Genomic DNA, 54,956 nt, shown 5'->3' with positions numbered 1-54,956 from the left:
CAGCAAACAGCCTTACTCTTATTAATGTACTTATATAGTGCCTGATACTAGCATGTATATCTGAATAAATATAGTAATAACATATATCCTAAGAGTTTATTGTAGCCCTCAGATTTGGGGAATACATTTCACTTTCACTACTACTACTAATAATAATATCATTCATTCATTCATTATCTGTAACCGCTTGTCCAGTTCAGGGTCGCGGGGGGTCCAGAGCCTACCTGGAATCATTGGGCGCAAGGCGGGAATACACCCTGGAGGGGGCGCCAGTCCTTCACAGGGCAACACAGACACACACATTCACACCTATGGACACTTTTGAGTCGCCAATCCACCTACAAACGTGTGTTTTTGGACTGTGGGAGGAAACCGGAGCACCCGGAGGAAACCCACACGGACACGGGGAGAACACACCAACTCCTCACAGACAGTCACCCGGAGGAAACCCACACGGACACGGGGAGAACACACCAACTCCTCACAGACAGTCACCTGGAGGGGGTATCGAACCCACAACTTCCAGGCCCCTGGCGCTGTGTGACTGCGACACCACCTGCTGCGCCACTGGATAATAATATCATATTAAAATTGTAATGTGGTTATTGGTAACAAAACTAATACAGTCAGTGCTGTACTTTTATTTCCAATGTTCTTGGTAGGTTTAAAGATACTGAGCTGCCAAACTTAACTAAAACGCCAATTTCGCCGGTCAGTGTAAATCCAGTTCCTCAGAATGGAGACAAAGATGAGAATACTGACCCTTTCTGGAACAAAGCAGAGGTCACTTTCACAGTTCAGCTCTTTGGCCCACACTGTGTAAAGCAGTTGCTGCCAAATCAGAATTAGCTTATAAATTAGCACAATTGCTGTGTCTTGGCAGTCAGTGTACATTGGCTTTTTTTTCCAATGTAATCTATGGCTAATAGTTGGTGGACATCTGCTCATTCCACAGTTCTTCTGAAATTAGGAATGTTAATTTGGATTGCGAACCCAAAAGCCTCTTATGGGATGATGAAACATTAATTTGACTAAAGATTACATAAAGTTACCACACCAGAGAATACAGGTTTCCTGCCACACAGCCTGAAACCAAGGGGGGGGGGGGGGTTATTCCCTCTAGACAACATTTGGTACCGAGTATCTGAGGGTCACCGTTTGGTTTTAATCTTTCCAAAGGGCATCACACAAGCCGTGTGTACACAACTGAACTCCTATGTCCAACTTCATGAAACTAAATGACTTAATTATAAGGGGATTGAATTTCACAGGGCAACCCGAGCGTTCAGTACAGTAACCTCCTCGACCAGCTTTAATGGGCGGAGCGAAAAACCCCGAGCCACAACAGCGCCAAAAAAAACAGACTCTGCTGCTTGAAGCCGAGCCCAAAAACCTGTAGAGCAGCAAGCAGCAGAGTCTCTCTCTCTCCAAACCCCAGCTTGGGTTCGTCCTCTCCGGGCTAATGCAGCTCAGATCTTAAGCCCAATTAACATGAACCGAGGCGGAGAGGCGCCGGCGCCGGAGCGCGCGGTCTGGACGACTTAACGGGAGAGCAGCGAGAAATGTGGCCGAGCGTAGGGCGACCATGAAGCAGCTCGTCGATGCGAAGAAAAGAGCCGTGTCTTGAACCAAGAGGAGAGAGAGAGCATCGCCGCGGACTAAATCCCTGCCTTTGACTCCTACTGCCCCTCGCTTTGGAGACAGACACCTTCAACAACATTAGCCACACCGAGCACCGTTTTCCCTCTTGGACTATTTACTGGACCTGAATATGGAGCACCACACGGACGTATTACTGGTCACCGCAAACGTCGGCTCCTTGTTTGACAACGTAAGTGTCCCCATGCATCCACGCAGAGGGTCATTATTGGATGTAAACCTCTCACTCATACTAACCAGACAGGGGTTCCTAATGTAGAGAACAGCTCAACTTTACAACTGCACAGGTAACAACGTCAATGTCACGTCAAGCTGAGGACAGGCAACTTTGCTGGGTTTCAGAGAATCTAAGCTTGGAGGACATTATCTCTCGTATAGGCGTTTTCTGTTATTAACTGTGATATTATGACAATACACATCGCATTCCCACAAATGCAGCACTACATCCTTTTATTCGTACAGAGAATTACCACCTGGTAGCCATTTAAATGACCTGGGTTACATTTCCAGAGAATGCTAGACTCACTGCAAGATTTAGAAGTGTTGTAACCGACACCCTGACGTTAATATCACCAGTTATGAAACTCATAGTACGTGTCATATAACACAAGACATGTACGCTCTAACGTTGGCTGTAATTGATGAATTCAACCTTGCCCCAAAACTGGGCAGTCAGAAGTTTGGCTCCTGTGTTGACAGAGGTTGTACAAGCAATTTAACCAAATATTACGTGTGTCTCCTGACTTAACAAGATTACAAGTGTGGTTATCACTGGCATAGAGATATAACCAACGATAAATACGTGTACTACGTGTCGGAGAGGTTTAAGTTGGCTTGTTCCACCTTAAATTATACAGCAATTATGCCGCAGGTACAATCTGGTCCTCAAGTTTGTATTTCATTCGCCATTTCTTGTTAGAATTTGCACCATAAATGGTACAGTTCCATCCGGGCGCTGGGGGTTATTTCTTCGCTTATGCTCTGAATGGGCCGTTCCACCTTAAATTATGCTGCGTTTAGACTATATTCTGACACCGAGTTGGTCTCTTCTTAAAGATGGTCGCAGGTTTTATTCGCCTGTTTCTTATTCGACAACCCAGTTCCAGTTCAAACTGGCGGATTACATTTGGTCGCTAAAGTTGAGTTTGTGCTTCTTAGTAGAATTTTCAGTTCCACCTTAAATGGTGCAGGAAGCCTTGTGGCTGTGACTGATACAGAACTGTGTGAAAACCGTTTCGGAGTAAGTTTGGAGGATCTTATTGCTCCTCTGACTCCTTTAGTCTCCGCGTTGTCGGTGTGTTTTCACCGTTAAGTCCGTTACTGTCTCTCTCTCGGGCCTCGGTCCGACCTCAGCCTCGCGCTGGAGTAGCGCGCACCGACCGTTGGAGGCAACGCTCCCCCTACGAGCTCGCGGAGCTGTGGCAGCCAATCAGCACGGAGCAAACGCTCCCCGTGCGCGCATTCAAATTCAAACAGGAAGTCCCGCGGACGTTTAAACGGCAGTTTTTCGCACTCGCGCTATAGACGCTGGCGGAAAATGACGTTTTTACCTTTACAAATCACAATGTATATTTTAGATTAACTTACATTTCTGAAATTCAGCTTTTTAGTTCAGTGTGATGAATAATTACTTTATACTAATAAACATAACTTATTAATTTATTCAGTAATATATCGGTAAATATTTGTTATTGATAGCGTAGCATATATTATCATTAAATAACTATTATAAATTAAAATGACCGTTATACGTTATTTTATTCTAAAAAATATAATGCTGTTTATTGATATTGGATGTAAAATTTGTTACATTAAATATTCATAGATCTCTTCATTTGCAATTTAATAATATCAAAATCTCATCAGTCTTACAAAAACAGATATGGCTCTTTTTGAATGCATTTATTTATGTTATGCACACTTATTTAAATATGTTTTGTGGATTGGAATTGAAGTCTTTGTCCACGCTTTTGAGATAATAATAATAATAATCAATGTAAGGCCTTCATTATTTGAATATAAATTGTTAAAAAAAAAAAAAACAGTAACTACACCTGGACAGTGTAAAGGGCATTATAAGGGGCTCAGTACACAGTGGCAGGGCTCTGGCATTTTGTGTGTTAGATTTTATTTTGTTTTTCTGTTTTGGTATTTTCAAATTTATTATTTGTAATTTATTATTACAAAACAAATCAAACATAAATCAGCTATAGATGAAATATTTTCTTATAGTATTGATACTATATATGGAGTTGTTATTTTAAGAATGATACAATATGCAAGCTACCACTGCTGCAATTTGAATGGAAATCTTCATAAAAATACACTCACAAATCAGCCAGACAGGTCAAATGTTGCTTTCATATCAGTAACCTACAGTTTGTGATGATAATGCTATGTAATGATGCTGAAGTATTGTTGTAGTACTTTTCTACATTTGTATTTCATTGAGGAGTTTTTGCATGTTTGTACCAATGTAGTTATTTTGACCTTGAAATTTGGAAGATCCTGTGATAAGTTTAAGGTAAACGTAACAGGAAAAGCCTTTAAACATTAGATATATTTGTTTAACGTATGTCAGGATAGCTACTGTTTAAGAACCTTCTTATCCATAGACTTGACAATACTTGGTCAAACCATAACTACAAAATAAGGCACAACTCAATGGGTTTTGAGGAATATACATTTGTAATTTTTGTTTAATTTTACTTTTTAAATTTTAATATTTTTAGATTTGTTTAGTCCAGAGAAAGGTGTGAAATATAACATGGTTGATGTTCATGATAGATTTGTAAAACTATGCATGACATAAAACTTGCATGAGCAATTATAACCTCACTATAACCTCACTAGGACTGCAAGATAAACATCCCCATTCCGATTTAATGAAACAAAAAATAATCCCTCACACCTTCAGTGGATTTGTTGATTCTGATTAAGTCCCTCTGTAAAGTTTTATTGTGAGAAATCCTTCAGGGCTATTGGCCCTTGACACCTGGTTTTACTTGACAAACTTTGCTCTATGCAAATAGCCCAGAGTTGTTGTTTTAATAGTTTTTGTCAAGATATTGCCTTCTTGCTGTGTGTGCATGTGTAAGCCTAGGGGTTAGACAGTGGAAAATTGGCTCTGCAAACAGTTTCCCGTGGCCATATTTGGCACAGTGCAAGCGCATGTTTGGGTCCATTGTGACCATAAACAGATGGATATCTTTTCCCAGAGGATTTTGACCTCTCCTGTCTACTTTCTAATAGGTCAACAGTGATGTGTTGAGCTGTAAAAACAAACTTCCAAAAATGGTAGGCTTTCTAGTGTCCCTGCTGATGGCTTACCAGATGTGGTTGGGGCTTAGATATATTTGGCTTGCTTATTGTGTTAAAAAGTTCACAAAGTGCTGTGACCTTGTAACTAACTGTTATTGTGCGGCACCAGTTCAGACATTAACTGCATTTTTATTGGAAAGACCCAGAGCTTTGTCTTGATACACATTGCAACTAGAAAAGCAATACTACTTTTTTGTCTCTGGTATGGTGGAAAATAAGTGCGCATTATGGCAAAAGTATTGTGTATTTGAAGATTGCATTATTGTACTGCATTATTGAGTTATGCAGAGGATTGACGACAAGTTAGAACAGGCATCATAAACCTACTAACCCGGCAATGGCTTGTTTAAAATGGCATGGATATTTTGAATGTGGTATGTTAGAGTTTTAGACAGTTTATATATGTATCTTTTCATCCTTGCCGTTGTTCAATGGGCTACAAATTCAAATACCCACAATTAAACTCCATTCTTTCCGGCTTTGAGCTTTTCATCGAAATCTCAAAAGTTCAGTCTTAGAAACTGGTTATGACCGAGAGATACAATCTCAGAGATGCAGTATATTACACACAGAAAATTGCATCGCAACTAGTCACAGTTCTTAGAAATATTTCATAATACATCACACCTCTAAGGGTCAAGTCCACTTCTTTATTAAGAAGTTATCATTTTCTTGTGAACTACACTCTTGCTTTGTGTTCACTTGGTTTCATCTATTGCACAACATTTTAGCAAAGAGCATTCACTAGAAGAAGCTGCAGTTTGTGAACCAGCATTCTTTCCGTCTTTCATTACATGCTGTACTGAATACCTTTGTGAAGCCAGTAATTCTCTATTCAACTCCTGAAAGCTCAGAGAGCTCCGTCTCACGCCAGTCCTGTCTGATGAGTGCTTCGCTCAGCCCCCATCATTCCTGCCATTGTTGCATGCTAAGGTTATAAACCCTGACCTCAAATGGTTTCAGACATGGTTTTCACATACACCCTGAAGCTGTCAGACAAAAGCATGAAAGGAATTAATTCAACAGAAAATTACAGAGAAGCCACAAAATCTAAAGGCATCTAAAGTGTTTTCTTTCAGTTTTTTTTGGAAGTTGGTTGCATTTTCTGCTTCTTGGGTTCCAAGGAAATTCTTCCACATCTCAGATGTTCAGCTGTTTCTGTGGTCAATCTCTTTTTCTCAGCAAGGTTTTCTTGTCAGATCAAATAATGGGTGTGGTACTGTGTACACCCATCTTTTTTAGTTTATATCAGCTCTTTTTAGCATCAGTTAATGTATACACCTTATTTTATATTTGATATATATATATATATATATATATATATATAACACAGCTTATACATGGCCGATTACAGGTATTTTTAGAGATTAATTTGTCCGTTCTCTGACTCTTTTCCCATGAACATGTACAGAGATGAAAGACTGTAAAAGCACTTAAAGTAACTTGAAATATCAGCCCTTGGATTCAGGCCCAGCAATAGGAAATGAAGCGTTGCAAATTGGGAAAGTCTCCTGAGACTACAGATGAAGAAAGTTTCCATTGGCCCACCCTTCCAGTTCTACAGGAGAGAGAGAGAGAGAGAGAGAGAGAGTGTAAAGAGAATGAGTAAATGGCCTTTTCTCTAAATATATAGGTGGTGCTTCTGTATGCAAGGATTTTATCAGGGCCTCTATTGCTCTTCTCTAAAGCTGTTAAGTATATTCAATGTTTGAAATTTGTCTGTGGAAAAATTCAGGCCAGGGGGAGATATAAATAACTTACTGCACTAAATCAGTCCATTCCTTCATTAGTCAATCCATCAAAACTAATTGTACAGGTCTCAGTATGCAAAAAAAAATTGTTACACAATCAGCGATGCTCTTAAAATGAAAGTGGTTTAAAATGTGTTAAAAAAATAGGGCATATGAGTATCTGGTTAAAAACAGCATACAGTGGAACCTCTACCTACGAACTTGATCTGTTCCGTGACCCGGTTCGTAAGTAGAAAAGTTAGTTTCTCGATTTTCCCCATTTAAAATAATGGAAAAGCAATTAATGCGTTCCAGCCCCCGCCCCGAAAGTCACCCTTTTTGCACTGATATATGTTTACAACACTCTCAAATTAGTAAAAAAATATATGTAGCGTTACTAATGAAGACGTGACGACTGGCTGGAGGAGTTACACAGGCACTGGCTGTATGACGGGAGGTGGGGGGTGGGGGGAATAACGGAGAGTAGGCGGTGAATGTGGGGAGACGAAGCGTACATACGGTTTAACTTAGCACGAATTTCGATGTCTGCTATTTACACTAATGCTAAATTGCTAAAGCTACAATTTGCTAATCTTAAAAGCTCACTCAAGTCTGGGCGCGCTGGGAGACTCGCCTATTGGGGTCAGTGGCCATTTCCAGACGCCGGCTCAGCGGAGGCTTGGGTTCGTTTCTAGAGTCATGGTTCATTTGTGGAGGCAATAAATATTCAAATGCCCGGTTTGTATCTTGGAAAGTTCGTTAGTTTAGGCGTTCGTTAGTAGAGGTTCCACTGTATTTGCAAAACATGTTACAGTAGCTATTCCAGTCTCGCTATATTAGTCATAACTAAATTTATGTTACATAATTAAAGATATGCACTATAATTCTTTAGTTTTATTGGATTCAATGATTGATTTGATCCAGACACCCAGGAACTCATCTGGAACAGAGATCAAGAGATCACACTTTGCAGTAAGAGGTTAGAGAGTTTATTTGCATAGCTTTTTTGCAGTTTTGTTAGAGCAAGCACTAATATCATGATAACTAAACAAAATATGGTGCAGCCCATAAGTTTTTAGGGTGTAATTAGCATGTTTTTTACATAAACTTAAAAATGTGGTTTTGGTTCTGTTTAGTTAGTTGTATGTAATTGGTGGCGTATCAGCACTGATGGATATCAGTTATGTAGGACTGTAGGAAAACAAAGAATTAACTAGATTCAGTACTGTAACAAATCTGTCCTGAAATAGCACACTTTCACATTATGTACTGTGATGTCAGTTGCTGTCAGACAAAAACAATACCTCCAGAATTCTCCTTTTTCAGATGAAGTCATGTCATCAAATTTTATTTGAAGGCATTTTGGAGAATTTTTGATTGGCCTGTTTAATGAAACATTTCACAATGTGTAAAAGGCAGCTGGGATTAATGAGAGATGACAAGGTTGTATCTATGTATATGTTCTTAAGCGGTACTGTAATGTTTGAGTAGTTTGAGCATGATAGCCAAATTTTAGATTAAGACAGTAAAGTGTTTCATTTGAAAACGTTAATCCTAACTTATTTTAAAGCTGAGTAGCTCCTAAAGGAGAGTTATTGTATTGGTGTTTTTAGCAGATACTCAGTGCTTCAGCAATGGTAGTGGTGCTGGGAAAAGTGGAGTCCTGCCATTTCTAATGTCTCATTTTGACTCAGTACAGACATGCTAACATGGCACTAGTGAAAGGTCTGAGTCCTTCTCTAGCTGGTTTAATCTGGAGTTTGTTTTCAGGTGTTTGTACAGGACCTTGTTGTCACTGTAGAGCGGTTTTACGCTTGTCCAGCCCACGCAGTAGCTCACCTTGCCCACCCATGCAAATAAACTATGCAAAGACCCACTGGCTTTCAAGTAGATCCTGCCTATATGGCTTCTAGTACAACTTGTATTTTTAAACTGACCTGTGTGTGGTTAATCAGGATAACAGAATATCACTACATGGATAACACAAGAGGAAAGTATACATCCAAAATTCAGGAAAACAGCTAGCAAATGCAGAATTTTCAGAGCAACACAATGTGTAAGGTCTATAATTGCAGAACGACATAGGGTATGGTCAGGTCACCTCTTAAAATGGACGGTCAGTGTAGAAATAAAGGATGTGGATTTAATGTTATGACTGATTAGTTTATACTCAAAGATTTATGGACATCTATATTTATAGTCGTCTGTCATCTCTTTACAGTTGTTACAGAACCAGCTCTTCTGGTATAGGCTTTATTACATGTTGGAATATTGCTCTGGGGATGAGACGTCATTTAGACTCATTAGTTAGGTCAGGCAATAATGTTGGATGATTAGCTCTGGATCACAAGCAACATTCCAACTCATCCCAAACATGTTGAAGCTGAGTCATCCCAGGAAACACACCTCAACTTCTCAACAAACTGTAAAATGTTCTCAAACACACAAACAAATGTACCATGTTCTTGCTCAGATTAGCTTTTCAGTCTGTTCTTCAATGGTCAGGACCCCCACAGAACAAGTATAGATCATTCTCAGTGCTGCAGTGACACTGATATGGTGGTGACATGTTTGTGTGTAGTTGTGTTGGTCTGAGTGGATCAGATACAGCAGTGATGTTGGAGTTTAAACCACTTAGTGTCACTGCTGGTCTGAGAACCATCCTATGTCCACTGATGAAGGAGTAGAGAACAACCAACACAAATTGTGCAACAACATATGAGCTAATGTCTCTGACTTTATATCTAGAGGTGGACCAGAAACTTAGCATGTCTAACACAGTGGACACTGAGTGGACACAGTGTTTATTTGGACAGTGCTGCACAAATTAAAAAAAAAATTCTCTTTTGGCATTTGGAACTTTGACAGCAATATAAATAGTGTATACGTGTACTCAAAAGTTGTAATCAGGAACTTGAGGAGTATTAGAAAGCAATATGAGGCAGTGTCTGAGATTTGCTTTGTTAGCTTAGCACTAGTTAAGTTAAGTATGTGAGGCTTGTACTGTACTAGCTAGCACTGTGTTTATTGGCTTAATTTACACAACTTCCCCTCACTTCAGATGCAAACATAACAAAATTTTGTTTGGTGTCTGAAGTTTGCCATGTTTTCTACTGGAAATGTTAAGCTAATGTAGCTAACAAGAAATGGAAGCCTTTTCCTAGAGCGTAACATTGTAATTACCCTCAGACAGATGAGAACTTGGTTTTCGCCTCAACTTTACCAGTCCTCTGCGGTTATAGCTGTACTATCATTTGTAAACTTTCAACATTTAAATTTTTGTTTACTTTAGTTCTCTGTCAGACTTTCGGTTGTTTCATGAAGTAGATGTCCTTTTTTGTTTATGTTTTGTATTTATTTGTGTTTTACAATGCTGTTGCTTTAGCAATGCATGTCAAGCCCTGATGATATACACTATGACATGACTTCATCATCGTATTCACAGTCTAAACTTGTAATATATTCATAACTTTGTGCTATAATGGGCTTGCGGTCTAGTTGTATGGATCAGTATTGTTAAAGTTTGACAGTTTATGTAAAAAACAGTTCCTGGTGTCCTTGCTGAGTTTGTCTCAGTGTGGAATCCACTGCGTGCAAAATGCCACGTTGTTGACGTCATGGTTAAAAATCATACGTGACTGACAACGAGATTAGGATTTCAAAACAATATGCACTGCACAAAACATCCTAAACATTAAACCTAAAATTAACCATTTGTTAATTAATCTCAGATTGATTTACTGAGAAAATGTGCAAAAGTACTGGCAAAATTTAAGGTGGCTGCTTTTGCTATTTTTAGCTGGGCACCTTGCTTTTGTTCTTTTGTCCAGCCATGTATTTGACTATTAAAGCTGACTTTCCGAACAAGGTTAGACCGTTCTGAACAGGCCCAAACCTATCTGTTAACTTTTTTTTTCCAGCACTGAAAGAAAAGTAGGACAAGTGTAGCATAGTGAATATTATATGTAGGTGGTGAAGCTGTAGATATATGTTTTTATGAGTAAAAATACCCTCTTTTGCAATGCTAGGTTATTGATTATTTTTTAATAGTCTCATGAGATGTGTTGTCTGAAACCCAACATTCTGCTCAGTGTCTGCAATCAGGCCCAAAATACTTCAATAAAAGCAGTGATGCTTCTCGAATTCTCAAATTGTCACTTGAAAAGATGGTGAATCAAGCACATAAACCAAGCATGTCTTTTTATATTGCTATTATTTCCTGCGTGTTGCAGAGCAATTTGGTTTCCTGTATTGTATAATTTAGTACTCAACCACTATGGGCTAGTTATGTGTATTCGAAAATGTTACATTAATAAGAGCATGGGAAAGCCTATAAAGAATGTAGATTTATCAATATTAGTATCTGACATACAACAAAGTGTCAACGTTGGTATCTGAACCCATACGCAAGTAAATGCATTGCTTCAAAGACAAGATGCAAACCTAAAATAGCCCACATTTCCAGACAACTCAAAGCAATAATCAGATACTGAGTAAGTTATATAAGTGTTGTGGAACATCCTTAAATATCCAGCATTTATCAGCAGCATAAGACCCAAACATCCACATTTTTCAGCATAGAAACAAAACATCCATCCTAGCATCTTTCATAAGTATCTACATACCGTAAAACACAAGGCACACACTCTAAAACAGGAGAATTACAGTCATACAGGAAAATACACACAGCAACTGATTGACAAACGTCAAATTATAAGACCTGGATGTTTTTGAGTATTCTTTACTGTAAAAGAAGTAGAAAGTAAGTATTGTAACTGTCAGTATTTTATCTAAATAACATAACTTTACTCAGAATGAACCTAGTTTATGTCTTCTTTAGTAACATACTGATTATTTATACTTTGAGTATTTTCTAATAATAATACTTATTATGAATACTTAAATTCAGCAGTAAATTGGGTTTATTTATTCAGTTACAGTTTAACAGTCTGTATCCAGTTATTAGTTTCTAAATTAGTTTTGTTGAGACTGGGTCACACACCACAGATTGTTCAGATTCAATGTTTTATATTGTATCGATTGTCCAACAAATGGTAAAATGTTGCTCCCTGAGAAACCTGACATGCCTCAAAAATATTGACCAAGTTTGACACCTTAAAAAAACTGAAAACTAGAATAAAAAAAATTAAAGTGCTTATACTGGTAACAGTGGTTTCAGTGAAATTCAGTGGAAGCATTTTTGAATTCTCTGACTTAATAGCAGTGATTTTTGGATATCCAGGTCATTTGTGTGATTAAGATACTGAAATTAGGTCCAAAATGTCTAATGTGGGCATGACACTCACTAAAGGATGCCACATACTGTATGTTCCTGTGTTGATTGATGCTGCATGGACTAAGAGAGAGATGTGTCTTAATGGTGATATATTGCCATTATCAAGATCAGTTTTCCTGTTGTTCACATGATACAGAGGACATCATCCATGCTTAGTGCTCTTGTTCTAAAATATCATGATTAATATTGTGAGTTAAAGGAACATATGATATTTTTAACTTACAATTACAGCTTCAATATCACTGTGATGTTTCAGTGACATGTAATAGGGAGAACAGAGCCTCTGTCATTGCTACTCTGGGTTCAGGACTGCAGAAACTGCAGTATGTAACTTTTGGTGGAGGGTAGGAAACTACCGCCTCCTCAAATCTTACTTGGTGCTCCTTTAAGTATCCTGATATGATATTTTTGTCATATCCCCCCACCCTCAAAGTGTCCTACTGGATATTTATTACTCGATACGCAGTTCTTATTTGAGCTGCTACTTTTACATTTGTTAAATTTCTTTTTGGGAAAGCATTGTTAATTTTTTTAGGCTTTTATTTATTTTACCCAATTAACAGTGAGGTTATCCCAGTTCAAGTCAATTGTTTTCAATGTTTTTTTTTAAAACTAGATATGTACAAATGTTTGAAAGATATGTGCTTTGATCTGCCTTGTTTGTAAAGAGAAAAGATAGTGAATTTTCCACAGCATTTGCTATAAACATAAACAGTGTTCTGTTTGTGCTCAGGAACAAGTTTATACATCTTTCGTCTTGAGACTTGTTGCTGAGATATGTGCACGGGCATGGCTCCAGAGTCTGCTTAAATGAGCTTAGAACTTTTTTTTTCCCAGTGTTTCTTCTTCACCGTGTAAAAACATCATCAACTTGACACTTTATGTACTGCAGGTTTCAGAGAATCTGTACATAAACGATTTTAAACATGGTCGCCCCCAAGTGGAGGGGCCACTAATCTGTTTTTTTGTTAGTTGCACTACATAGAAGAAGTGCACTTATTTAAGAACCACAAGGTAAGATTTTTGTTCCAGGGTGCCACCTACAGTTTACAGCACTGTCCTAAAATCAAAGGGAAGGGAGTTACATAATGTAGTTTCTACAGTGCTGAGCCCAGAATAGCAATGACCGAGTTATTCTCAATATTACAGGTCAAGTAAAACATCACAAAGATATTGAAGCTGTAATTTTAAGATAAAAATACACCTCAGTTAGGGGTGGGCGATATGGCAAAAATACATTATCGTGATTTTTTTTGTGCAGGATCACAATCTCGATTTTATCACGATTCTTTTTCATGCTGCGTTTTACAGATAATGAATGGATGAATGAATATTATTTTAAATCTTCCTTTGGAATCTTCAAAGACCCCAACCTCTCCATAAGGAAAATGAGTAATTTTACTGCAGACGAAAAAAAAAAAAAAAATCAATGCCAATTCAACTGATGTGTAATATGTACACAGTACGTAAACAACTTAGCTATAAGAACTGCAGTGGACCGGATGTGCATTAGCACAATCCAATGATCTCACTGTGATGGTGTATCGTGGACAAATTCTTATCGGTTCCCGATCCAATGTCGTCATATCGCACGCCCCTAACCCCAGTGTTCCTTTAAAAGGCATAAAATGATACTTATGTCTTATTTTATTGGACATTCATGTGTCGTATGTGAGTATTGTGTATCTAGGTATCCTTACTGACTTTTGTATTTGGACGCATATAAACCTGAGGTATCTTTTTTTTATTCTAGCCTAACTCTATCCTAACAAGCTAAGGGTATTTTTGAGCATTTAGAAGTAATTCTAATATATATATATTCACTGAAATAAATAGTGTTTAAAGTTAAAAGTGTTTTTCTGTGTTAAAAATGTCTTCTTTAAATTCACAGATACACATTTGACAGACTCAGGTCACTAGTTCATTACACACACACTTTCTGTCCTCAGGGCTTTACCCTCTGTTGTCTGCACTCATATATTATTCAGTGTGGCCTTTGAACAGTGTTGCCATGTGCTGGAAGTGATTAGTGCTCTTTGTTTAAACGTCCCTTATCTAAAGCTTGCTGAAATTATTAATGAATGACGTGTGTCTTATAACAGAGGACAGTGTTGACTTTGTGGATATGTTGGACATTCTTTGGGGTTTTATTAGTGAGCTCCTTTGCCATATGTCAGGTCACGTGTGTACAGTAAAGTAACTAATCAGGGCAACAAATCTTTACTGTTGTGCATTGTCTCTTATTGTAGACGTGCAACGTCAAAGAACATGTTTACATTTAATGTCACTGATCTACTGTTATCAGTGTTTTTGCTCAGCACAAACCATTTGTTGCTACATTCTGCATATGAAGGTGTTACATTTAGTCAGTGTTTGGTTTTTAGTAGAGCCTCAATGTGTGGATACTGTGAAAACAGTTTTTTATATTTTGTTCATCATGTGTTGTTCATAAATAAAGTTTCTGTTCTTAGAAGTTTTTTTATGAATGAAAAGTTTTAGGGCATCATTTGATGTTCCAATTCCAAAACTTTGGCTTTGATATTAAACATTGCATCTAAAGGCTTGTTATCAATGCAAAGCAGTGGGTAAAATGATCATAATTGTTTGAGAAACAAATTTTTCTTGGTTTGGGAAAAAGAAAATGCTCAAAAAGATACAAAATACTTTCCTTTTTTCCACTTTACACTTACTGTCCGTTTCATTAGCTCCACTTACCATATAGACGCACTTTGGAACTTATCTGTTGCTTATCACTAGTCCAGCAGTGATACTGAGGGCTTTGAAAACTCTAGCAGCCACTGCTGTGTCTGATCCACCCGTACCAGCACAACACACACTAACACCCCTCCACTGTGTCAGATTGATCCACCATCCAAATCATGCTCTGCTCTGACTATTGGGTTAACAAAGTATGCAGAGCAACATGTGGACTACAGTCAGTAAATATAAAGTGCAGCTGTATGGTAAATGGAGCTGATAAGACTATATTACCATGGGTATAAAAGAGATGCCCCTTCATTAACTGAAGATGTTAGGCCCAAATCTAGTACTCAGCTGTAGGTGCTCATGACTGAATGAGATAAAAGTGGCAGATTTTAAGTTGTGGTCAAGACCTGCTGTGAACCAGGGCTGAAGTGTAAACTGATTATGGCCTGTGATAATAATAGCAGTAATGTGCTGTGAGACTGAAATGTGGTTCTGTGTTCCTCAGGTGGGGGAGATCGAGAGCGATTGGCTCCGGGAGTTCTTCACGGTGAGTTTTCCTCTGGTCAACAGCTCTGTTTAACACACTGGCTTTTGTCACTTTTATGGCCAGCAGTTCTTTCTCAACTGAAGCCTGCCAAGTGCAGTTTTATATAAAGCACTGTGGATAGTGAGTATGCAAACACACAAGTGAATGAGAGCACCGTTCAAACGTCTGCTGTGATAGATTATGTTTATTCCTGCTTTAAAGTTGTATGTAAACGGCACATTGTATTTAAGAAATGAGGTAAAATTTTGTACAGAGAACAGCTGAAATATGTGATATTTGTCTCTACATTTTAATGCAGAATTTTTAATGATTTGCAGAGTTTAACCTAAATATAAAGTGTGTCACCTTTTTGCACAGGCTACGTTTTCCACCTTATGTGAAATTCAGCAAGTAACCAATGAAAATTAAAATAAGCAGACGTATGTTCTGGGTCAAGGATGTCTACAAAACCTGTAGTTTGACCAGGACACACAAATTTTACCTCAAAATTAATAAATAAATAAATAATGTTTATTATATGTAAATTAATATTTATAATAAATAATTGTAATATATGAATATCCTATCTTTAAGTAACCTGTATATTGTTGTGTTTTCCCATAGGAGAGGATTTTGTAAAGGGTTAATCTTAATTAATTAATGAGATGTAATTCATTAATGAGTTGAATCAGCAGCCCTAAAGGAGGCAAAGCCTGCGCTGATCTGTTCTTATTTCTTTTCCTGTTTCTCTGACAGACTGTACACACGCATAGGCCCCGCTTTGTTGCGCTGCACTTCCAGGAGGTCGGGGGAAAAGACTACATGGTCAACATGGCTCATGCTGAGAACTTCTTCTGGTGAGTCTTAAGATCTTGTGAAGACTGATGTTTTGTGAGATACAGAAGACACGACGGTGTGAAATATGAAGAAATAGAGACCTATCCTTTAGTTCTTTAACTCTGAGCTAAGTTAGGTCACTTGTTCTTTCACTCACACACTCACATTTAGCAAAGTGCACCACAAGGGGTTTCAGAGCTGCAAGACAGGGTAGTCTTATTTTATTTGTGATGGTCTGTGGGACTGTCTGTGAGGAGTGTGGTGTGTTCTCTCTGTGTCTGCGTGGGTTTCCTCCGGGTGACTGTCTGTGAGAAGTGTGGTGTGTTCTCTCTGTGTCTGCGTGGGTTTCCTCCGGGTGACTGTCTGTGAGGAGTGTGGTGTGTTCTCCCTGTGTCTGCGTGGGTTTCCTCCGGGTGACTGTCTGTGAGGAGTGTGGTGTGTTCTCCCTGTGTCTGCGTGGGTTTCCTCTGGGTGACTGTCTGTGAGGAGTGTGGTGTGTTCTCCCTGTGTCTGCGTTGGTTTCTTCTGGGTGACTGTCTGTGAGGAGTGTGGTGTGTTCTCCCTGTGTCTGCGTGGGTTTCCCGGTTTCCTCCCACAGTCCTACACGTTGGTAGGTGGATTGATGACTCAAAAGTGTCTGTGGTGGGGAGTGTCCCCTCCAGGGTGTATTCCCGCCTTGCGCCCAATGATTCCAGGTAGGCTCTGGACCCACCGCGACCCTGAACTGGATAAGGGTTACAGATAATGAATGAATGGTCCAACCTCAATTTTGCAACCTGTATTCTTTTCATACACGACTTTAAAACAGGTAGTAATCTACCTTAATTAATATTTTTAATTTGTTACTGATATGATTAAAATTTTAAACAATGGGGATACATATATATACATAGGTTTGTGTATATTAACCATCCCAGTGTGGTTACTATCATTAACCCAGATCTAAAAACACTTTCTGCATTCAGAAGCCCTCTGTGCCTGTGTGTTTTGTTTGGCACTTACTCTCACTTTTCCTCCTATTGTAGGACCATCGAGTCCAGCTCAGAGATGAAGGACTTTGACCGTGTGTGTGTTTACGTCGACACTCACTTCAAGGCAGAGGACAATTTCACGGTGAGTGTGTGATTGGACGAGGAGGCAGAGAGCCCCCTCTTGGATGATGTTTAGTTGATGTCCAAAATCGAAAGCCGCTGCCTTGATGCCTTGCTCGGGATGTGGAGCAGTGAAATTGTGTTCTTTGGAGTGAACATGCAGTGCCTTGTATCTTGTGTGAAGACGTTCTTAAAGAGTAGAAGATGTTACGAGAAGTTCCTATTACTACCTTTGATTTAAGTACCTGGGAAAGCGGTAAATGGTTTTAAATGATGGTCCGCTTGGTCAGACACAGTTTATGACCACAAGATGGTGCACTGCTCCAAGCTGAGAAACATGATTGCACATCTGCCTGTTGTTGTTTTTTTGTTGGTTACTTTTTTTAACCCTATTTGTACTTCAGAGTTCACACTGCAGCAACAGCATGGCCCAGGCCTTAATGATCTCTGTCACCTCTTAGAATTGTGTCCTGTTTTAGCTTCGTGGAAAGGGCCGTTGTCATCAGTGGTTGCCAAGTTTCCTCCTCAGAGGAGCCACTTTATGGAGAGTTCCTGAAAAACAGAGTCATCTGAATAGCTGAATGATTGGTGGCATGTTTAAAGTGCAGCGGTGGAGCTGCACCTTTCTGACAGGTTAAACACGGCCAGAGGGAATGTGTTGAGGACTGTAGTCTCTTACACACTTACAGATGGACGTTGAGTGAGATCCAGACAGGAAAACTGCATGACCTTCAACCACACACACACACACACACACACACACACACACACACCCATACACACACACACACGTCAATATGGCAATAAAAGGCCTCCCTAGAGAGCAGTACATTGAACAGCGTAGTGGATAATTACCTCAAAGTGCTTATTTATATGAGTTAGATTTCATGCTGCTCAGTTTAGTGTGTGTGTGTGTGTGTGTGTGTGTGTGTGTGTGTCTGTGTGTCTGTGTGTCTCCAATCTCCAGTCTCTGCTAATACGGGTCAGAAAATCATTCCTCACTCTGACCACTAGAGGGAGTAAAGCTCAAACTAAAATCCTCAGATCTTTTGTACTTGACCTCATTGGACACAACAGCTTCCACAGGCCACACTTTATTTAACACTTTGCCTTTAACCATTAGGATTTAAACCTCAGTGGTTTTGTCAATGGTGGAACAGGTTCTGCTCGTTTGGAGAGGTATCGGCTAGATGTTGGAATATTTCTGTGAGGATTTGATCTCATATTGTATCTCATATTCATGAGGTCAGGTACTGATGTTGGATTAAGATTATCAGAATCATTGGCATCTTTCCCTTACTCGGGAGTGAGGTTGTAAATAGCCCTCGAAGAAAAACACGATCATCCTGCCCAATGCTAAGTGTTGGCTAGAAGAACTGGGCTGTGGAGCAGTGAAACTGCTTTCTCTGAGATAGTGGAGCACCAGCCATTATCTGTGAGATTGGTTGGAGCAATGTTTATGATCCAGAACTAATCATACAACATTGATACCTGCCTTTATTAATGTATTTATGGCTAAGTGCTTTCAAATCCTCACGGCGTTGTTCCAAAATCTAGACTAAAGAGATGAAGACTCTATGCTTTGGTACTTATTAAATGTGACGTTCATGATTTTAATTAAACAAAAAAACACTTTTTATACAATTAGGAGGATAGCTCCTCACCATTTGCTGCTCTCTAATCTATTTACGAATCCCCAGTGTCTGTAAATGGTTAAAAAAAAAAAAAAAAGTGTCTCAGTCATTATGCTAGGTTTTCTTACTCTGCTCATGGCAGAATAGTGGCATTTTGGAGGATTTTAGACAGTGAAGTTACTGGCAAACTTTGAAAAGCATGAACTGAGATGAGGATATTGCTCTATTCCTGGGTAACAGTCACGTATTTAAACTGTAAATGGAAGTAACTATATTTGTGAAAGCGCTAACGGCATGAAAGTAAACGCAGACCGAAACATACTACAAAACTAAACACCTCTATTTACAAATGAGCTTCTGTGGTAGTTCAAACAGTTAATAAATATTTACAGACAAGTTCAACTTGAGCCACATAAAAAACAACAGTCATATTTTTTCCCTCAAACATACTGTTCCACATTAAAAAAACGCAGAGCTTCTGAACGTAAAATAATAAAGGGAACTGCGATTTCCCACACTCTTAGGCATCCCCTTTAATAGTAATAACAAATGTGAATTAATAATATCAACCAGTGTAAAGGGCATTACTGTGTAAAGGACAAAGCAGGGATATCTGAGAGACTGGCAGGGTATTAACCCATAGCCCACCCAGGTGAAGAGTCATAGAGCGTGTTGTGTGTGTGTGTGTGTGTGTGTGTGTTAGTTTGTTTTTACTCTGTACTCTGATGGACTGGGTTAATGTGTGGGAATGGCCGGGCAGTAGGCCGAGTCAATACGTTTAAGTCCAGATTAAAACTATTGATCAGAACCCTCCGTCTGGACATGATAAATAAACTGAAGGGGGTGAGTGGGGTGTGTGTGTGTGTGTTGGGGGCAGGGGGTGTTGGAATTGTTTGGAGTTTAGGCTGTGGCTCTGTTAACTCTCAAATAGATCTTACCTCATTCACATGCGCAAATGATGTAATACTAAACGTATGAGGTATTACAGTGACTTCAATCATACTGTGTCATTAAATAATTTAATGCACGCAAATATGTTAGGATCCAGCACAAAGAGCATAAAGAATAAATCACCCTCCCTCCCTCACATACACACCCACTCTCATACACACTCATTCAAATAAATGCTCATTACCTCACTCAAATATTCACTCACTCATTGGCATACATGCTCGCTAACATACACACTCCATCATTCACTCACATACACCGTTACTCAAATACATACTCTGTCATGGGCCCAAATACACACTCACTCACCCACCCACTCATATACACATTCACTCAGTCACACATACACTCACTCGCTCACATACACACTCATTCACAAATGTACTCTCTCATGTGTAGGAACTGGACCTGGGGTGGTGTGGGGGGTGTGGTGCTTTGCAGTGTTTCACATCAAAAACCCTGTGTCCTTTTTTAACACTTATTCAAAATTAGTTTAGAAACTACATTACAAAGAGTTTCAGAAAAAATATGTGAAAACAAAGGACATTTTAGTAGAAAATAAAACTAATATAAGAAAAAAATTAAGTTAAATTGATGTATAATTCTTAAATTAAACTTCATATTGAAATTAAATCCCCAGATACATAAACACACACACACACACACACACAATCACACACACACACAAATCGAGGGTCTCCAGCACACTCTTAGCTTCAACACCTATCTTCATCAATCAGGTCAGTGCAGCGTTTAATAAAAATGTATTGACTTACAAGTGATTTTTTATCAAAACACCATTTATACTGCTGGAGTTCACACACACACGCGCGTGCGTGTGCGCACACACAAGCACACACTCTACTGCCCACCAAAGTGATGATCTACAACCTCCAGAAAACTGATAACAAATCAATACAGATGGCGTGAGAGAAATGAGAATGCACAAGTCTGGAGTTGTTTGCTGAGTGGAGTGAGAGTGTGTGTGTTTGTGTGTGTGGGGTGGGGGTGGTGTACAATGATTTGTTAGCATCATGACAAGATGTGAAGACTTTATTGTGAATTACACACAGATGTCTGTCTTTGGGCAACAAAATCATACTGTGGCAATTGGAAAAAACAATTGACTAATTAAGGTGGAATGGAAATTACTAATGAAAAGCCAACTTCAGCCTTATGAAGTCATCCATTTAAGATGGAATATAGCTATGTAAATTTTACGTAAGATGTTAATACAGCCTTATTGCCAAGTCATCTGTTTCAGGTGGAATGGAATATTAGAAGCTGAACTTTTTATTATTATGCATTCATTCATTGTCTGTAACCCTTATCCAGTTCAGGGTCGCGGTGGGTCCAGAGCCTACCTGGAATCATTGGGCGCAAGGCAAGATTACACACTGGAGGGGGCGCCAGTCCTGTACAGGGCAACACACACTCACACACACATTCACTCACACCTACGGACACCTTTGAGTCTCCAATCCACCTACCAATGTGTGTGTTTGGGCTATGGGAGGAAACCGGAGCACCCGCGCAGACACAGAGAGAACACACCACACTACTCACAGACAGTCACCTGGAGGAAACCCACACAGACACAGGGAGAACACATCACACTCCTCACAGAGAGTCACCCGGAGGAAACCCACACAGACACAGGGAGAACACATCACACTCCTCACAGTCACCTGGAGGTAACCCATGCAGACACAGGGAGAACACACCACACTCCTCACAGACAGTCACCCGGAGGAAACCCACGCAGACACAGAGAGAACACACCACGCTCCTCACAGACAATCACCCGGAGGAAACCCACACAGACACAGGGAGAACACACCACACTCCTCACAGACAGTCACCCGGAGGAAACCCACGCAGACACAGAGAGAACACACCACACTCCTCACAGACAGTCACCCGGAGGAAACCCACGCAGACACAGAGAGAACACACCACACTCCTCACAGACAGTCACCCTGAGTGGGACTTGAACCCACAACCTCCAGGTCCATCTGCTGCACCACTGTGCCACCATTTTTTATTACTATTATTAATGTAATTTAAATTATTTGATTATGGTTAAAAATTTGAAATGATTTTTTTTAGTTTTGTGAGGTATATGTCTGAAAATCTCAAGGGAGGTGTATGACAAAAGTTTTTGGGTGGAAAAAATGAGATTATTGTGCTTCTGGCTTTGAGCGCGCTCCCTGCAGTAATGTCCAGCCTCAGGGCCGATCGGCTGAGGAGCTCTGTCATATTAAACAAGCATCGCTTTACTCACAAGATTTATTCCCTCCTCCTGGGGACGTTCTGTCACAGCTCGAAAAAGCTGTGTGTGTGTGTTTGATTGTGTGTGTGTTTGAGTGTGTGAAGTGTCCCAGAACGGCTGGTGATTATTCTTGAGGCCCTCTGTGGGCTTGTGGTGGGCTCCTGTGTTTAATCACTGTGTGATTGTTTTAATTTTCTGTCTGTATTGATCCCGGTGGGCCGGGATTGATGAGTGTGTTCAGGAGCAAGGGGCTAGTACATTAAACCCACGCTCAGCTCTGTCAGCTCCTAGTGTGTGTGTATACACATCCATACACACATCTTAAAGTCAAGCGTTCAGTGTTTTATGTTCCACACATCGATGTGTACCAGTGTTGTGGGGTGACTTACTGCTGTTGTATGTGTATTGTATGTGCTGTATTGTTGTACTATTGTTCAACAAGAGCTTCGGCTCTTCTAGGAAGGATTTATACTTGAAATCGGAACATTGCTGTGTAAATTTGATTGAAGTCAGACACCAAATCCTCAGTGTGGTCAGGTACTGATGATGGGTCCTAATTTCTGGACCACTCCAGCTCATCCCTGTGGTATTATATGGTGCTGCATCACACCAGAGAACACAGTTCCACTGTTCCACAGACCCACAGTCCGAAGATTGGGGCTTTAATACTCCTCTGGTATCAGTCTGAGCATTTCCAAGGCTTTAACTGTGTGTTTTAACCATGTACAGACACTGTAAGACTAATGTAACCTTCTTTGTGTTCTCTGTAGGCGCTGGGCAGTATGTACTTCATCCACAAATCTCTGAAGAACATACAGCAGTATGACTTCAGTGGTAAGGAACTGTAATTAATTAGAGTTTTCATTCCCCACAGGCAAAGAACATTTATTAACCTGAATACATTTGCATTGTTCCAAACAGAGTGAAGCTTTGTGGTTTTTATATGAACTCAGTACCCTGCAGATAAAACGTATACTCAAACCCAACACAAACAGGTTGCTCTTCTATTCACTCCTTTCCACAGTGCAAACATTCGTCAGAAACCATGCAACGCTCTCACAAAGCCTTTCTATACCCTCCGGCTCTTTATCGCTGAACTAATAAGGCCTAGCACAAAAGACGTTAGGGTGTAGGGTTTGTCAATCCTTCGTGTTTATCAGTGGACATTGTGTCATAGTTATTAGAGTCCTGCTGGGACCACAGATTACCAGAAAGTGAGATGGAAACACTTTTGCCCAAAGGAAGTCTTTGTAGGTGTGGGATAGGGCTGCGTGATATAGGGCTGGTATTAACCACAGTGTGGTCCTGTAAAATACTGTCTGTAATATAAATCAGGCTGGTAATTAGTGCAGGGGTTTGAAGACAGTCCCCTCTCACCCAACACTGCAGACAGCGCTGACACCTCTCAGCTGATGTGACAGATCTGGAGAGTTTGCATTCTCCTCCAATGTGCTAAAATGTTCAGTTGTGTTGCATCAGTGGCGATTTGAAAAGAAGTCCTGGGTTGGCTTCACGTGATTCGGAAGAAGGATCTGTTCACCTTTACGTGCCCCAGGCTAGTGGCACTCTGCAGTTGGCGGAGATTGAATGAAAGGGTGAAATAAAGATGAATAATAATTAGGGGGAAAACTTCATGTGGGAGACTTGTGGATCTGAGAAAAGCGACACTTAATTGGGACAGGCATTTAATCAGGCTCAGGATCACCCATTTTATCCCATCGACCAGCAGGAATAAAAGGGGCCCGGGAGTGAATGAACAGTGCTGTATCCTTCCTCAACACCCATAGCAGAGACACTTTTGAGTTGGGTGAAATTACCTGTGAACTTACTAGCTTACATGCCTTGTATTTTTAATAATAACCCAGTGCAGTGTCTGACTCCGGTCCTGAGACTTTTTCTCCTGCCGGAAACATTCTGCTCACGGTGCCTCATGAATAAGTTCTTAAAAAGAAGCCTAATAGAAGAGCCATAAAGATCTGTGTGCTGACGAATCTGGATCCCCATTAAATTCATGTCATATGGATCCTGCTCTAAGCACACGCTGCTTGGGGGGCTAACATTAGCGTATTGATTTTGTGTTTTACATGTCTCTTTCTCTCGTCGTCTCTCTCTCTCTCTCTCTCTCTCTCTCTCTCTCTCTCTCTCTCTCTCTCTCTCTCTGTCTCTTGCTCACACTCCCCTCCTGCTCTCTTTTTTCCCCACAGTGAAGGAGTTTAAATCTCTCACCGGACACAACAAGTACGTGGGCTCTCTGGATGGAGTGACCACAGTGGAGAAGGAAAAATTCCCCAAGAATTTCTGGCCTGATGTAAGTGTCAGTTTAACAGGTACTGGTACTTTAAGTACTGGTCATATTTACAGTATGCTCATATTAACGTCCACATTATTACGTTGATATTGCGTATGTCCTGTCTCCTGTTTTTCATTTGTTAAACTTACTAAAGACATTCTAAAGACCCTCTGATCTTTTCCTCACGTATAGTGCAAAGAAAAGACAGGTAAAGCACGTGCGTATCTTTATAACAGGACTTCGATTTGTCTTACTGTCCCTTTTTCTAGATCAAGTGGTCAAGAAAAGGCTACATGAGGACACGGTGGATGATTCACAACCAGTACGTTAATACACACAGACACAGACACACATACTCCATGGTTTCAGGGGGCATAACTAAAATTACTACTACCATAAACTTCAACCTCAGCCTAACCCTAATCCTTTCCCTGACCCTATCCTTACACAAAACTTAACCATAACTACTAGTAGCCTAAATGTAACGTAGTGCACACAATGTCAGGCACTCGATTACCTTGGAATTAGATGACTTAATGAATTAGAAGATTTGTCTACAAACCTTTGGACATATTGTGTACATTTCAGTAGCACTGTATGGAAAAGATGTGCACGTTTTTAGTTTAAAAATTTTTTTTCTACATTGTAGTTGGTAGGAGTCGCTGAGTTACTGTTGTGTGTGGAGAGGTTGTAGGCCAATGGTTCATATAATATTTACATTTTATGACTTATATGGCTCTCTTATACAGACGGATACAGTTGTAATCTTGAGGGTAATGTAGTGTTAGGAGTCTTGCCCAAGTGCCCCATTGGTATCAGTCCCCAGCTCAGGGACTAGGAGTAGAGCCCTTGGGCAAGACGCCTAACACCACTTTTGTCTATTTACAATTCTTTCTGAATAAAAATGTGTGCCCAGTGTGAATAAACGTAAATGTGTGTGTCAGGAGAGTGCGTGTGCGTGTGCATGAGTGTTGCGTGCAAAACAATAGATGTGCATCTGCAGGCTGTCAGTGGCTGTGTGTGAGTAAGAGCTCAGGCCCATCAGATGTACATTAATAGGGCAGGCGTGGCAGCAGGTGAATGGAGAGTGAAGGGAGGCTGGTGATAAATGACCAAAACCTCAGAGTTACCTGGACTGCACTCTCACTGACCACAGCTAATGACCTACCACAGCTGTAAGACTGACAGCACTGATATAGAGACAGACACACACACACACACACACACACACACACACACACACACACACACACCCATATATAGTGTACAATGAAAGCACACATTCAGAAATCACATATTTTTTAAATGAGTAAATAGTTCGCCCCTTATCTTATGCTGCTAAGAAGGCTTTAGACTGTATTAAAACATTGCTGTGAGGATTTGATAGCACCCAGAGCATTAGTGACATAGAGACAGAGCTGCAGGGAAAACAATGGAAAAAAATGACTTATGCAAAAAGCTGTTTATAATTCATTAATCGTGGTTGTGATGTCACTACCATTTACACATCCCGCTCGTTCAGTCTACAGCAGCACAATCTGAAGTCATATAGGGTGTTGTTACTGCAGTCAGTCTGAGGCAAAGTTGTTAGAGTTGTTGAGTGAGTAAATGTTGTGCTGCTCAGGCCGGTCATGAAGCGAATTGTTGTTGACAGTTGTAAAGTTTCACGTTACACCAGGATGTTAGCGAAGCATGGTTTTTGAATGAGTTTAATTCTAGATCACAAACAAGACACATCCCAAAAGTATTGGATAGACCTCTGTTACACGAGAAATCACAGTTCCACAGCTTCACAATCCAGTTTCAGGGTTCTATATACTCCTCTAACTGGCACTTGGTAATGACCATGGTGAATGTACACAGTTGAACTCATGGGTTTCTAATATATTGACCACAAAAAAGTTGTTTCTAATAAATAATGCATTTAATAAATGAATATTGTAATACAAGTCATAATATACATTTTTCATTGATTAAGTAATTCATTCATTCATTCATTTTCTATAACCGCTTCTCCAATTCAGGGTTGCGGTGGGTCAAGAACGTACCCTGGAGGGGGCGCCAGTCCCTCACAGAAAAACACACACTCACACATTCACTCACACCTATGGACACTTTTGAGTCGCCAGTCCACCTACCAACGTGTGTTTTTGGACTGTGGGAGGAAACCGGAGCACCTGGAGGAAACCCACGCAGACACAGGGAGAACACACCACACTCCTCACAGACAGTCACCCGGAGGAAACCCACGCAGACACAGGGAGAACACACCACACTCCTCACAGACAGTCACCCGGAGGAAACCCACGCAGACACAGGGAGAACACACCACACTCCTCACAGACAGTCACCCGGAGGAAACCCACGCAGACACAGGGATAACACACCACACTCCTCACAGACAGTCACCCGGAGGAAACCCACGCAGACACAGGGAGAACACACCACACTCCTCACAGACAGTCACCCGGAGGAAACCCACGCAGACACAGGGATAACACACCACACTCCTCACAGACAGTCACCCGGAGGAAACCCACGCAGACACAGGGATAACACACCACACTCCTCACAGACAGTCACCCGGAGGAAACCCACGCAGACACAGGGAGAACACACCACACTCCTCACAGACAGTCACCCGGAGGAAACCCACTCAGACACAGGGAGAACACACCCGGCGCAGGACTTGAACCCACAACCTCCAGGACACTGGAGCTGTGTGACTGCTACACTACCTGCTTCACTTCATTAATTCGTCTGTTTGTGTGTGTGCTTGTTTGTGTTTGTACAGGGGCCTAGAACTGGTGAATGTGCACCTATTCCATGATGCATCCAACCTCATTGCTTGTAATTCCAGTCCCTCTGTGTACTCCACCAACCGACAGAAAGCTCTCAGATACGTCATCAACAGGTCAGTTAACACCCTCAGGTAAGACTACCCCAGTGTGTAGAACATAAGTGTGGTCAGATACAAATGTTGGATGATTAGTTCTGGATCACAGACACCATACCAACTCGTCCCAAACCTATTGAATGGTGCTCTATTGCTCCAGTGAGTGTAGTTCCACTCCACCACAGTCCAATACTGGGGGCTTCATGTAACTCCAGTCAGCTCTAGCCTAAGGACATTGGATCATGCCGTTACCAAGACAGCAAAGCCCATACACTCCTAGGTGTGTCTTAGCCAACATAGCAGAACTGCTTTAGTGTTCTCCTCCAACTGTGTTGCGTTTTTTTTTCTGCAGAGTTTCAGACAGCAGCTACAGTCCTTTGCCTTTCTTCTTGTTTGGAGACTTTAACTTCCGCCTTGACACACTAAGTCTAGTCCAGGTAAGAGTCACAGATGTCTGATGGAGAAACACACACATACTGTCAGTACTATTATACGGTGCTGACTGATAGCTGTGTATATTTCTGTTTATGTTCAGAACCTCTCCATGTCTGCTGAAGTTCAAACGGTGAAGAAGGACAGCAGTAACGAGGTGGAGAAGATCATCTATGAGGAAAAAGACAACGACCACAAGGTGCATCTCCACGTAACTGGGTGATGGGGAGAGACGGAGGGCCGGAGAGGCCAAGCCATGCCAGTTGTGCTCTCTTGGACTCTTTTGTTAGCTCTCGTGAGCCAACAGTACAGAAAAAGGCCGTTAGTGTTCTCCTCCAAGGGAGTTGAGCTGCACAGTGTTTACATAAGTAGCAGTACACTTTTGTCAGTGGCTAAAGAAAATTAGCTTGGGGTCAAGTATATATATAAAATAATACTAATAAATACATAAAAATATAGAGGAATTCAGAGCTGAAGTCACAGAAGGTAAATGTAAAGTGGCATCACAGAGCGAGTGCTCTAACAGCTCTTCAGCTTCTGGGAGATGATTAATCCCCTCTTGTTGTGCTCACCCAAACATAACCAGAGCTCTGTCCAGTCAGATTTATGACCAGGAGGAAGATATTGACTTTTTGCCAGTGGAGAAAATGCGTGTGTGCATTAAGAATGCCGAGATTCCTTTAACGTGCCACACTCGTTCGACTTACTCTGAGCATTTAGCCGCTTGTTCTTCAAATGCCCTACATTAACCTCTGTCTTTCCTCTTTCTCCCTCTCTCTCTCTCTCTATCTTTTATCATCTTTTCTTTTTTCTGCTTGTCATTTTCTTTTCTTCTACCTTTTCCCTGATTTCCCCTTTCTTTCTTTTTTATTCTTCTTTTATTTATTTATTATTTGTCATGTCTTTTTCTTGCGCTGACATAATTTTGCTTGTTTGCAACCCCCCCTCCCCCCACCCCCTTCTCCAGCAGGTCCTTCTCCACATAGAGACGAAGCAGTTTGCGTATCTGCACCAAGCTGTCTTCAGAGAAAACAATGGAAAAGAGGTAGAGTTTCTAAACAGAGCCACAAAAAACACTAAATCATGGTTGTGATGTCACAAACATGAACTCATGTACAGGTCCCGACCTGTTCAGTCTACAGCAGTTCATGTTTAATTCGTTTTGGTGTTGTTACTTCAGACAGTCTGAAGCAAGTTTATTAGTGATAACTAATATGCGGACACAGGGAGAACACACCACACTCCTCACAGACAGTCACCCGGAGGAAACCCACGCAGACACAGGGAGAACACACCACACTCCTCACAGACAGTCAACCCGGAGGAAACCCACGCAGACACAGGGAGAACACACCACACTCCTCACAGACAGTCACCCGGAGGAAACCCACACGGACACAGGGAGAACACACCACACTCCTCACAGACAGTCACCTGAAGGAAACCCACGCAGACACAGGGAGAACACACCACACTCCTCACAGACAGTCACCCGGAGGAAACCCACGCAGACACAGGGAGAACACACCACACTCCTCACAGACAATCACCCGGAGGAAACCCACGCGGACACAGGGAGAACACACCACACTCATCACAGACAGTCACCCGGAGGAAACCCACGCGGACACAGGGAGAACACACCACACTCCTCACAGACAATCACCCGGAGGAAACCCACGCAGACACAGGGAGAACACACCACACTCCTCACAGACAGTCACCCGGAGGAAACCCACGTGGACACAGGGAGAACACACCACACTCCTCACAGACAATCACCCGGAGGAAACCCACGCGGACACACGGAGAACACACCACACTCCTCGCAGACAGTCACCCGGAGCGGGAATCAAACCCACAACCTCCAGGTCCCTGGAGCTGTGTGACTGCGACACCTACCTGCTGCACCACTGTGCCACCTCATATATGGATCAATACATCCAAAAATTCTTGGAACTGCCATTTTAAATCAACAAAGTATATCTAGACATTAGCCAGAACAAACCTTAAAAATAGATATTATTTTAATACTGTTATTACGTTTTAAAATTGAAGACACTATTCATGATTTCCCCAGTGTTTTTTGTCATTTTTCTGAGGCTTTTGGTTGTGGGTTTATAGTTCTCACCCCGTTCATTGAGACAGGAGTCTCGGCTTGTTTGAGTACAAATCATTTCTTTATTTTGTGAACTGAACTTTCTTTACACAGTTATAATATGTCATTAGTGTTTCTCCTGCTCTTCACCTCCCACAGCTTTTGAAATATGACAAGGAAACCGCAGCATTCCATGACGTCATCACTGAAGAGGAGATCCTATTTCCCCCCAGGTGACCAGCATATCTTTAAAATCAGATCAAGCAGGAATTGCAGTGAATTTTGGACATTACCATAAACTCTAAACCAATATCTTAAAGACATTTTGGTGCTTTTACAGTTACCCTTACAGTGAAGACTACACTAAACCCACTCAGTACATGAACACAAGATGTCCATCCTGGTGTGACCGCATCCTCATGTCCCACAGCGCTCGGGATATCATATACAGGGTTAGTACAGTTTGTATCTCAGTTCAGGAGACAGTTTTAAGGGTTTAAGATATGGTAAATATAGTAGCATCTAATATAATAGTGAGAGTGATGGCTATGAGAATATAATTGGTATAAGGAGTAGGCAAAAGTAAGATACAATTTTTTATTATTTTTATTATTGTTCTTTACTTAATGTGTCATCATTAATTACATTGATTTATTTGTGTTCATTTTGGAAACTTATTTCATGCCATGATTCAGTTTAATTGATTTTGGTCAAAGGTTAAGCAAGTAATTAATTTAATATTATTATAGTTCATTATAATAATTATCCTAATATCAGATATATGCTTAAATAATATGTATAGCCATTTTCAGCCATTTTCTGATCATTTATTTATTTATTTATTTGTTCTGTTCACAGAGGGAAGAAGGAGAGGGTCACATTGTTTATAACACACTGGGCCCAAACGTCTGTATGGGAGACCACAAGGTAATGATCAGTATTTATCTCTGAAACAGTGAATCCTATACTTTAGTGATCGTTTGTAGTTTTCCCCAAATCTGAGACTTTTATTTTGTATCTTTCAGCCTGTTTTCCTGTTTTTTGCACTGAAAAGCAATGTGCACTGACACAGAACATGGACCTGGGGTAAGACCACTGTGTTGTTTACAATGTTAATGTTCCGATGATTCCTCAGCTGTTTGACACTTGGTTTCTGAGACACCACCTTGGCCTGACGTAACGAATCTGGGCGATTTATGTCCCTCCCAAGGATTTATACCAAGAGGGGTGTAAATTTGACCACACTAAAATTAGAGGCATTTTTAATTCATTCTATTGGTCATTCTCAGGAAATACTGAACACAAGGTAAAACGAGGCTGTTCTTTTATTTTTATTTTGTAAAAGGAATATCATAAATAGCATACTGTATTTGCTTAAAATTGAAACCAGTATCACACAGATTCCCAGCTGTTTGGAGCCACTTAAGTGGATTATTCCTCTGTGTGTAATAAAATAGCCTGTCCCCCCCTGATCTATATCTATATCTATTGGATTCTGAGCATTTTGCTGGTTGCAATGATAGTAACAGCCAACACTGCGCCATAAAAAAGCCACTGTTCATTAATTACAGTTAGCTGGGGGCTGCTGAGGGATATATCCTGGACCCAAGTCTGTATTGGCATTTTTATGGCCGTGATTTTGTTTTGCTGCCAGTTTTATGGCCGTTCTATGGGCTGTTGGTGTCAGAGGGTAAGACAAGTCTCCCGCTGCTCTGTATGTCACTCTGGGGCAAGATTCTAAAGCATTCTGAATTATTTTGTGATTTAAAAGCAATGAAAGGGGTTCCCCCCCTCCTTTTCTTTCTTTTATTTATTTATCTTTTAATTTTCACTATATTTTTACATTTCTTTCATTTATAGCACATCTTTTATGAATGTTTCCAAGTGTCAAACTTATAAAATGAATCGTTTACTAATTCTGTGACATACATCATTTTTTTTGTCTTATATCATAAATTAATATTAAGCAGTTATAGAACAGATATAGGAATGGTGGCAGTGAGTTAGCAGTTTCAGAACCAGAGCTATCCACTTTTAAATAGCACTGTGTTTACAGAGATGTATGTAATGTCCATGAAACAGTAACATCCCTGTGGTGAATTTGTATGATTTTTAAGACGTCTTTATTTTCTTTTTTGTCTCCTCTAGATTCGTTGGTGGATGTCTGTGAAGAAAAAGACGACTAAGAGACTCCACACAGGACCGCTGTTCATTTCATACAGTATCTTCCAGTCTGCATGGACCCTGTAACTCCAAAAAATAAATAAATTAAAAATAAAAAACCCACACAAACACATTCATATCGACACATACACACACAGACTAAGGGAATGTGTTTATGACACGTTAAATCAGAGAAAAAGACTCTATGCACAGATTGTACAGTTTTACAGTTCTCCCGACACTTCTGAACGCTCCCTCACCTCCCCCCCCCCCTTCCCCCATCCCACCACCAGGTGTTTCACTCGAATCCTGCAGCACTGAACACTTTTTTCTCTCTGTCCGTTTCACTTCCACTGCTGTTTCCTTTCCTCTGACGCATTCTGAATTTCCGAAGATAATGCAGTCACGCTGCTGAATCGCACAAGCTCCGCCCACTATCTTCGTACCTTGCTTCTCGGTGTAGGAGTGCACACTCAGCATGGCCTGATATTTACAGTTTTGTGGTTGTCTCTTGCTTCCAATCAGCTTTGATGTGGTTTGCGTGTGCTGGACGATATGGTTAAAAAAGTACAGAGAGCCAGTATAAATTAGTGTGCAGAAGTTTTTGTGCCCCTTAATCAACACATTTCACAGTTCTTACTGTGTGTGTGTGTGTGTCTCAGTGGTGTTGTAACTCAGACCTTATCTGATCAATAGAATATGTACGAGAAGGACCACCAGGGATGAATTAGAAAGCCATCTGCACAAGTGTGAAATATGGAAATCCCACCCAAACCGAGAGCTCCCCAGACTTTTAATTAGAGCTGCAGTGAGCTACTGAATACTGATATTACAGCTAGTTGCTAAGGGGCTCACTCTCTGTTGAAAACAACAGAAAATGTATGCTCAGTATGATTTATGAATATACCAGGGCTGCACCATAGACAAAATACAAATAATGCCCTTACATCGCTTATAATATATCACAATGCGATCTCCTGTACAAATTGAGTTTTCTCTGGTGGGTTGCTGGGCGCACCGTTCATGAAGGGGTAAGGAGCACTGCGATAGAGTGGGTCACCCACAGTGGGGTGGTCGTGTTAGGCATAGGCTCAGTGCAGGATCTCTGATGCGACTACAGCAATGTATTTTATTTTTTATTGATGGTTCAAACTAAAAACAACACAAGCTGTAACTCTTGACTTAGTGCTGTAACACCTTTAGAGGGCAGCAGTGAGTAATGTTTGTTTATTTGAGCTAACACTGGATTATCATTTGGGAACTTCTGCTAAGCCAGGAGTCAATAAATAAGATTCGTAATATGTGTGTTTGTGCATGTGTGTGTGTGAGTGCGTTGCAATTTCAATGTTTTTAGACAAAAGCACACGTATCTCTGAAAGGGTCATTTTATTGGAGGGAGTAACGTTCTCTAAGTCATTTTTGACCTTTTCTGTTGGCCCATTTACTGTGTTTTTCTGTGTAGTACGGTTTTAAGTTGGCCTTCTATTAATTGCCTGTATTGGCTATTTTTTGGATCCAAAGGTTGGATTATAATATATGATGGCTGTAAAATGCAGGGGCTTATAACTGCTTATAACCTGCAGTTAACTGGCAGGTGCTCTTTGCTTTACATTTTTTCTTATAAAAATGATTTTCCTAAAAATTATTGTTCCTTGAACCAATATTGAAGCTAATGGTTAGCTATTTGTATTTTTTCAGTTCAGGGTCGTGGTGGGTCAGGCACCTACCTGGAATCACTGGGCGCAAGTATGAACACACCCTGTAGAGGGCACTCGTCCTTGGCAGGGTGACACACGCTCACACATTCACTCACATGCTCACTTGTGCAATGAAAATTGCACAGTATTCGTATTTGTAGGTGTATTCACTAATTTCACTTGGAAAATCAGCAGTATGTGTCACGTGAGGGTGCCAGAACTGTGCACATGGCTGTATCTCTATTCAGGCTCTTCTGTGATATTAGAATGGACTGTGAACAGCTTTCTGTGTATCCTTGTATACGTTGTTTTTTGCAGTTATTTGTAACATTTGGTTGGTATGTGTTGTATATACTGGGGCAGATAGGGTTTAAGGAACTGTAATTAAGATTTAAGTCTTGAGTATAAATATGTAATGTGAACTTATAGATAATATAAATGTAGATTGAGGTTTTCAAATGCGCATCAAAACCTTGTGTCCGAGTCCCAGACCAGTGGACATTTCTCGATACCTCTGAAGTAATTGAATCCACTGATCATCAATATTCATTAAGTATCATTTTCAGTGGCCAGAAGGTCATTATACATGTATGACAAGGGCGTCATTAGTGAGTGACGTTCCCTCTCCCACTGATTCTAAAAAGAACCTCCCCACAATCTGAATTTCCCTCCCCCGCTCCCCTCCCCAGCTCCACCCAAATCCAGGATGTCCCGAATCAGTGGCCGTTCAATAACTGAAGTGCGAGGGTTAAATCACGCAGCCGGTTTGTCAATAATGGACTTGTTGGAGTTGATTCATGGTGCGTCGGACATAATAAATGGCCCTCGAGGGCATGGTTCTCCAGCGAAGTTCAATATGAGGCTGAGATGTCGCTGAATGTGGGGTGCTCATGTTTGTTGGACTTTGGCATTTAAAACACTACGGTTTTACAAAGTGTAATTTATATCTATAAATCTATTTTTGTACATAAGCAGCAATCGTATGGCACTGCTCTTGGCTTCCAGACTCCTCAGGCTTATGTAGCTGCTCACATTTGCACTTCTTTGGGGATCTGTTTTCTAGGGATGCACATTTCTGACATTAGAAAATAAAACATATGGTCATTTAATAAACTAATATAAAAAAAAAACACCTCATAGTTATGATATAATTATGAAATAATGAGATAATAGTTTTAATAATTAAATAGTCTTCACATCTTTTTTATTATTAATTTTTACTCGTGTCTTAAAAACTTGTAAGTGGAGGACTAGCAAACTTAGCATCTTAGCATCTAATAATGACATGTTTTCCTCATTATGACATAGCAAGTCAATTGTATGGTATACCATCCCATAATTATTATAGCAATTCTGAACAAGTTAATATCATATGCTAATTCAGATTTATGACAAAGCAATTCTTAATTTAGCGATAGCGGCTTGTTTAATAAATATGAGATGGTAAGTAATAATAGAGTTGCTAATTCGTAATTATGACAAACGTCTTTATTATAATTAGAAATATAACTCTATTTACTAAATGACAATATCATTTTCCTTTTCCAGTGTCAGAAACAAGTTTCTGTACTTTTATTGTTGACATGTGTCTTGTGTGAGCTGATTGCTGATTTAGGACAAATTAAAGTGTTTGTTGTTCTGTAGCATTTTCAAGAATTTTCAGTATAGCATTGTGTGAATAGTTTTAGAAAAAAAAAAACACTGTTCAAAGCATGAGAACGTTCAAGTTTTTAACCAGCAGGTTGTTAGCATGGCTTCATTAAAGTAAATTGCTAAAGCTAGCACTCTAGCATGGCTTTGGTTCAAAATAAGAAATGAAATTTTCCCTCTTAATGTCACTTTTTTTAAGCATGTCTAAAGCTAGCAAATTAAGATTAATATGGTTTTTACTCAAAGTCAATGAAGAAGCTAATACTTTTGCCCTCAGTTCTTTCTTACTTTGACTTATTTTGGTGTTAGCATTTTCTTGGCTAACGTTCCAGTCAACAGAAATGATTTAATCAGGACTTTTAGGAGTGTGATGATTACATCATGTAGTGGGTGGAGACAGAGAAAGGAACTAATTGAATATTTAGAGATTAACGTGTAAGGAATTAAGTTGAAAGTGTTTAGTCACATCTAACCCACTTTCACGACATATCAGAGTTGTTTCCCAAACAGGGATTAAGCCTAGTCCTGGATTACACAGCATTTTGGATAGTCATCTTCTACTGAATGGAGGATATGGTTCAGCACTAGGCTTAATCCCTGTCTGGGAAATTGCCCCTATGGGTTTATCTTGTTTTGATTAGTTTTTTTTTTGGAATTAACTTCTACATCTAAATGATTAACAGAAATTAGAATTTAAGCTTTTATTTGATGACAGAAAGGGCACTTTATGTTTATTAATTAAGCTGTTCATTTTAATGATTAAATGTTAGGCTTGTCTAGAGCTAAACAAAAATGTGTTCAACTTAGTTTGTTTTTCTTGTTTTGTACTTGAGATCTGGGCAGTGAGAAACTTTTAAAAAGGGTTTTTAAAGTGCTACGGTTAAAGCTGGTGAGCAAACATCACAGCTTTGGATCTAAACAAATGAAAAATCGAACGTATTTCCTTCAAGGTGAAACAGGTCCAAGTTTTTTTTTCTTCCTTTCATTTTATTTTGTTTTATTTTATTTGCCCAGACAGAAAGATCTGGGCAACGTGTTCAGATCAATGGCATTTAAGCGTTTGTGAAAGAGAAGGAGCACTTAAATCCCAAGTTGTCGAGGCCCAGCTCTTCACCATTAACACATTTGAGAAGATTAATGTCTCTGTGATGTGGCAGCTTCTGGTTTCTGTTGAGTGCTTGGGCCAAGGGGAAAAGACATCAATATAGGAATGGGTGAATTTCTGCAGGACCAGAATCAACCACAAATTCCACAATAATAATCGCACTGTAAACAATTCAAAGTCAGGTCAACTCCAGATTTGAAGTTGTGGTAGTAAACGGTCAGAGTGTTCATGATTTCTATGGCTACCTTATGAGTTTTGTATATATTTTTATATGTTATTATTAATCGGAACTCATGAACAACTGACCAACAATGTATAACAGTATATAACAATATATACGATTTGATTAAAAACAATGAATCGTTGCACAACAATGCATGTGTTGACACTATAATTGGGAGAGCGTCTTATAGAATCAATACAGAAACGATTAGTGTTCTCCTCCAAGCGTGTTGAGGTGTCAGGTCACAGTGAGTTAGTTGCAGTAGTTATGACACAACTCGAAGCTTGTTTGCAAGTAATATGTTTCTATTTGATGTTAGGGCTGGACAATGATTCAATATCAATTTTTATCACAATATAAAATGTTTCAAAAACAATGATATGATTTTAAACACATTTTCACTGACGTTCATTACAGCGCACACTCAATTTAAAATACAGTTTAAAACTATTAATATTGTCAAAGAAGATGAAGATATTGTCAAAACCAATAGGTTTATGTTTGATGTTGGTGTCATGTTTTTTGGAAGATTTTCGGTGGATTTTACACTGTTAATATTGATGCTGGAATTATATCGTATTAAACACAATTAAGAAATATATCGTGATATAAGTTTCCGTCATATTGTTCAGCCCTATTTACTAGCATATTAGTAAGTGCTAGGTACTAGTCTCATCTTCATTAAGAAACAGACCTTAAAATAGTGTTAGCTATTATTTTTTTGACTAAATTAAATGTTATATTTTCCAAATGTTGCCGAAGTTTGACAAAAAACTTTCAACGTAATGTTGACCAGACTTTTCATTTGGTTACAGTGTGTATCCATCTCCTGCAATGCCCAAAACGACACAGTATCTACTGTACTGATATCACCAGTGTGTAACAATGTACCATTACTGTTCTAATCGTATCTCACAGCTTTGCAGGTGTTCAGGGGTTTTTGTGCCAAACGTCTTTTTCTTGTTCTTTTTTTACACTTGATTTCCATATTCGCTGTGACTCTGCAAGTTCTGAATCTTGAAATGCCTAAAGAACAGTTCGCTGAAAGCTTAGTCTGAACAGACTTTTAATGTCAGAATGAACCTAAGAACCCTGACCTTACTCATGATCATAACAGAGATGAATGTTTCTTTTTTTCAGAGCTGTATGTTAATATAAACGTTTTGATTTCCTGTATTAAAAGTGTATATATTCATCTGGACCATTGTCCCTTGTCATTAAATATCCATCCATTATCTGTAACTCTTATCCAATTCAGGGTCACAGTGGGTCCATTGGGTGCAAGGAGGGAATACACCCTGGAGGGGGCGCCAGTCCTTCACAGGGCAACACACACTCACACAGTCACTCACACCTACGGACACATTTGAGTTGCCAATCCACCTACCAACGTTTGTTTTTGGACTGTGGGAGGAAACCGGAGCACCCGGAGGAAACCTACACAGACACGGAGAGAACACACCAAACTCCTCACAGACAGTCACCCGGAGCGGGAATCGAACCCACAACCTCCAGGTCCCTGGAGCTGTGTGACTGCGACACTACCTGCTGCACCACCGTGCCGCCCCCCGTCATTAAATATGAATTCATTAAATATATCTTCCTTATTCACATATCCATTGTGAGAATTTTCAAGATGGTGATATCTGTGGAGAAGCAGATGTCAGCACAGTATCACGGTAAAGCCTGTAATACACAGGTTAGTGCTCTAACAGTGCATCACACTGCTGTGTCACTAAAGCTACAAACACACTTAGCTACAATACCACAAAACGCAACCTCAATTCTAACCCTTAACCCCGAATAGCAGCATGCGCCTCTCGCGCTCCAGTGTCACAAATACGTGACACGTGTTCCAATTTGGTAAATGCATGCTTTCCAAAATTCCTCTAAAATACATACTTTTTTTTTTTTTTTTACGTTTTTTATCCCTCATATCTACTTTTCTGTTCGGTACCCTTCATATTCTGACAAATAAGTTACAATTTTATCCTGCACTGACCAAATAAAAGTTTACTGGACATTTTGTACAAATGTACATCAAATAAAATGACTATATTATGAGACGATTATATGACAGTTTTGCAGTTTTGGACACATTTATTTCAGCAGTTTTCAATCCCTTTGGCTAATACTGTCGACAATAATAGCCTCATAACTTTAACTATGACCTGTCCGCTGGTTCTAGAACCAGATATCAGTAAACAGTTGCTAATTGATTGATAGTGTCAAGAAATGATAACAGACTCTGTAAAAAGATCAGCTGCCTAATTACGACTGCGGGATTGTAGTTTGACATTTGTGTCAAATGTTCTTCTCAAGGAAAAAAAAACAAACAATGGAAACAATGGCGACTCTGCTCATAATAATACGTTGCCGCTGTTGAGTTCCAGACGTTAGCACGTACAGCTGCTGGGAATAATGTGTTTACTCGTTGCCGCATAACTGCAACAGGTGTTCTTGAAATACATCCAGATAGCTTTATGTGAGCTTATCAGTAAGAGGGTGTTACTGCACGACTTACAGATACAGGTTATATTGTTACCAGTATTGACATCCTTTTTAACACGGCAGGACAAAACCACCTAGAACCACCTTTCGGTTCTGAATAACGTCCAGAAGCATTGTCTCAAAAGTGTGTGGCATTATAATTTACATTTCTAAAGACTAGGAGCATCGTTGTACCCGTAGAGTTGGGAATAGCACCTTTAATTTATGATTTATGTTTCGACTAATGTCCATGTTTTTAGATACTATTAATAATTTGTGCCTTCATTTACCTTAATGTAGATGTAATGGAGATTACATAGAAATTTTGAGTAGTACTTAACCTCACTTTTGTGGCTGAACCCCCCTCGGAAATTCTCACAGAAATGTTCCATCTATTTGAAAACCCTCCAAAAAATAACTGGAAAAGGACTGATTTGAAAAGAAATCACAATTTGCAGTAATTTCTTCCACAACGTCGGTTTTATTATTTATTGACATTGCTCACCGCAGCAGGACCAAGACGTGCTTGACATTTTTCTTACATTTATGTGATGCAAGAGTCACTGTGTTAGGATACGTTGAAGAGCTTTCTCAAATTCAATAAATAATTGGCATATTACTAGAAATATATACACAGATGTAGGGCTGAAAATATCAGAAATAACAGAACGTAGCGCCTATGGAACACAACTGGTAACAGTGCTGTGCAAAAGTCAGAGACAGTCCTTCGTTTTTTACATTTCCAGTCAGAACAGACATTAAGAAGGAATTGTTACTTTTTCAGATATTTCTGAGGAGATTAGATCAGATAATGCACTGCATTATAAGTGAAAAAACCTGGATCATCAAAACTCTCACCATCAAAACAGCACTTAAAGCTGTTAAATATATATTTAGTGCCTTATACTCAATGGCTATTTGACTGGATGCAACAAAATTGAAGGGTATATCTCTGACCTTTGCCCGGTACTCCCTGTTGTGTGTGTGTGTGTGTGTGTGTGTGTGTGTGTGCACTGTGTCAGACATGGTGTGGTCCCAAGCGCAGCACAGAGAAAGCTCGGCGGTGTTTGCGCAGCAGGAGGCGGATCTTCTCGTCGTCCGAGTCAGGGTCCAGTGGTTTGTTGTACTCTTCGTCCTCCAGCTCGTTCTCAGAGCCGTCCCGCCCCTCTGTCCGGCTCGTCTGAGTGGAGCTTGGCTCGGACGCACTCTTCTTACGCCACTTTGTCCGACGGTTCTGGAACCACACCTGTGGAAGACACACACAAAAAACTAAATTCATAACGTATTCACACACTGTTAAAGGTAGACAGATTGGCTGCATGATATTATGAACAGATGTGAGTGACTGAGTGAGTATGATGGTTTTCACAGATGTGAGTGATTGGGTGAGTGTGTGTAATTGTTCACAGGTGAGAGTGACTGGGTGAGTGTGTGTAACTGTTTACAGGTGAGAGTGATTGGGTGAGTGTGTGTAAGTCTTTAGAGATGAGAGTGACTGGGTGAGTGTGTGTAACTGTTTACAGGTGAGAGTGATTGGGTGAGTGTGTGTAAGTCTTTAGAGGTGAGAGTGACTGGGTGAGTGTGTGTAAGTCTTTAGAGGTGAGAGTGACTGGGTGAGTGTGTGTAATTATTCACAGGTGAGAGTGACTGGTTGAGTGTGTGTAATTGTTCACAGGTGAGAGTGACTGGGTGAGTGTGTGTAACTGTTTACAGGTGTGAGTGATTGGGTGAGTGTGTGTAAGTCTTTAGAGGTAAGAGTGACTGGGTGAGTGTGTGTAATTGTTCACAGGTGTGAGTGACTGGGTGAGTGTGTGTAAGTGTTTACAGGTGAGAGTGATTGGGTGAGTGTGTCTAACTGTTTACAGGTGTGAGTGATTGGGTGAGTGTGTGTAAGTCTTTAGAGGTGAGAGTGACTGGGTGAGTGTGTGTAATTGTTCACAGGTGTGAGTGACTGGGTGAGTGTGTGTAAGTGTTTACAGGTGAGAGTGATTGGGTGAGTGTATGAAAGTGTTCACAGGTGAGAGTGACTGGGTGAGTGTGTGTAAGTCTTTAGAGGTGAGAGTGACTGGGTGAGTGTGTTTAAGTCTTTAGAGGTGAGAGTGACTGGGTGAGTGTGTGTAAGTCTTTAGAGGTGAGAGTGACTGGGTGAGTGTGTGTAATTGTTCACAGGTGTGAGTGACTGGGTGAGTGTGTGTAAGTGTTTACAGGTGAGAGTGATTGGGTGAGTGTGTGTAAGTGTTTACAGGTGAGAGTGACTGGGTGAGTGTGTGTAATTGTTCACAGGTGTGAGTGACTGGGTGAGTGTGTGTAACTGTTTACAGGTGAGAGTGATTGGGTGAGTGTGTGTAAATGTTTACAGGTGAGAGTGACTGGGTGAGTGTGTGTAATTGTTCACAGGTGAGAGTGATTGGGTGAGTGTGTGTAATTGTTTACAGGTGAGAGTGACTGGGTGAGTGTGTGTAATTGTTCACAGGTGTGAGTGACTGGGTGAGTGTGTGTAATTGTTCACAGGTGAGAGTGACTGGGTGAGTGTGTGTAATTGTTCACAGGTGTGAGTGACTGTGTGAGTGTGTGTAACTGTTTACAGGTGTGAGTGATTGGGTGAGTGTGTGTAATTGTTCACAGGTGAGAGTGACTGGGTGAGTGTGTGTAAGTGTTTACAGGTGAGAGTGACTGGGTGAGTGTGTGTAATTGTTCACAGGTGAGAGTGACTGGGTGAGTGTGTGTAATTGTTCACAGGTGAGAGTGACTGGGTGAGTGTGTGTAATTGTTCACAGGTGAGAGTGACTGGGTGAGTGTGTGTAACTGTTTAGAGGTGAGAGTGATTGGGTGAGTGTGTGTAAGTCTTTAGAGGTGAGAGTGACTGGGTGAGTGTGTGTAATTGTTCACAGGTGTGAGTGACTTGGTGAGTGTGTAATTGTTCACAGGTGAGAGTGACTGGGTGAGTGTGTGTAATTGTTCACAGGTGTGAGTGACTGTGTGAGTGTGTGTAAGTGTTTACAGGTGAAAGTGACTGGGTGAGTGTGTGTAAGTGTTTACAGGTGAGAGTGATTGGGTGAGTGTGTGTAAGTGTTTACAGGTGAGAGTGACTGGGTGAGTGTGTGTAATTGTTCACAGGTGTGAGTGACTGTGTGAGTGTGTGTAAGTGTTTACAGGTGAAAGTGATTGGGTGAGTGTGTGTAAGTGTTTACAGGTGAGAGTGACATGGTATGTGTGTGTAATTGTTCACAGGTGTGAGTGACTGGGTGAGTGTGTGTAACTGTTTACAGGTGAGTGATTGGGTGAGTGTGTGTAAGTCTTTAGAGGTGAGAGTGACTGGGTGAGTGTGTGTAATTGTTCACAGGTGTGAGTGACTTGGTGAGTGTGTGTAATTGTTCACAGGTGAGAGTGACTGGGTGAGTGTGTAATCTTTCACAGGTGAGAGTGACTGGGTGAGTGTGTGTAACTGTTTACAGGTGAGAGTGATTGGGTGAGTGTGTGTAATTGTTCACAGGTGAGAGTGACTTGGTGAGTGTGTGTAATTGTTTACAGGTGAGAGTGACTGGGTGAGTGTGTGTAATTGTTCACAGGTGAGAGTGACTGGGTGAGTGTGTGTAATTGTTCACAGGTGAGAGTGACTTGGTGAGTGTGTGTAATTGTTCACAGGTGAGAGTGACTTGGTGAGTGTGTGTAATTGTTCACAGGTGAGAGTGACTGGGTGAGTGTGTGTAATTGTTCACAGGTGAGAGTGACTTGGTGAGTGTGTGTAATTGTTCACAGGTGAGAGTGACTTGGTGAGTGTGTGTAATTGTTTACAGGTGAGAGTGACTGGGTGAGTGTGTGTAATTGTTCACAGGTGAGAGTGACTGGGTGAGTGTGTGTAATTGTTCACAGGTGAGAGTGACTTGGTGAGTGTGTGTAATTGTTCACAGGTGAGAGTGACTTGGTGAGTGTGTGTAATTGTTCACAGGTGAGAGTGACTGGGTGAGTGTGTGTAATTGTTCACAGGTGAGAGTGACTTGGTGAGTGTGTGTAATTGTTCACAGGTGAGAGTGACTTGGTGAGTGTGTAATCTTTCACAGGTGAGAGTGACATGGTATGTGTGTGTAATTGTTCACAGGTGTGAGTGACTGGGTGAGTGTGTGTAACTGTTTACAGGTGAGAGTGATTGGGTGAGTGTGTGTAATTGTTCACAGGTGAGAGTGACTTGGTGAGTGTGTGTAATTGTTTACAGGTGAGAGTGACTGGGTGAGTGTGTGTAATTGTTCACAGGTGAGAGTGACTGGGTGAGTGTGTGTAATTGTTCACAGGTGAGAGTGACTTGGTGAGTGTGTGTAATTGTTCACAGGTGAGAGTGACTTGGTGAGTGTGTGTAATTGTTCACAGGTGAGAGTGACTGGGTGAGTGTGTGTAATTGTTCACAGGTGAGAGTGACTTGGTGAGTGTGTGTAATTGTTCACAGGTGAGAGTGACTTGGTGAGTGTGTGTAATTGTTTACAGGTGAGAGTGACTGGGTGAGTGTGTGTAATTGTTCACAGGTGAGAGTGACTGGGTGAGTGTGTGTAATTGTTCACAGGTGAGAGTGACTTGGTGAGTGTGTGTAATTGTTCACAGGTGAGAGTGACTTGGTGAGTGTGTGTAATTGTTCACAGGTGAGAGTGACTGGGTGAGTGTGTGTAATTGTTCACAGGTGAGAGTGACTTGGTGAGTGTGTGTAATTGTTCACAGGTGAGAGTGACTTGGTGAGTGTGTAATCTTTCACAGGTGAGAGTGACATGGTATGTGTGTGTAATTGTTCACAGGTGTGAGTGACTGGGTGAGTGTGTGTAACTGTTTACAGGTGAGAGTGATTGGGTGAGTGTGTGTAAGTCTTTAGAGGTGAGAGTGACTGGGTGAGTGTGTAATCTTTCACAGGTGAGAGTGACTGGGTGAGTGTGTGTAACTGTTTACAGGTGAGAGTGATTGGGTGAGTGTGTGTAATTGTTCACAGGTGAGAGTGATTGGGTGAGTGTGTGTAATTGTTTACAGGTGAGAGTGACTGGGTGAGTGTGTGTAATTGTTCACAGGTGAGAGTGACTTGGTGAGTGTGTGTAATTGTTCACAGGTGAGAGTGACTTGGTGAGTGTGTGTAACTGTTCACAGGTGAGAGTGACTGGGTGAGTGTGTGTAATTGTTCACAGGTGAGAGTGACTTGGTGAGTGTGTGTAATTGTTCACAGGTGAGAGTGACTGTGTGAGTGTGTGTAACTGTTCACAGGTGAGAGTGACTGTGTGAGTGTGTGTAAGTGTTCACAGGTGAGAGTGACTTGGTGAGTGTGTGTAATTGTTCACAGGTGAGAGTGACTTGGTGAGTGTGTGTAACTGTTCACAGGTGAGAGTGACTGTGTGAGTGTGTGTAAGTGTTCACAGGTGAGAGTGACTGGGTGAGTGTGTGTAACTGTTCACAGGTGAGAGTGACTGTGTGAGTGTGTGTAAGTGTTCACAGGTGAGAGTGACTTGGTGAGTGTGTGTAACTGTTCACAGGTGAGAGTGACTGGGTGAGTGTGTGTAAGTGTTTACAGGTGAGAGTGATTGGGTGAGTGTGTGTAATTGTTCACAGGTGAGAGTGACTGGGTGAGTGTGTGTAATTGTTCACAGGTGAGAGTGACTTGGTGAGTGTGTGTAATTGTTCACAGGTGAGAGTGACTTGGTGAGTGTGTAATCTTTCACAGGTGAGAGTGACTGGGTGAGTGTGTGTAACTGTTTACAGGTGAGAGTGACTGGGTGAGTGTGTGTAATTGTTCACAGGTGTGAGTGACTGGGTGAGTGTGTGTAACTGTTTACAGGTGAGAGTGACAGAGTGAGTGTGTGTATCTTTCACAGGTGAGAGTGACAGAGTGAGTGTGTGTATCTTTCACAGGTGAGTGTGACAGAGTGAGTGTGTCTAATTGTTCACAGGTGAGAGTGACGAGGGCTAAATAATTCTGGGTGGGCTCTGGACCCACCGTGACTGGGAACCATGGTAAATATTTCTATTGGTCTGTTCTTTCTGAAAGTTTTATAAGAAACCTCCTGTTAAATAAGATTTTCGAGCTCCAAGATGTGGGTGCACATATCTTTGTAAGTGCTCTCTTACCTTGACCTGTGACTCGGTCATTCCCAGTGAATACGCCAGCCGAGCTCGCTCTGGTCCCGCCAGGTACTTGGTTTGCTCGAAGGTCTTCTCCAGGGCGAAGATCTGGTGTCCACTGAAGGTGGGTCTGGTGTGTTTCTTTCTGCCCGCTGCCTCTGAAGGGTGTCCGCTGTCTGCTGCAGAAAAACATCAGACGTAATCACCAGAAAAGAACTTTCTTGAGAAAATGGCTTTGTGCATTTAGTTAGATATTAGATATTTAATCAGAACCTAAACTTAATCTCAGCAGCTTCTGTCTCTCAACGACTATATAATTATACAAGGTTAAAGCTGCTGTAATTCAGAGTTCATGGCCCACAAGTGCTTAATTGCATACAACAAAGAGAAGAGTATCTCAGGCACTCACTATATTATCACTGTTGATATAAAAACATGTACCCACATTTCTGTCTGTTATATATATATGTGTGTGTAAATCTACAATTACAGACTGAATGTGTATCTGTTCTTCAATGATCATAAGCCTCACAGGACCACCACAGAGCAGGTGTGATGTGGTGGTGGACCATTCTCAGCGCTGCAGTAAAACAGACCTGGTGGTGGTGTGTTAGTGTGTATTGTGCTGGTAAAAGTGGATCAGACACAGCAGTGCTGCTGGAGTTTTTAAAGCCCTCAGTGTCCATGCTGCACAGAGAATAGTGCACAGTCCAAAAACATCCAGCCGACAGCGTCCTGTGTCACTGATAAAGGACTAGAGGACGACCAACACACGCTGTGCAGCAACAGATGAGCTACTGTCTCTGATTTTACTTCTACAAGGTGGACCAATGAGGGAGGAGAGTCAGGAGAGTGGACAGTGAGTGGACACAGTTTAGAAACTGCAGCAGCACTGACAGAACATAGAATGTAGATATAAAGAGGTGGTCATAATGTTATGGCTGATTGATGTATATATATTTAATAAATATGGATACTTTAGGAAGAGTTCATGTTTATTAAATATTGATTTTGATTTCAAAGGTTAATGCGATTAACGCAAGTAAAAATTATTTTATTAATTAATACGTTTATTAATACTTATTAATTTAATAATTTATTTACTTACTACATTAGGAAATATCTTAATATTTAAAATTACTCACAATTATTCACTATAATTACACAGTAAATATTTCCAAATAAGAATAATAAAAGAGAAATGACCATACGAATCATGATTGGATAATGAAACTTGTAATAATTCCAATATTTGTAATAATGTCTATGTCTAATAACAATTAGTTACAAGTCACTAAAAACATATAGATAATTGGTTACATTTTATATGAATTTGGAATGAGATACTTTCTCAGTGTATATAATAATAATAATAATAATAGTAATAATAATAATAATAATAACCTGCCTCATTAATTGTTTGTATTGGCCAAATAAATAGTCCTTGATTAGGACTTTTTTCAGCGTCTTTTTTCCTATACTTTTTTATATTTTATAAATATTTCATCATTTATTTTTGCTTGGAACTGTTTAAAACAGCTTTCCAAGAAAATTCATAAACTGTAGACTGCTCTCTCTGGTGATTTAATTTGTCATAGTTTAAATTTACATAGTAAATTATAGTAAATCGTTTGCTCCCTGTGATTGTTCTCTTTTATACAGTTATCTGCATCTTTAAGCATTTGCTACACTCAGAAAACTGCCACTGTGTCTGTCTTTACATTTCACCGTCTCTGTGGTGGTATCCTCGAGGGCACATATTAATAAATGTGATTAGGGATATTTATTGTATCATATTTCATATAAATTTTTGGTTTTATGTTGCACTGATTGCAACAATTTTTACTTTTTTCTTTATATAATCTTATTTATTTAAAAACATTCACATTTATTTGTGAAATAAAGAATGTTGCCTACATTTAGGGACCACAAGTTGTACTTAGGGACCACACTGTTGTACCTTTGAGAGTAAACTGACACTGTTTGTATCTTTAGTGAACACTAAACCTGTTCAGTAGACTTTTTCTAAATTTGTTGCTACTAAACTGGATAATGACTAACTTAAATAAAAACTTGAGTGTATCAGGTTTCCTTACTGTTGCCGCATTGCCTCGCTCCTCTCCAGTCGTAACCTCCATCAGCCCAACAGCTGTTGCTCCGTCCTTTCGCCCCTGGGCACTCGGCACTAGCTTTGGGGAAAGGGGGCAGCCCTGTCGGGGCATAATCTCGGTTGTAATAGACCCCTGGGCTAGGCACAGTCGTCCCAAAACTGCCCATGGTGGAGTACCCCGGGATCAGGCTGGTGTTACCATGGGCTCCCATCATGGAGCGGCTCAGGATGTCACTGATGCCATGCGGAGTGCCTGCCTGCAGCTGGGCGTTCAGGTTGGCAGGGCTGAGCTTGTAGAAGGAGTTGGACATGGAGTACTGGCACATGGGCGCCTTGATGTCTGAGGGGAACTGGTTGAGGCTGTTGTTGAAGAGGAATGTCCCCGAGATGTTGGGCTCCATTGGAACCAGCGTCTGTCCCTCTTCTTTGTCCAGTAACGACGACTCCAGGGTGAACACTTAACCAAGACCTGAATCACATCAAATGTCCCCAGGTGGTCAGGTCCAGTTCCGGGTGCCTTTCTGAAGAATGCTGGGCTTTTGAGAAGGTGTTCCTTGTTCTTTACAGAAGGTGCTTCCAGGATTCTTGGATTTCAAAGACTGGGACCACCTCAGGATACACGGTTTACCTCAAAAAACTCTGTCCCCTCACTGAGATCTGGCACTCTTAAACTTTCACCTGTTTTGTTCCATGTTCCAAAATCAACAGCAGCTATCTCCCACACCTTTAACCTCCACCACAGTCACTGCCCACCAATGCCCTCAAGCCAGCTCTGGTCATAAATAAGAACTACCTTCCACATACGTGACTCTCTCTTGATAACGATGACCAACATTAGGCAGCTGGGCCTGGATTGGATGAACACTTCACATGCCGGAGTGCTTCATTGGTCACCGCACTGGACGACAGCTGCTGATTGGCTGAGTGTGGATTAATGACTTTTTGAAGTGGCAGGGTGGGAATGAGTGAGTTTTTGATGGAGCTTCCTGCCCCGTGCTCTGCTGGAGGAGCAGTTACAGATGGGATCAGAAAGGGATGGGACTTTAGGAGGCTTACTGGACTTCATTTTGCCTTTCCCTGGTAAATGCCGTCTTCATTTTTATTGCAGAATTGTGAGCTACACAGAGGACGCAAACCATTTGTTGAAAAGATTTAACGCTGTAAATATTTGACCATTATGGACATTTCTGCTTCTCTTTTCTCTTTGTTTCCAGAAGGTATTGCTGTTTCAGTTGCTGTTGTGGAAGATTTGTTGCACATTATGGAAGCAGATACAGCAATGTATGGCAGCACATATTCAATACGTATAGTCTATAAATATTAAACTCACAACAAATTTAAATTTGAAAGAAAAAGCCAATCATGGAAAAATACCTGCTTCTTATCATAATCCTGATTAAATAATGGGTCAGATCTAACTGTTTTATTGTTGTTGCTTTGGGAATCAGTGATTCCCAATCATTCGTATAATAATCCTCAATCTTGTGTTAATATTGATAATAATATAACGTAAATTTTACGTAAATAATACGTAAATATTATTAATAACTATTAATATATGTTATTCAGCCACAATTTTAAGTAATAGAGTATGCATTATGATATTTTTAAAACCTTTCTTATATTTATTTATTAACAGAATTATCTTGAGATGCTAAATTCTAAAAAACTAAAAGTACATAAATAAAATAAATAACATTATTTATAACAATATTTACCTTAAAGAAGGGCAGTTTTTAGAAGATATTTACTTATACACTGCATGTTGCTGCATGTAGTCATTTATGCTAATGACAATTACAGTAAGGTATCAATGTGGTTTCAAAATTGATAATTATATATGACAGCAATATCAAAACATTAAAAATGTGTATTATCACATGTTTTGCTTCCTTTCTTTTATGTAGCATATTATCAAATTAGTTATATTAAACATAATTATAACATACATAATTAAACATCTATGAATTACTTACATTTTTTTTATTATTATCTTTTATATTATCACTTTTTTGTCTGCTTAAAATATCCTGATTTCTATTATATGTTCACTTTTATTAATGACAGTAGGCTAATAGATCTGTTTTTGTTTGTTTCTCATCCCACATAATCTCTGTATAAGAAATAATCTCACAGGTTAGCATGCTAGTAAATAGGTAGGAGAATGCTAACTCATGTTAGCTTAGCAAACTAGAGTTCTTCAAAAAACAACAGAGGTAGAGTTAGCAGGGATATGAAACTAATTTGAGGAAACCACAAAACAGTTTGTAATTAAGTGGTTAGGCTAAACAGTTCTTCTGTTTCCCCGTTTAGCTAAAGGAAATCTATGGTGGTTAACCAAATATGTTTAATATCATTAAAATTCACAGAAATAATTGACATTCTGACTGTTTCTGACTAATGACAAATCAATTAATGACACATTAGCATGAAGCTAAGGAGTGTTCATTGTTCACTGTAGCTTTTGTCCAAAAAGGGACAGCTGTCGCACAGCTTTGGGCATTTTATAAAAAAACTCCTCAGTAGGTTTGGCTAGCAAGACGTCATTTCTGAGAACCAATGAAGCCAAAGCAGGTACTGCCACTTTTCAAATAAGTTCATGTTAAAAATATACATATTTTGAATGAACCTGTGGAGGCGCCATGTCACTCTGCTTTTGGTTTGAACTGTTTTATATTCCATGAGTACCGGCAGAATGTTACAATGCATTTATTTATTATGCATTTATTGATCTGATCTCGCTTAATGAATAAATTTAGCAGAATCTACATATCATTAAAACTAAAATGCTGTCTTCTTGGATATTTTGCTGCATCTTATAAAACACATGGCAGGATTACTTAAATGTTTAAAGTATATTAAAAACAGGAAAACCCAAAATACATACCCTTATCATTGGAAGGTATGAAGAAGCTTTGGAGCAATGCCATGTTTACAAAAATAACAAACTATAAAAAAAGTTTATCTCTCAGTTGCCGACAGTGTATTTATGATCAAGGGAAGCCTGTTATTTTCTGGTCATACCACGCTATAAAACTGAAGCCCTGGGTTGAGATGACATTAAAGCAACAAGATAACATCAGTTTTGAACATTTCTAAAACCAAGTACCTTAAAGGAGCAATCTGTAAGATATTTACTGTACTTAGTCATAAAATGCCCAGGGTGTGTGATCATAGATTAAGAAAACAGTAAAAGCTAAAACACCGCTGCCTCTCATACCATTGCTGAGACAGTATATTCTCTTCTGTGATCCTGCCCTCTGTCCAATCCTAGTAAAGCTGATCACAATCCTCTCCAATATTACATTCCTCTGCACCAACTCGCTTTACACCTTGAGGTCCAGTTTGAGACAGCAGCCTGTTTAGTGATGCAGTTTGCGTTAAACATCCTCTAACCTTTCATGAATGTTCAGTTTCTAACCACAGCTGTTCTTGTCTGGATGTTTTGGTTGGTGGCCCAGTTTCAACCCAAATCCCTGCCAACACCATGGTATATGTTTGACTGCTGAGAACGGGCCAACACCCAAGTATTTGTGCCACAATGGTCTAGTGATCAGAATTTGTCTGATGATAAACACAGTCCTGTTCTGAAAGTTGTGCATAACAACAGATGTGCTCCGTTTGGTAATGGTACGCCTGGATTAATGGATTTCAGTGAGATGACACTCATAAAATCTGTGGACATCCGGTAAACGTTTATTATAAAGTGACCAAGGGGCAGAAGTAATTTGAAAAGTGTCATGCTAAAGTCAATGGTTAGTACATACATGGAAAACAGGCCTGCGATACAAATACCTGATACAACTCATCATTTCCACGTGAGTAAACTATTATCAAAGAAAATGCTAAATGTAATTTGTGTTGTTGTGGTTGGGTTTTGTTTGTGTGCACCTTTACATTTAGAAAATACAATTCACTGGTTGTCTGGGCGTATACATATGAGATTAGATGGCATGCACACTTTCTGGCCTGGAGGGGGCGACAGATGACTGTGATATGAACAGTGGAACGTTGGAAGTAACTAAAAAATTAATAATAAATAATAATGTAAATATTTAATACAACAAATATGCTAATAACACAATGTGGCTGAATTTGAATGCTTTGTATAACATTTGTGACATGTGACACCCAAACTGTGTCAAAATCTGCAGTCGTTATACAGTTGGGGTCAACGTTTTGTTAAACATGGTGGAGTACCCATAATGTTGTGGGGCTGCTTTGCTGCCACTGGAAATGGAGGCTTAGTACGTGTTACAGGAGAAATGAAACCAGAGGATTATCAGAGCATTTTAGAACACATATTGACCCTAAATTGACTGTTTTAAACAGGACAGCAAAGAGTCCTGATTCTACTTCAACTGAATACCTTTGAAGAGATATGAACTTGATTTGAAATGGGGAAAAGATCCATGCAAATATTCAAGAGCATAAGAGAAATGCAGTGTGAGAGTCCAAGAAATTACCAGCGGACAGATGGTTAAGCTGTCATCGTTGCCAAAGTCTTTGCATGGACACATTTGAACAGACAATCCACCAACCAGCAGTTGTTTTGAATTTTGGGAGGGAACCTACTCAGCAAAATCCCTGCCATTATAAATACACTGAACCTGTAAATACACATACTTAATTAAATGTAACTACTACCCACCCATACTGTTTAATATGGCAGCATGCAGATATGCAACTTCTCTAAATTAACATTCACCAGCAGAGAGATGGCCACAGACACAATAGCATCGCAAACATTGAATGAATACCTACGAAAAATAGTTTGCAAGAGAGCACCTCCCAAGACTTGGAAGTGTTTGCAGACTTTCTTGGAAGGAGACAAAAAAAAACAACAGATTGAAGATAGAAGACTGGGCAAACTTGATAAGAAAACCCGTTCCACAGCAGAACCATGTTAAAACTTGCATGTCTGTGTGTGAGCATGAGGTCTTCTGCTTAGAAGAAGTTACAATAGTAAAAAACAAACCAAAACAAAACATTGTGCTCAATTTCCAACTTTTTGCAAATGTAGATGAACATCAGATCAAAACATTTTCACATATTTTTTATCTTAAATGTGCTTCCTTAGTTTTCCACTGGAACTGCAAATTAGCTGCTACTGCTGTTTCCAGCTACGCTATATTCTTTTGTCTGTTTTAAGGAACATAAAATACCACACAGTTTTTGAAACCACATTATGTCTGTTTCTGATTACTTAATAACAGTCTGAGGCAACTCGGTAAGAACAGCTGCTTCCCTACTTACTAGTAATATTAGCCACACAGCTCTAATATACAGCAAAGAAACAAACTTCAGACATAAGACACAAGGCTTTATCACGGCAACGATCACTTTACATTCGTGCAGTTTGTGCAGTTGTCCTTTCCTTAAATGGGTGTACTTGTTTAGAGATGGCAATAATAGCTTTCTTTTAAATAGCCATCCTTTTATCTTGTTTGTAGGTGTGTGTGTGTATGCACCTACACAAACACCTGCACAACCAGATGCCAAGCAAGCCTACCTCAACCCTCTTTGTGAAGGTGCAAAGATTATTTAAAGGTAATTAATTAAATGCCTGAAGTTGCTGGACCTGACTTAAAGTCAGTAACTGTCATGGGAATAAAAAGCCTGTGTAAAAAGTATGTGTGATATTTATAGTTAAAATGAGACTAACCCACCCTTTGAAGCCTTCTCCAGAACTTCATCAACAAATCATACTTTGCAAAAAATAATGGACTTATTCAATAAAAGATACTGTTGAATTTGAAGTGTATTCTATGCTACATCATTTGAATTAAATGTGAATAACAGTTTTCACAACGCATCATGAATTATCTTATTAAAATCATCATATTTTTTCTCTCTGTTAATTTACAACTGTGGGCTACATAATTCAACTCTGAAGTAAAGCCTTGTGTCCTTGATTATGCAGGGTGACATGAAATCTTACATGAAACATGTAGTAATTAGATATTTTATGCTAAGTTTCAAAACACAGGGCATAAACGTAGATTCTAAATTACTTACAAATTACGCTTTAATGAGCAGGATGAATTACAGGAATGAATGAAAACCTCTATCCTTTTTATCATATTACTAAACTATCTGTGACTCTTGAAAATGTCACATTTGCATTCAATTTTTTCCTTTCCATATTTTGTTTCTATTGTGTAAAGTGTGTTGAATTCATATTGTGCCTGAAGTGTCATAAAAAACGTGGTGCATTTATTTTAATTATTCTGTAAACACAAGGTTTTGTTTTGGCAGCAAAAATATATCAACCAGAAATACCAGTGCCACAAAATGTCAACTTTGTTTATTCTACAAACCTATGAGTTAGACACAATAGCTGTGTTTAGCAGTCCAATATTCTCCACTGGGGGCGCTAGTAGTACACAAAATGGCGTTACTGTGCATAACTAAAACAAGGAAACCCACATCAGCAGGAACATGCTACCACACATTTGTAGTTTTGTACAATTGTATTTAAAAAAAAGCTTTAGTTTAACTACATCAGACGTTTAGCACTGTACTCCAGTAATATTCAGATGGGATTAACTGAGTGATTTCAGTTTCCACATCAATACAATCCTAAAACCAATTGATTATTCCATGAAAAATATAAAGTAATGACAGCCAGTATTGTTGTTTTCAAACAAATAATATAAAAGCTTCATATCATTTTCCACTGTCCATGTAAATTTAATCTCTGAAATTAAAAAAAAGGTATATTCTGACTCGGTCACTAAGACATGTACTAAGCCGGTGCCCTAAGACATGTACGTGTGCATAGTCATAGACCTTATGCAGGTCCAGCTCTACTGGAAATCAGGTATTTCCATGAAAGTAGTGAGTATAGTTGTCAGTCCGGCAGGACCTGTAGTTATAAACTTAGCCGTTTTAAGTTTCAGTTTAGTTTTACTCAAATTCATTTTGTCAGCAATCGCTGATATTTAAAAAATCAGTACAAGGAGCAGATTCATTTTGGTTCCAGGTGATTCAATGACCTCAATTTCCTTAGAAAATTTGCTTAGTCTCTAAAATTAACGACTTATTAACTGAAAATATTATATTAGTGTCTTACATTTTCTCAATTATTGCACATTCATATTTATATTGTAACATAAGGACCTTATATGTATGAATTTACTCATAGACTTAATATCTTACTTACTTTCTCTAAATATTCTTTGTATGTTTTATAAAATGCATCATTTCTTCAAAAAATTGACTTGTAATAATTACATTTCCCAAAATATTCACATACATCAAAATCTTCCCAGTAAACAAGGAACATCCCTGGACGTTCAAAATAGGTCTAAAAGTAGTCTGTCCGTCAATGACATATTTTAAACGTCAATGGACGTCCAAAATCCATCTTAATAAGTTAGTTAAGTGGTGACCAATCGATAACGTCAGTGGACGTCCAAAATGCGTTTTATACAAGTAATTTATTTCGGGACCAATTAATAACGTCAATGGACGTCCAAAATACGTCTAATAGTCGTCTTTTCAATGTCTGTGTTTGGACGTCTTTTTAACTTTCATTTTCACCCTTAAGAAAACGTTGATTAGACGGCAGTCATTACGTTATTTCAACGTTGAATCAACGGCTAAATGTTTACTGGGTTACCTTATTTTCTTGAAATCTTTACATAATATGTCACAACGTAGTATAAAGTAGTAAGCATTTCGGGATCA

General features: G+C 39.9%; 3 protein-coding genes across 4 annotated transcripts in view; 2 read left to right on the top strand and 1 right to left on the bottom strand.

Moving 5' to 3' along the window:
- Positions 1-1,394: 1,394 nt before the first annotated feature.
- On the top strand, positions 1,395-32,184 carry inpp5l (inositol polyphosphate-5-phosphatase L). 2 transcript variants are annotated; one of them, XM_066644102.1, is made up of 16 exons: positions 1,395-1,831; positions 15,218-15,259; positions 15,995-16,095; positions 17,101-17,188; positions 22,794-22,857; positions 24,228-24,331; positions 24,583-24,635; positions 27,108-27,227; positions 27,562-27,646; positions 27,745-27,840; positions 28,612-28,686; positions 29,899-29,972; positions 30,080-30,191; positions 30,598-30,666; positions 30,765-30,825; positions 31,888-32,184. In XM_066644102.1, exons 1-15 carry the CDS (start codon positions 1,772-1,774, stop codon positions 30,804-30,806), a joined length of 1,185 nt encoding a protein of 394 aa, XP_066500199.1. In that variant the 5' UTR covers positions 1,395-1,771; the 3' UTR covers positions 30,807-30,825; positions 31,888-32,184. The 2 variants fall into 2 exon arrangements, with proteins under 2 accessions (XP_066500199.1, XP_066500198.1); XM_066644101.1 differs by having other exon boundaries at positions 28,609-28,686.
- Positions 32,185-39,622: 7,438 nt separating this feature from the next.
- Positions 39,623-47,817, bottom strand: nkx6.3 (NK6 homeobox 3). The gene is made up of 3 exons (XM_066644911.1): positions 47,251-47,817; positions 45,161-45,333; positions 39,623-40,313 (listed from the first exon to the last, which is right to left on the bottom strand). The coding sequence occupies exons 1-3, from the start codon at positions 47,663-47,665 to the stop codon at positions 40,086-40,088; spliced, it is 816 nt and encodes a 271-aa protein (XP_066501008.1). The 5' UTR covers positions 47,666-47,817; the 3' UTR covers positions 39,623-40,085.
- A 1,922-nt stretch (positions 47,818-49,739) lies between these two features.
- LOC136666482 (G2/M phase-specific E3 ubiquitin-protein ligase-like) overlaps positions 49,740-54,956 on the top strand; it is an 11,194-nt gene continuing 5,977 nt past the window's right edge. The window contains exon 1 of the mRNA XM_066644677.1: positions 49,740-49,838. The gene's annotated coding sequence lies outside the window, so the exon portion shown is untranslated. The remainder of the gene's footprint in view (positions 49,839-54,956) is intronic.

Source organism: Hoplias malabaricus, chromosome 14 (genome assembly GCF_029633855.1).
Source record: "Hoplias malabaricus isolate fHopMal1 chromosome 14, fHopMal1.hap1, whole genome shotgun sequence".
NCBI classification, from domain to species: Eukaryota; Metazoa; Chordata; class Actinopteri; order Characiformes; family Erythrinidae; genus Hoplias; species Hoplias malabaricus.
The sequence above is the reverse complement of the archived record's forward strand: the minus strand, read 5'-3'. Positions and strand labels throughout refer to the sequence as shown.

Excerpts from the sequence above, each read along its gene's own strand:
- inpp5l (XM_066644101.1), top strand. The coding sequence starts at position 1,772 with ATGGAGCACCACACGGACGTATTACTGGTCACCGCAAACGTCGGCTCC. Across the intron at positions 17,189-22,793 it reads AGGCAGAGGACAATTTCACG|GCGCTGGGCAGTATGTACTT; the intron begins GTGAGTGTGTGA and ends TGTTCTCTGTAG. Across the intron at positions 24,636-27,107 it reads CGGTGGATGATTCACAACCA|GGGCCTAGAACTGGTGAATG; the intron begins GTACGTTAATAC and ends GTGTTTGTACAG.
- nkx6.3 (XM_066644911.1), bottom strand. The coding sequence starts at position 47,665 with ATGGAGCCCAACATCTCGGGGACATTCCTCTTCAACAACAGCCTCAAC. Across the intron at positions 45,334-47,250 it reads AGCGAGGCAATGCGGCAACA|CAGACAGCGGACACCCTTCA; the intron begins GTAAGGAAACCT and ends GTTTTTCTGCAG. Across the intron at positions 40,314-45,160 it reads TGACCGAGTCACAGGTCAAG|GTGTGGTTCCAGAACCGTCG; the intron begins GTAAGAGAGCAC and ends TGTCTTCCACAG.